A 72,089-nucleotide genomic window follows, 5' to 3' on the forward strand; every position below is an offset into this window, starting at 1 on the left:
TGTATGAAATTGATTCATATATAAACTTTTTTATAAATCTTGTCTTTGGCATTATTGTACTGTGGAAAAAGGCTGTTTTAACAAACCTTGTGAAAAGGGCCTTAATTAAGAAATATGTTTATTTATGTCAAACAGTGTGGTAGGATTAATTAGAAAACAAATTGACGCATGAGTAGGGTGGAAAGTGGGAGGATGGAATGCCCCGACGGCACCATCCTACACGGACGGGTGGACCCGATTAGTCGGGTAGCTTCCCAACAGATTAAGTGAAAGCCCTACACTAGATAAATAGGTTCTTGGACAACTCTATTCTAGAAGACTAGGCCAGCGGCGGCTGTGCCTTGCATGGATGAGGAAAAAAGCGTTGCCTCTAGAAATCAAGTCTAGTAGTTGCCCAATTTATGATCAATTACCCTATGGATGATTTGATTTTTAGAAGATCACGCTCCCCCTGCTCTGCGGGATAGGACTAGGTCTTACCTATGAATCGTATCCTTGAATCTCTACATGGTCAAGGTGTCGATAAATAGGAAATTTTCTCCAAGTTAAGACTTAGTGGACTATCTTAAGTGTTTCCCCTATTTTAGAAGGGGGGAACCTTACAATTGGTATGAGAGGTTATCTTAGCTCCTAGGAATTGCCATTTAAGGACTGTTTTGCAATGAATGTTTACCTAACATAATGCTAATTAATAAAAACATCCTACTAAAAAAAAACAAGTTGAATTGATGTTTGAATGATTGTAGAAAGAGGAAGATTCCTACTCGAAGTTTCTAGACTGCTAGTCACTCCTCAAATTTCGAGTTCCGTGACACCTGGTGCAGATACTAGAGAATATGTCCCTCCCTCGTTTCTCTCGTATTGAAAGAGGATGGGGTAGAGATTTCTGGAGTCGTAGGCTGAGATATTTCTTCATCCGAGCAGATCGAATCGCTGGATTGAAAAGTTGAAGATGATCCTTTTATTTTGGTTCGTCGATACCCCCAGGGCCGACACCTCTGTGACTATAGATGGGATTGGCATACCTTAGGATCGCTGGGTGTATGACCAAGTGATGCAAGTCTTACCTGCTGCTGACAGAGTAGTTGTGTTTGGGACCTACCCCAATCTAGAGTCTACCACCCTTACCATCAGTTTTTAGAGTCTTAGAAACTACAGCGGAATCCCCATATTCAACCTATGTGGACCGCTCTACCCTTATGTCATAGTCAAGCTTAGGAATTTCCCTTGATGGCAAATAAGACTAATTATATTAGTCTCAAGTAATAAAACTCATCCTTGGAAATAAAATGATTTCAATGTTTTACTCTCCAAAATAAGCGTTGTGCAAGTATGAATCTTGTAATCTTAAAATTGTTTTTAATGATGGCCAAGACAATCACCCTCTACTTCCCAATGCACTTTACACTGATATCCTAGGAGAATAAGCTCCTGCTCAAGCAAATGCAACCTCCCTCCTTTAAAGGAGAAGGCTCAAAGATTGAGAAGGATGCTGAAGTCTGGATTGAAGCGATGGACGATTATTTCTCTGTCGCCGGTACTGGAGTAGCAAATCAGTCTATGCTTGCATGGTTTCACCTCATCGAAGATGCTAAACTCTGGTGGAAACAGTGGTGCCATGACAAGGGAGTCATCGAGCATTCTCAAACGTGGGAAGACATCAAGTAGGCCATGAAGGAAAGATATCTTCCCCCGTCCCATGAATCCATAAAGATGAATGAGTTTCTTTGTCTTCGGCAGTGCAACTTGATTCTTAAGGACTACTATTCTAAATTTATCACTCTTCGGAAGTATGCCGCCCCACCTATGACTACTTCCCAGCAAGTGGCTCGTTTCTGTCAAGGGTTAAATGAACCCTTAGATTCCCGCCTTGAAGCAATGAGGCCAAGCTCATTACAGGATGCTCTCATACGAGCAAAACCCCTTGTGAAAGAATTGAGGACTGACAAACCTAAGCCTCAAAAGAGATCTTACCCTGAGGCAAATCCTAAAGATCAATCCTACAAGAAACCCCAACAAATTTTCCCTACTACAATAGAGGGCGACAAAGCAACTCTTTTGTCCCCCGCTCGTATGCTGCTTCTTCCAGAGAAGGACCTCTATGTTTTGAGTGCAATGAGCCGGACACTTTAGGGCCAACTGTCCCAAGGTGGCAACATCATTTCCCCAAGGTGGCAGATGAAGTCAAGGCTGTGGAACCCCTATCCACCAAGGTGCAAGAGGCGGTGGGTGTGGCAGAGGCCACGGAGGAACAGTTGCTAGGACAGCCTGTATTATAAGCGAAGAACTGACCTTAGAAATGGCTGAAGAAGAGCGCGCCACGCGCCACCGTCCATGCGGCAGTACAACACCAAGGTCCGAATAAACAATTTGGTGTAATCCAAACCCTAGCCACTCATCACGGTAAGCCATTTCAGCTTTTGATTGATTGTGGCAGTACCCATTTATTTCTTTCTCCTAGGTGTTTGCAAAAATTAAACTTGGGTCAAAAAATAGCTAGAAGAATGGTTGTAGAGTTAGCCAGTGGTGGGAAAGAAGTAGTATCTCGCCACTCTATAGGAAACCTTGATTTTGAGCTGGGTAATGAGCAAACTCATTAGGAATTTATGATGGAATCCTTGGGATGGATTGGTTAATTAGCAAACAAAGCTAGCATTCATTCTAACCAGGGGAGTATCACTTTTGAAAATGAGCATGGCCAAGTAATATCCATTTAGGGGATAACAGGAAAACCTAAATCTTAGGTAGTCAAGGCAAAACATCTTCTCAAGGGAACACGTAAGGGTCAGCAAGTTTTCTTAGTCAAGCTCAACAAAACCATCGAACCTAGTAAGGAGACAGAACCCTCTTGGCTCCAATAATTCTCTGACATCTTCCCTGATGAGCTTACAGGGCTACCGCCTCCTCAAGAAGTCGATCATGAAATCGAGGTGATCCTTGGGACTCAACCCGTCTCAAAAATGCCCTATAAAATGTCCCTTCCTGAAGCCATTGAACTTAACGAGCAACGTTCCCAACTTATTGAGCAAGGATTCGTATGCCGCCCCAGTAGCTCTCCTTGGGGGCACCTGTTCTTTTCCAAAAAAAGAAGGATAGAACTCTCCGCCTCTGCATAGATTATCGGCCAACATTGTAGCTCATAGAGCAACCTAGATGGACCGCTCCAACCATATGAGTATGGAGTGTAGGTTAGGTCAATACGTGTTAGGTGTTAGACCCTCATCACATTGAGGGGAGGCGTTAAGAAAAGCAATGTGTGAGGGTGCAACATGAATAGAGGAAGGGGAGGAGCATGCACATTAGAAAGAGGAATAGACTAAGGGTACATTGGCAAAGGTTGATTTGTATGGTCATTTGTAAAAGGTGAAGTCAAAGATAAAAAAGGTAGCACATGGGAAGTGCAAGGAGGCACTTTCCATGTAAAAGGTGAAGTCAAAGGTCAAAAGGGTAGCACATGGAAAGTGCAAGGAGGCGTTAAGAAAAGCAATGTGTGAGGGTGCAACATGAATAGAGGAAGGGGAGGAGCATGCACATTAGAAAGAGGAATAGACTAAGGGTACATTGGCAAAGGTTGATTTGTATGGTCATTTGTAAAAGGTGAAGTCAAAGGTCAAAAAGGTAGTACATGGAAAGTGCAAGGAGGCACATGTAGTGTGAGCATTTATGGACAAATGGATGGCACAAGGGTGCATGGAGCATATGGATGAGAGCTATATAAGCATGTACTTGGATTAAGCTAATGTGATGAGATTATGGAGTCTATGTCTTAATTATTGTGTCATTGATTAACCTTTATCTTAATCTTGTATTAGCATTTTCTTAGTCTTTCATTATGGGCTTAATCACTTGCTATGAGCCACCCTAGATTCATGTATTTTAACAGCTCTTCATGTAATTGACATGAGTCGATAGTGACTCATCTCAACTACATGAAAATGAGTCTAGAGTGACTCACCTTGGTTCATTTTAAGCTCAAGGAATGTTATGAGTAGGATTATCTTTGAGTTCTTTGATTGTGCCCCAAATAATGTGTCAATTGTGTTCCTCCATCCATCATGAGAACTATGAGTGTGTTCCTCCATCCATCATGAGAACTATCTTTTCCATCTATGCGGATGAATATATGTATCATTAAGGCTCAAGTCAATGATTTACAATGCTGATAACCCATATTGACTTTTCATCTCTAGTGTTGGGTATCTTTTCCTTTCCATTAGCTACTTCCCACCATAACCCTTTCCTCATTAGGGTAAACTTAATCTTGGCTTGCCAGGTGTGAAACGGTCTTCAGATTTTTCAATTTTGAAAGAATTTTCCATGACTTAGGTAAATCTTACCAATTAGCTTTTAAGCTTATTAAGGCCAATGTCTAAACCCTTACAATGAGATAGAAAAGATGTTAAAAACTTCCTTTACTATACAAATGTATGTGAGTTGACAAAAATTTAGAAAAACCCATACCCTTTGCATAAGCATATAATAAGACTTAGATTTTGTTTTTTGGCTTCTTGACATTCTTGACCTTCTTCATTGGTTTAATGTACTTAGCATTTGAAGGTTCACACATGACCACCACTAATTAGCCAAATAATTCACAAATTAAACCTAATTTAATCATGATATAATGATTTACCTCATTGTTTTGGAAGTAGAGAACTGAGCTCACACAAATGATGGTCCTCCTCAACCATTCATGAAGAATGCTTCAAACAGATTAGACCAGAGTGTGTAGATGGGTTTTAAGCTTATAAGAATATTTTTAGTCATTATAATCATACCTTAATCTGTATTTTGCCAAACCATGTCTCTGAGAAACACATAAAGTTATAGTGGCTACTCCAAGCTTCCAAATAAAATTCTAAGCCCACCATCGTGTTCACCGTGCCCAAAAATCCCTAGCCCAAAAACCCCTAGGAGTGAGCACAATTAGACTGTGATGCACTTATGAAGACAATTTTAGGGTTTTCTCCAAAAATAGAGTGGATTGTTGCATGGGATTCCACCACCGTGATTATAATCATACCTTAATCTCTATTTTGCCAAACCATGTCTTAGAGAAACACATAGAGTCGTAGTGGCTACTCCAGGCTTCCAATTGAAATTCTGAGCCCACCACCATGTTCGCCGTGCCCAAAAATCCCTAAGGATGAGAGAAATTAGACTGTGATGCACTGATGAAGATGATTTTAGGGTTTTCTCCAAAAAACAGGGTAATTGTTGCTTTCTTTCTCTCAGCTTGTTGTGTGCTTCACCACCGCCATTGACCCTCCACCCTTGGTTACCTTTAAGCTAGGAAGATTCCCCAGAGATAGCTTGGGCTTTGGTTGACTAAAGGCAAAGAAATCAAGCCTCCATGGGAGGTGGGTGATGGAGAAAACAAAGCAAATTGTTGGTAACTAGGCTTTAAAATATGATTATCAATAATTATATGGATGATGATCGAGGATTAAAGCGAGAGAAGTGGTTATGGATCTATGCTTTGATACCATGAAAACAAGCATGGCGGATTAAAGTCAAAGATTAGGCCCATGATTAAAGCATATTGAAGAGCTAATGAAATGGATTAATATTAATTACATGATTAAGAAAATAATCAACATTATGAAAACATGGACATGGTGAATGAGAGTACTAATGCATTAGATATGAGCCTTTAAATAGGCATGAGTACAAATGATTAAGTGTAGACCGTCTTCTAATTCCTTCTAGTTTTGAGCGCACCATGAAAAAGGGCACCCTTTGCCTAGGTTTGGGTGCAAGCAAAGATCCTCCTCCACTTTCTTTAAGTGCCTTTTTCTTGTGGATTTGTGCAGCTAAGTGGACCATATTATATAATATAAAATTGGCCTAAGACCTTAGAACCATATTTCCCTATGTCACTTAATGAATATTTTGGTGTATTATTAGTCATCACTAGTGGATATTTTGGTGTATTATTTCAACACAAAGCCCCCCTGTCTTTTTCTCTTGGCATCCCTCTTCCACTTCTCTTGTCTACATCCCTCTCTTCCACCACTCGGATTCTGTAGCCTTTGCATGCACGTGCCTTTTCCATATATTCTAGGCTTCTGTGCCCGACCCACCCTTCTCCCATTGCGTAGGGAGTCCATCCCTCTCTATCTCTCTTTTTTCTTTTTCGTTCACCCAGCTTTAGCCTCTTCCTTTGCATGTCACCAAGAGAACCCTCACGTGCTTTGTGATCGCGGACGTGCGTGTAGACTAGAGGAGGCACGCCCCCACAAAGGGACAGGAGGGCCCATTGTAGTTTCCCTCTTCATTCTACTAAGAGAGGATGGCCTACTGAAATTTCCCTCTTCATTCTCCTAGGATCTCAAAAAACATGGCTTTCGAGCTGCTTTCATCATGCAGACCGGCTCACTTCTCAAGCACGTGGAACTTGGAAGAGTGTCTCATTTGCCTCAAAGTGATCAATCTTTGCTTTGAGCCATATCTCCCCGACTTGATCCATGTGACCCTAGACTGGCTTTTTATCCACGATTGGAGCATCTTGGATAACATCGTCACTTTTTGATAGCCACCTACATTTGTCTTATTGACATATGTAGGGGTGAGAGCAAGCCACATGTAAGGGGAAATTTTTAAAGTGATCTCACCCAAGACAAAGTGAGCCCGCTGAAATGTATCCTATATGCTTTCTAGCAAGTGATAGCCACCAGCAAGGTTAAAGGTGGGGATCTCGTTGTGCTTCTTATCAACTTTGAGAGAAGGCCTACAATAGAGTGGATCGGGCCTTCTTGGATGGGACCTTGCTTTGCCTTGGCTTTATCTGCCTCTTAGATACGAGGAGCTTTTTTCTCTGTATTGGTGATCACACAGCTAGGTTCTTCTTCAGGGGGCCATGAGGAGATCATTTTGCCATATCATGCTTTGTTCACAAGGGATACACATTGGTGCCTTTCCTTTTCCTTTTTGTACCATAGGTGATGAGATTATTTTCCTTTTCCTTTCAAATGTAATGGCATTAGATACACGTCGGGCAAATCATGACGTAATTAGCTGTTTGATTAATGGCATTAGATACACGTAATTAGCTGAAATGTAATGTTTAATTAACAAAGACAAACTGCAAAGAGCTTACGAATGTGGCATCATCACGACGATAAGATGGCACTGAGCGAGCAGCAAAAGCAAGAGACAGGAAGCAAGGGCCTACTAAGGTATTGTGTGTGCTTGTTTATTATCGGGGCCGTCACCGTTAATCCGATAGCATCTTCACAAGAGTGTCATACTTACGTTTTTACCTTGGGTAGCCTAACATCTTTTAGAAAAGAAAGCATGGATAGAAGGTCACTTGGCAACTTAATAAAAAGGGAAAAAAATATATTTTTAAAAAAATTATTGTTTTCTTTTTTTCTCATCGTTATTTTTGGTGCACCTCTATTTTCAGAAGGCTCTTGTGCCACCTTGGCCACCTGCAAATTATGTATGATGCGCGTGCTGCCATCACCACCTTACCTTTGTAGCAGCGGCGGGTGCCCGTTATCAACTCCAAAACTGTCCGCTTCTATCACACATGGGTGGTGGGGTGCCAAGCTGCAGATGTCGTTAAGGCTCCACATTAATAGTGTTGTCCAGCCTTGGTGAGGGTTTGTGATCTGATGTAGCACCTTGCAAGCTCTTCATTCTCCTAGGATCACAAAGAACATGGATTTCGAGCCGATTTCATGCAGGCCTGCTCACTTCTCAAGCACATGGAACTTGGAAGAGGGCCTCATTTGCCTCAAAGTGATCAATCTTTGCTTGGAGCCATATCTCCCCGACCTGATCCCACACTGGCTTTTTATCCAAGATCAGAGCATCTTGGATAACATCTTCACTTTCTGGCCGAATAGGATACATTTCAGCCGCCTACATTTGTCTTATTGACATATGTAGCGGTGAGACCAAGCCACCTGTATGGGGCATTTTTTAAAGTGAACTCACCCTTACATGTGTGAATAAGACAAAGTGAGCCCACCAAAATGTATCCTAATGCTTTCCGGCAGGCGATAGCCACCACCAAGGTTAGAGGCAGGGATCTCGTTGTGCTTCTCATCGACTTTGAGAGAAGGCCTACAATAGAGTGGATCGGGCCTTCTTGGAGGGGACCTTGCTTTGCCTTGGGTTTATCTGCGACGAGAAGTTTTTTTATGTCTATTGGTGCTCACAGCTAGGTTCTTCTTTAGGGGGCCACGAGGAGATCACTTTGCCATATCGTGCTATGTTCGCAAGGGATACACATTGGTGCCTTTCCTCTCCCTTTTTGTGCCATAGGTGATGAGCTCTTACCTTTGGGTCGAGGACATTGGTTTGTAGTGGCTCCATCTCTATTTCTCCACTCTAGAGGAGAATTTGGATTGAGAGTTTACACATGACACGCCACCTTATTTGGTAGGCTGGGAGGGTAACCTCAAGCAGTTTGCAAACGATGATTGAGGATTTTTGTGGATCACCTCACACAAGTCGTTTGGAGTTTGGGTTGAAAGTTTACCAAGCCCGACTTGATGACCAGTTTGACAGTATTCAACCGGGCACATCGGGACTCGGTGTGTGTGCTACCTTGGATCTTAGGTGGGCATTGACATTTCAATAGGCTGCCTTGGATGTCAGGTGAGCCTTGACATTTCAGTAGAGCAGCAACAAATAGTACCTTCTTCTCCTAAGAATTCTAAGGAAGCTCCTTTACTAGAGCACAACCTCAGCTTTCTCTACCACACAGAGTGGTCGTGGCCAACCAGATCCTGAACGCCACCATGTGGTACATCACTTCTTATTGGGCCTTCCATCATTCCTGTAGTCGAAGGCCATCAATCTGATTTTTTAAATAAATTTTTATATATAGATATGCAGATTTATGTGAACTTGAAGGCTAGCTAAGGTCAAAGTAAAATTTGGCCTTCTAATTGAAGGTTAGGCCGGCCTTCAAATTTCAGGCAGAGGTACATGTACAAAGGCAGATCCATAACCTTCTTTGTTCAGGAGGAGATGGTCGATATGTGGGGACGAACATACGTTGAAATTTTCCTCTATAACCCCATAAATTATTTGATTAATGGGAGCAACATCACACTAGACAAGCTCAAACAAGAGAGTGTTCCCACGTTGATTAATTGGAAGGACATCACACTAGGGAAAGCTCAAGCAAGAGATTGTTCCCATGTTGAACTAAGCGCAACAAATAGCACAAATTTTCTGCAATCAATGTACTTGCATGTAGTCTCAAATCATACACACCAAGCTATTTCAACCAAGTTTTTTTTTTTTCACTTTAAGCACAATTTCTCCACGCTGGCGCCTTTGGTGGCGCAATTGCAAAAGCATGCAAGCGGGTAGTAGCAATCGGGGTACTCGTGTCTGCAGAGCTCGTCGCAGGTGCAGTTGCTGTCGTCATCAGGATGCCCATCCGCTGCAGTAAAGGAGGGGATTAGTAACGGCATTAGATACACGCAGGGCAAATCATGGCGTAATTAGGCTCAAATGTAACGGCATTAGATACACGCAGGGCAAAGCATGACGCAATTAGCTCAAATGTAATGTTTAATTAGCAAAGACAAACTGCAAAGAGCTTACGAACGTGGCATCATCGCGATAAGATGGCAGTGAGCGAGCAGCAAAAGCAAGAGACAGGAAGCAAGGGCCTGAGGCGGCGCCATAGGAGAATGAGGCAAGGTAAGGTATTGTGTGTGCTTGTTTAATTATCGGCCGTTAAATATCCCTGAGAGCATCCTTACAAGAGCCAACATATACACAGCGCCATCGATAGTGTCAGACTTACGTTTTTAGTTGTGTATTCACGCCATTGTTTTTAGTGTACGGACTCTACCTTAGCATTATTTTGGGTATTACGTTTTTAGTTGTGTATTCACGCCATTGGTTTTTAGTGTACGGACTCTACCTTAGCAGTAGGGCATGCACTACCTTTAAAAAAGAAAACATTACTTAAAAGAATTTATATGCAAGACAGCTATTTGCACGACTTCCTTTTCCCATCGCTCTCATCCTACCTTCTTTTGGGAGAACTCTTCTTTTGTTTGAGAGGATGAAAGATGGTATCAAATATGGGTGTCAAATTTCTTTGGCCATTAATTAATTAATGGCAAAGAGTAGATCATGAGGAGGTCGATTTTCTTTTTTTTTGTAAGGTTTAGGTGAAGGCTTGAGGTGGTGCAATTTTTTAAAGTTGGAAACTCTTGAAGCAAATTTATCTCTGGAGACTTCAAATGCAGCTATAAAAGTTGCTTGCGTCATCGCATTCGCGACTGGGCAATAGCCCCATGGGTGAGAGAGAGAGAGAGAGAGATGTCTGGGCAATAGCCCCATGCGTGCATGAGAGAGAAAGATCGATGTTTGAGAGACGAATGATCCAGAGAGAGAGAGAGAAGGGATGAACGATGACACCTCAGGACGGAGAGAGAGAGACGCTGAGAGAGACAACGACGAGTGAAAATGACGCTAGATAGATTTTTATTTTTTTTTATATTTTTTGAGTGAATTGAATTTTTAAGTATAGAGCTTAAACCTTAATGTATGAATTCATTAATTAGTGCCCGCTTGTTGCAGGCACTAATTAATGAATATGGGGAGTAGCTCACAAACACGTTCACAAAAATGACAAAAACCAACCAAAGTTACATGTGATAAAAGGCATAAGAGAAATATATATTTATGCATAGTTTTCATATGTACATATTGACCAAGGATTTCATACTTCTCAAAATGTGCATTGGGTTGGGACACATCCATGAATTCACATTTGGCATTTACATAAAGCTCGACAAAATATTACATTGCATTTTATAATTCAACAAGTAGTACTGCTAGCCAGGATATTTACATTGCATTCAAACCATTCACATAAAGATGACACCTTCGTTGCTCATGTGGGCTATCATCACCTGTTTCCATATACAATGGTTTCTTTATTTTCAGCATATCTCTAAACTGCTCACCATGGTTGATCATGTGGTTAGAAGCAAATAAATACACATATCATACTTCTCCAGTATTTTGTACATTTGTAGTCATGGAACTAAGCATATTTTTTCATCACAAAAAGCTACTCATTTTTACCTTCGACTTGCTTGCTTAAAGATAAATATTTCCCTTACTATAACTCTCCACTTTCTGTTTTTTATAGTAGTCCTTTGCTATGTGTCATGGTTTGCCACAATAACAGCACTCCATACCATTTTCACTCTGATATTGTTGCATCAAAAAAAGCTGCTCATTTCTATCTCAAGCTTGCTTTCTTGAAGATGCATAGTTCCCTTGTTGTAACTTCCCAATTTTTTCTTTCTATAGAAAACCTTTGCTATATGCCTTTGTTTGCCACAATAATAGTACTCCATGCCATTTTCACTCTTTTTTTTCTATCCACCTCAGCCTCTCTGGCTCCCCATGCCTCTAGAGTGGCCTCTTCCACTTGTACATTAGATTCTTGACCATGATTTATATTTCTAAACTGGCTTACACCTTGGCTTCACAATAATAGCACTCCATGCCATTTTCAATTCAAATTTTTTTCCCATTTCCCTTAGCCTCTCTAGATCCCCATGCCTCTAGAGTGGCATCTTGTACCTGTTTTTGCCTTTAGATTCCTAACCATGATTTCTATTTCCAAAGTGGACTACACCTCATGGCCTTTAGATGAAAATCTACGAGTCTACGTCTACATGTAGCTGTGTAGAAGGCCTATTCATGTGTTTCCTTGTGCGTATTTTGGGAATTTGATTTACTCCCAACTTTCATCTCCTTAATGATCAAAAGCCCTATAAGGTCCTCAGATTTTGGGATGCTTTCATCATCGTGCGTTTAGAGATATTTTTGAAATTGATCATACTCTTACGAAGCTCATTCAATGTGATTGACACTAAGTCATCATCAAGTGGAGCTGATGAGACACATGAATAGGCCTTCTAGCTGTGTAGAAGGCCTATTCATGTGTTTCCTTTTGTGTATTTTGGGAATTTGATTCACTCCCCACTTTCATCTCCTTAATGATCAAAAGCCCTATAAGGTCCTCAAATTTTGGGATGCTTTCATCATCGTACGTTTAGAGATATTTTTGAAATTGATCATACTCTAGAAAGCCCATTCAGTGTGATCGACACTAAGTCATCATCAAGTGGAGCTCGTGAGACTATCTAAAAGCCCTTTTACTTTTAATGAGTAATCACTAATACTCATCTTATTCCTTTACATATTATGTAGCTCTTTATTTAAGGACATCTTTCTTACCTTCATACTTGTGCTGTATAGCTTTATTCCTTCACATATTATGTAACTTTTTATTTAAGACATCTTTCTTACCTTGATACTTGTGTTGTACAGCTTTAACCAAGGTATCCCATGCATCCTTAGGTGTCTCTCCATTATATATATCGATGTATGTTGATCATAGCATCCAATATGCTAATAGATATCATAGTACATCACTTTATTGGCTCTCTCATTCCATGACTTAAACACCTTGCATGCCTATTCAAAAGTGGAATCTATGGCTCACCTAAAACAAACTTCAAATATCTTTTTCCCATGAGGATGTTTATCATTTTGAACTTCCATGCTTGAAAGGTGTTCTTATCCATAACTTCTTTCTTGCAATATGGGTTAGACTATCAGACTTGATTACGTGCTCAACTTAACAAACAATAATTTTAGAATCTTGTGCACCTACAGTAACAAACGTGTAATCTCTAGCATAGTCATCTCCTGTAGTATGTTAAACTTATTATATGACCACTATATGTAACATTATTGTGACCAAAATAGGTAGCTGATGAGGGTTACCTATAAAGATTCCCTCCCAAAATGTGTGAAATCTCAAAAATGGCCTAAAACATAGTTTTTTAAAAACACATCTAGAATTCCATTTATACATTTAGAAATTACATGAATTTTGCTATTTTCTTCAAGATTGAGAACACGTGTGACCTTCGTAGATTAATAAACTACTGTTGTTTATGACATAAAAATAAACTTGACTTATAAAATGGCATAAGAATCTACACAACTTAAAGAAATATCAATCTTTTTTAAATAAAAATTTATTTTATAAATTTCATGAATGTAAGACACTTTTTTTAATGGACTTTCTTGCGACAAATTTTACCGCTATGCATAAATATGCACATTATTTGACAAGCACTCCAAAAATATTAGAATACATAACATTATAAGCTCCATAATTTATGAAAAATCCTACAAACATCCTTAAGCCTATTTCTAGACCCAAATAGCAAAGCCTTTAGTATATACTTACCTTGCAGTTTGCATGACATAATTATTTGCTCTATTATTTATAAGCAGGTAGTGGGCATGATATACAACCAATGCTAAGAGTTTAAAGAGGTTAGCTTATAGGTGTGCAAAGGTAGACTTCTATTCATATATATATATATATATATATATATATATAGAAGACAGTAACTATAGAGGCTATAAGTAAACCTAAGCATGTTAAAAGAGTAGAAAATTGAAATATTTTTTCAACAGGACAATTTTAGAGGCAGACATCATATAGCCTATGGGTGTAAATTTTGACCCACGTAGGCATTTGTTTTCTTGTTATGCAATATGGATAATGGTGGTAGAAAGAAATTGTAGCCTATATCATGTATATATGTGGTGGTGGCAAAAATTCATAGTATGCATATGTTGATGTTTGATCCAGATAGCCATTATCATGAACGTAGGTGATGGTATGTCTAAGAGTAGTGTAGGAATCAACTCTAGTTACAATTATTTAAAGTACATGTGAAGGATATTGAGAGATGGTATGTCTAAGGGTAGTGTAGAATGAGCTTTGGTTATAATTATTTGGAGGACATACGAAGGATGTTGAGAGATGCAATCTTGGCCTGTGACATTGTCTTTGTGTAAAAAGAGAAAATAGAGGATCTTAGGGCTTCTTGAATGATGGTAGAGAGGAGCTTGGAGCTTTCGAAATGACAGTAGATTCAAGGTCCCTATGCTATCCAAGAGCATACTAGTGCACATAAGCATGGCAGAGTCCAGGATCACTTGCACCCCCCACTCCCCGACAGAGATGGTCCCACCATGTGCATTTGCTTATAGTTCTTCAACTTTAAAATAAATTTTAGAACAAAAATTAAGATTGGCGAATCAATCGACTCATGGTTTTCCAAATCAATGGAGCCTTGCACGTCTTGATTAAAACCAATGGATTACACGTCATCATGGATTATCCAATCAAGCTCATGAATTTTTGGCATCTACTATATATATCGATATTATTAATGATACAAAGGTTACATGGATACATAGAAAAGCATTTTTTTAAATGACCTCCTCTCAAATTTGTAGTCAAAGGTTGCTGCCATGTGTGTTTTTCAAATCCTTATCCCTAAACCTATGTTCTACCTATATCACCTTATCTTAGGTATAGTTTTTCTTTAATTCTATGATTTATAGATTTCTTTTAAGTTTTTTGAGATTTTATTGGCTACTATCTACTATTTGGAATGATTTTTTTACAGATTTATCAGTGACAAAAATAAAACCAATCTCATAAAAAAATATAAAAATATTTCAAAGTTAAGAAAAATAGCCCCCTAAAAGTTGATGTTTTACATCAAAGTTGATGCAAACCATCAACTTATAGGCTAAGAGTTGATGTTTTACATCAAAGTTGATGCAAAACATCAACTCTATCATAAAACTTGATGTTTTGCAACATGTTTCAGATGCTCTGGAGAAGAAAGTTGGAGGATCAGAGGATGGTGTTCACAAAAGACATGTTTTAGTGATTCCGTTTACGCTAGCATATTTAGATAACCTATTTCACAGTACCAACATAACTATGTTTCGATGCGATCTACAGACGTCACAGAGCGATTTGCTGATGCAGTAAATCACTATGTGACGTCTGTACATCATATCGAAACATAGTCGTGTTGGTACTCAAAATTTATGGAATAGGTCGTATGAGCATGGTAGGTTAAAAGGAATTGCTAAAACATGCCGTTTGTGAAAATCCACCTCCGATCCTCCAACTTTCTTCTCCGGAGCATTAAAACTTGATGCAAAACATCAAGTTTTGTGATAGAGTTGATGTTTTGCATCAACTTTGATGCAAAACATCAAGTTGTGTGGAAAAGTTAATGTTTTGCATCAACTCGATGAAAAACATCAACTTTTAACCTAAACGTTGATGTTTTGCACGAGTTGATGCAAAACATCAACTTTTTTTTATAAAAATTGATGTTTTGCATCAAAGTTAATGCAAAACATCAAGTTTTATGGAAAAGTTGATGTTTTACATTGTGATGTTTTGCATCAAAGTTGATGCAAAACATCAAGTTGATGCAAAACATCAAGTTTTGTGGGAAAGTTAATGACATCATCTTTTGTGGGAAAGTTGATGTTTTGCATAATGTTGATACAAAACATTAACTTTTGTAAAAAAGTTGATCTTTTGCATAGAAAGTTGATGTTTTGCATCAACTTGATGCAAAATATCAATTTTTCATAAAAGTTGATGTCTTGTATTAAGTTGATGGAAAACATCAACTCTTAGCTGAAAAGTTCTTACTCTGCATTAAGTTGGCCACAAATGTTGTAACTAAAAGTTGATGTTTTGTATTAAGTTGAATCTGAAAAACATCAACTCTTAGCTGAAAAAGTTCTTACTCTGCATTAAGTTGGCCACAAATGTTGTAGCTAAAAGATCCTTACCATGTGTAGTAACCAATAGGATTCGAACCCAAGTCCATGCCTAATATTTTACAAAAAAGTATTTTGGAAAGTATAAACTTGTTTCTTAAAGCAAACTTTTTCATGCTTTCTAATCTCATTTAATAACTAAAATTACCATTTTAACCCCTTTTTGTCACATCAAAGACATCTTCTTTAAAAATGAGTGTGTAATTATTTTTCAAAATTAGAAAACTTTTAAATAACTTATTCATGATATTTTAAAATTCATCTATATGTAGCAAAATCTTTTAAAAAAAAGTATATATTATCAATTAAGAAATTGTGATACTGAAGAGCTTCAAAATGGATTTTAATACTACTCTCATCAAGAGCCAAAATAGGGTTTTATAATTAAGATAATAGCTGTATCAAGATAACACTTTTATAATATATTATATAAATAGTTTTTTATAGATGCACTCTGTAGCACATCCTCAATCATGCTAACAATGTACAGATAGAAGAAAAAAATGTATTTGTGGATACTGAAGAAGAGGATGCCTTGTCTACCTTCTTAGGGAAAGACACATCAACTAGTGATGGTGTTGGTGTAAATAGCATTGATTATGAGAAACCATAACTATGCCATAAGCTATATGTTTAGAAAATAGCTTCTTTTTACAGTTGTATCATTTTTTTTCTAGATTAAAGATGAAAATAATAAACATTGTCTATATTTTGGCATGTTTTTTGAAAACTTATTTTTAGATTTTCAATTATAATCTCCAAAAGTAAGCAAAATGAAGTCCCTTTTTTAATGTCAATTTTTGTAAGAAATGTGTAAAGTGCCCAAAATATTATCATTTTTTGGCAGTGTTGTATGCATGCATAGACCACTTTTTAAAAAGAGGTAAAAACTGAACCTTTTTTATTGAATTTTTGAAAGATGCCAAATGTTTCTCATTTTCAGGAAATATTATCTATTTTGTCTACAAACAATAGTGTTATGTGAACTCATCACATTTAAAACAAACATCTGCCAACAAACTTACCAATATTAGATTCTCTACATGGAATGTTTTGCAACTAAATGTTTTTTGTAACTATGCACCAAACCGAATAGGCATACACATTCAAAATCAACACTTCCATATATAGAGTGCCTATATAAACTTGTGAAGCCAAAATGGGACTCAAAGAGAAAGTACTCGACTAATACCATATTAGGGAGTTTGGAAAAATCACAATTCCCATTTTGCAAGACAAAAAAAAATGGGAGCACGGTGAACCCTGGTACCATATATATAGGCAGTGATGTGTGTGAACACACTTAGGACCGCCAGGGCACTTTTTCCCTCTTTAGGAGGTTTTTTTCCCCGGCTTGTATATACGCCCATAATTCTAGGGCTAACTTATCTTTTGTACATTGACACAATCTAATACATTGTGTGTTGTGTGCATTCTTGCTTTTTCTTCTCCAAGCTTGGTGTGCTTTCTTGCAACCCTAATTCCAACAATTGGTATCAGAGCAGGCATCGGCTCCCAGGGCTACGCCACCAGCACCCTCCGACTCACGTTCTCTGATTGAGGTGAGCTTTCACGAGCGCTTGTAGGTCCCTATACTCTGCAAATAAGCGCGTAGGGCTTTGGGTTCTCAGAAATCGCATCTAAGGTCGTTTCGGGCTCCGTTTTTGCATTGCAAGTTCTGCACATGTGTTTTCATCATTTTTTTTGCAGAAATTTTGACAGTTCTATTGTGGACCGTGCTACATAGCATGAGTTGTTCTCTGTTAAGTCTTTGCTTCATTACAGGTAGCTTTTGCATCAGTTTCAGTCAGTGGCCATGGCTGATAACAGCAATGATGTATTTTGCATGTTGTCTGCTGATGACAAATTGGATGGAGACAGCAACTACCCACTTTGGGCATACATGATGCAGCATGTTTTGGTTGCAAAAGAAGTGTGAATAATTGTGCAGGGTATGGATGTACGTCCAAGTTCTGTGGATGTAGGATCTGTTGTTGAGGATGTTGCAGGTTCTAGCAGCTCTACTGTTGTGCTGTTTTACCCATTGCTGTGAACAAGCTCGTTGGGATGGTAAAGATGCGCAAGCTCATGTCTTGATTACACTTTCTGTCAAACGTAACATCACCCCACATATTCGTTCAGCTAAAACAGCAAAACAAGCTTGGGATATTCTAGCTAGTTTGTATGCAGGTCGTAACGAGGCAAAAATCTCTTACCTGCATAAAGAGCTAGAATCGAAGATTATGCAGGAAGATGATGACATGAATGTTTTTCTTACTGAGATTAAAGATCTCAAGGAACAGTTGATTTTTGCATTTGAGATTATTCCTGATCATTCTCTTGTACAGACTGTTCTTGATGCTTTACCTGAGTCATATCAGACTTTTGCTTCCGAGTGGAGACTTGTTTTACTGAGGACAGATGTTGTCAAGTATGATACTTTAGTCAACAAGCTCTTGCAAGAAGCGCAGTCCAGGCAAAACAAGGCTAGGCAGCGTGCAGTTGATCACGCATTTGTTGCTGCCCAATAGAGAAGAAGTGGTAAGGCAGCCCCTTCCAGTGTTTCTTCTCCTATTAGTAGGTCTGCAACTTCTTCTCCTTCCACAGGTAGCAACAATAGGTCTGAGAAGGCTCTTAAAGGCAAGAAAAAAATTAGGTGCAACTATTGTAAGGCAACTGATCATACAAATGCAAATTCTGCAAATGTTGTGCAGGATACAAAATGGGCGTTTAGCGTGTATTGCTAGTATGACCCATCTGTACATGATGCATGTTTGGCAGTTTCTGTTGACTCTGATGTTTGGTATTTTGACAGTGGTGCTACAAAGCACATTACCTCGCATCGTGATATGTTCACTTGTCTTGAGGCTGTCCCTAACGAGAATACTGTCACATGTGCCAATAATGCTTCTTACCCAGTGAAGGGCATTGGTAAAATTATGCTTACTACTACAAATGGGAGTGCTTTCACACTTTCAGATGCTTTGTATGTGCCAGGGATAAAGAAGAATCTATTGTCTGTCTCTGCGCTTGCCAGACTTGGACTTGTAGTCAAATTTGTGGATGACAGATGTACTGTTCATGATTTGACTTTTGGTGATACGATTATTGTATCTGGCACCTTATTTCATGGGCTGTATAGGCTCAATTCTTATGGCAAGTGTGTGGAAGATTCAGCAAATGCAGTTTTTGATGAAAAGGCAGTTTCAGATGCAAAACTATGGCATGCTCGTTTTGGTCATCTGAACTTTGCTAGTTTGCTGCGTTTGCAGAAATTTGATAGCCCCCTCTTTAGGCACCATTGAAACATGTTTGTGAAGGCTGTATTTTGGAAAAAATGGAGCGTTCTGCGTTTCCAAAGGATGGTTCTGTCCGGGCCACTCGAAATTGCAACTTGTACATAGTGATGTATGTGGGCCTATGCAAACTCCGTCATTTGGTAAACACTTGTACTTTGTGACTTTCATTGATGATTACTCAAGGCATGCATGGGTATATCCACTACTGAAGGCAAAGTCCAAAGTGTTTTTGTGCTTCAAACAGTTTATGCTTATGGTTGAAAATGTATCCAATTATACTGTGGGCGCCCTCCGATCTGATCGAGGGGGGAAGTACATGTCTAAAGAGTTTGATGCATTTCTGGCTAGTCGTGGGATAAAACACCAATGTACAGTGCCGTATACCCCTCAGCAAAATGGTGTTGCTGAGAGGAAAAACAGGTCACTTATGGAGATGGCACAATGTATGGTCAAGAGCCAAGCTTTGCCACATGCGTTTTGGCTTGAGGCTGTCATGTGTGCTGCATATGTACTCAACAGGTGTCCCACTAAGGCCTTGCAGTCTATTACTCCATACGAAGCTTGGCATGGCAGGAAGCCTTCTATTGGTCACTTGCGTGTCTTTGGTTGCTTGGCCTATGCTTTAGTGCCTGTGCAACAACGCAAAAAATTGGATGATAAGGCTATCAAATGCATTTTTGTTGGTTACAGTGCTGAGAGCAAGGGTTACAGATTGTATCATCCGCAGTCAAAGCGTCTCTTGATTAGTAGAGATATTGTTTTTGTGGAAGATGCTGTGCAACCTTCGTTATCATGTACCAAAGAGACAGGTGTGAGCTCACGGGATGTATTTGATACGTTGTTGCCTCTATTTACAGGTGGGAATTCAAATGTAAGTCCTAATGAGGCAAACCTTGCGTGATAGTAAAATTGATACACCTATATCTAGTCGTACTCGTTCAGGTTTTCAGCATGCCTCTTATGCATCAGATTGTCATGCTTTGGCTGTGTCTAGTATGTGTGAAGAGGAAGAACCTCTTTCATTTGATGAGGCATAAAAATCAAAAAATTGGTTGGGTGCAATGCAAAGTGAATATGATGCTATAATGAAGAATGGTACATGGTTCTTTGTGTGATTTGCCTATTGGTAAAAGGCCATTGGATGTAAGTGGGTTTTTAAGTTGAAACGAAAGCCAGATGGCAGTGTTGATCGCTATAAAGCTAGACTTGTTGCAAAGGGTTATGCTCAAGAAAAGGGCATTGATTTTGATGAGACCTTTGCTCCCACTTGTCGTATGACTACCATTCGTAGTATTTGTGCATTGGCAGCTCATAATGGTTGGAATGTACATCAGTTGGACATAAAGACTGCGTTCTTGAATGGAGATTTGCATGAGGAGGTGTATGTATCGCATCCTCGTGGTTTTATTCAAAGAGGGCAGGCAAACAAAGTGTGCAGGTTGAAAAAGGCTTTGTATGGTTTAAAGCGAGCTCCACGAGCTTGGTATGAAAAGATACATGCATATTTGACTGCACATGGTTTTCAGAATAGTCCAACAGAAAGCACTTTGTATGTTAAATGTGTGGATAATGTACATATAATCATTGCTCTCTATGTCGATGACATGCTGCTCACAGGACCAAATGAGAGTCATATTGCTGATTTTAAGGCTGATTTGAATGCCTCTTTTGAGATGTCAGATTTGGGGCATTTGCATCATTATTTGGGGATACAATTTAAGCAGTGTGATGGAGGTATTGCTTTGTGTCAAACAAAGTATATTGAGACATTGTTGCAGAGATTTGGCCTTGAGACTGCAAGCCTATTGCTACTCCAATGGAGACAGGTTTGAAGTTGAGTCTTCATGATGCTGGAGATCACTTTGATGTCACACTTTATCAAACAGCTGTTGGTTGCCTCATTTATGTAACGAGGCCGGACATTCAGTTTGTAGTCTCACAGGTGAGCAGGTTTATGCATAAATGCATCTTTTGCTACTTCAATGGCACCATACATCTTGGGTTGTTTTATCCCAAGGGGAGATCGTTGCCGCCAGATTTACATGCTCTTTCGAACTCAGATTGGGCTGGCTGCTATGACACAAGAGTGTCCACAAGTGGTTTTTGTTTCATGCTCGGTAGCTCATGCATATCTTGGTTGAGAAAGAAGCAACCTACTGTGGCCACTTCTAGTTGTGAAGCTAAGTACAGGGCAGCTTTCACAGCTACGGTTGAGTGTGTGTGGCTCAGACGGCTTATGGGACTGACTTGGGTATTGGACAGGAGTCTGCCACCTCTATCTACACTGACAGTCAAAGCGCATTGGCAGGTGCGAGAAACCCAATTTTTCATGCTCGCACAAAGCACATTGAGGTGCATTATCACTATGTCAGGGAGAGACTGCAGGAGAGATCAGCTTGGTCTATGTGCCAACACAGGACAACCTCACGATCTTTTCAGAAAGGCGCTTCCTCGTGAGAAGTTCGAGGATTTCCGCAAAGCTTTGGGCTTGCTCCCCTTTGTGGACTGATCTACTTCGGGCATGGCACTTCCCTGTACATGAGTGCCAGCTCTGGTTCACACCATCACTCCCAGGGGAGATTTGTTGCCATATATATAGGCAGTGATGTGTGTGAACACACTTAGGACCGCCGGGGCACTTTTTCCCTCTTTAGGAGGTTTTTTCCCCCGGCTTGTATATACGCCCATAATTCTAGGGCTAACTTATCTTTTGTACATTGACACAATCTAATACATTGTGTGTTGTGTGCATTCTTGCTTCTTCTTCTCCAAGCTTGGTGTGCTTTCTTGCAACCCTAATTCCAACAAACCCTTTTAAGCTTTTATCAAAACTAGCTAATTTGGCATATCATTGGAAAGCTCTTGAAGAGTAGGTTCTAAATCCACATTCTCTGATAACTTTGGTTTTGGTATGCCTGAAGATACACCAAAAAGTATATTAAAAAGTAAATTCCCAAAGTAATGGGATTTTTTCGAACTCCCTAATATGGTCTTTACTCTACTAAAGCATAAAAGGTTGATATATAGTGTGAAATTGACTACATGAGCTGGCATTATAACTTTGCAATAGTGTGAACTTGACTACATGAGCTAGCATTATAACTATGCCATAAATCTAGTAAACTAAAGTGTCTCATTGCTTGTAAACCAGTGGTGGTTTGCATCCATAACCTCTCCGACCATACTAGTGGAATAAGTGTGGATCTGTCATCATGGCATAAGTGTGGATCTGCCATCATAGCATGGCATCTCAGCAACCATACTAGTGGCACAAGGGTGGATCTGTCATCATGGCATGGCATCCATACCCACACTAGTTGGCTGAATATCTTAATACTCCCCCTCTAGCTCAACTCTATACCTTGCACTCTAAGTAACCTCCTAAAACTTTGAATCTTCTCTGTACCCACCAATGTCTTTGTGAGGATGCCAGCTACCCTTGATCCTTTGTGCTGACATATACCAAATACACATCACCTACTAGAACCTTCTTCTTCACAAAATATTGATGCACCTCAATGTGCTTTATCTTAGCACACCACTTGTAGATCTCCTTATTGAGGTACTACCAGCCCAATCTATATCTTTATACTCATGTACATGTACATGTGCTTCATCCTCATCATAAAAAAATCCATATCATACTCTAGACTTTATGTACCTAAGTGTATTTTAGTATCCTCCTAACCGTATCTAAGTGTGGCTTCCTTGGAACCTCCATAAATTGACTCACTAATTCAACAACATAGCTTAAATCTAGTTTGGTGATAGTCATATAAATCAAGCTCCCTACAATGTGCTTGTACATAGTAGGTTCCTTGAAAAGATCACCTATATCTACAGCCAATTTTGTGTTCTACTTCGATGGCACTAAGATTGACTTATAACCTATTATTCCATACTTGAATATAGCATGTCTAAAGCATAATACCTCTGGAAAATCCGGATTCCTCATGAATGTCAACATCACTATCCCATGTGATAAATCAAGTCATCAACATAGATGATTGCTTGCACAAGGCACATGTCAGTATTTTTCACATGAAGTGAAACCTCTATTATAGATATCTAAAATTCAATAGTAACAAGATATTCGCTTATCTTGTCTAACCATGCTTTAGGTGCATGTTTAAGCCATGCGAGACTCTGTGTAACCTATAAATACAACCTCAGGGTGTATGGTCCTCATATCCTAGTGGTTGCACCATATGTATATGTAGGCTTCTTCTTGTAAATCACCATGTAAAAGTTCATTCTTGACATCCATTTGATGATGATGTAAAGACCATCCCTTAGCTGTAGGCAACCATAGCAATGACTACTCTCATGGGTCATCCTAGCAACCAGGCTGAAAATCTCCTCAATGCCATAGGTTTATGTATATCCCTTGGCTACCAATCTTGACTTATACATGCTCCACAAACCCTATTAATTATGATTTACTTTGTAAACCTACTTACATCCAATTACCTTCTTCTCCTAGACAATGACACCAAATTCAATGTCTCATTCGCATTCAATGCATCTATCTCTTCATCCATGGCATCTTCCTAGACCTTATATCCATGTATCTCCTTAGAACATGCAGGCTCTATCTCTTGTATTTTTTTGACCAAATATGCAGTATGATGGCCTATATACCCATCATAATGTATTATAATGGGTATATACCCATCATATCTTGACCTATTCATTGGATATCTAACCCATCACATCTCAACCTCTATCAGGTTCTTTCATAATGAGTGGATTGATTCCTAGAAAAGTGTGGTTCTGAATTAAAAAAGAAAGGTGGTCGTGGAGCAAGTCAGAAACCCAATGTGAAACAATATGATAACTATTTTCAACTTGCCTTTCGTGATGGAGAAATTTGGAATCTACAACATGATATTTTTAAGCTACATGAGCAGGAAAAGTTAAAAGGTCAAAAGTTAAGTAAGTTGCCTGCAGTTTCCAAAGGCAAGTGATGAAGCACCAAAGCCCATTCTCGAAGAAATGAAGATAACAGTGTGAAGACATTTACAAGGAATTCATGAGAAATCATTAATCATTGTAGTTCTCTCGTGTGTGAAGCGTGAAACCATCTCTTCAGAGAGAAAGTGGGAGAGTAATTTGAAGTTTTACTTGTTTCATGAGCTCTAGTTTCTTGATGAATCAAAGGACTCTAAGTTTCTTGATGAATCAAAGATTGTTCCATCCAGTTCCAACACAAGAGATTCAAGGTCTTTCAATGTTTTAAGAGAGAGGGTCAAGCAAAATAACATGGTGGATCCTTAACCTATATTTTTACCCATAAGTGTGAGCATCCACCAGTGGATCCCCAAACAGGGAGAATACCCTTAGAGGTTCGCAAAATAGTGTCCTAATAAGGAATCTTGGGTTAAGGCCAATGCTAAGTCTTACAGATATTGGGTTCTTGGGGTCACTCATTCTTTGCTTGCCAATCAAGAGCTTGCTCTGCCAAATATGAGCATGTTAACACTTACAAAATGGCAATGTGTTGGGTGTATGCTGGTTTAACAAATGAGGAGGCAAAGGTTCTTACCCTTGACCATAATATTGACTCGGAATTTTGAATGGAAATGACTTTCATTCAAAAGATAAGGTTCTTTCATAATGAGTGGATTGATTCCTAGAAAAGTGTGGTCTTGAATTAAAAAAGAAAGGTGGTCGTGGAGCAAGTCAGAAGCCTAATGTGAAACAATATGATAACTATTTTCAACTTGCCTTTCATGATGGAGAAATTTGGGATCTACAACATGATATTTTTAAGCTACATGAGCAGGAAAAGTTAAAAGGTCAAAAGTTCAGTAAGCTGTCTGCAGCTTCCAAAGGCAAAGGTGCCTCAAGTGATGAAGCACCAAAGCCCATTCCCGAAGAAATAAAGATAACAGTGTGAAGACATTTGCAAGGAATTCGTGAGAAATCATTAATCATTGCAGTTCTCTCGCGCATGAAGCGTGGAATCATCTCTTCAGAGAAAATGGGAGAATAATTTGAAAGGTTTATTTTGTTAAATTAACTCTTTTGTTTTCTGAAGTTTTACTTGTTTCATCAGCTCTAATTTCTTTGGTTGTCTATTAGGCAAAAAATCATGCTTCACATGCAGAGAATAATGATTGAAAAGTTGAATTGCTCTAATTGGGATGAGGTGAAGCTCTACCATCTAGACTCAAGCAAAACGTCATGTGTTGGAGAAGTACATGTTCTTATTTGGTAACATGGTGAGTAGTTCATCTTGCTTTCAGCTTTGTTTAAAAAACCTTTTTTTTTCACCTCTCACATCTTGCTTTGTTGGTTTTTTTAGAACAAAGATCCACGGGTTTTCATCAAGAAAATCCCTCTTGACTTTGAGCAATTTCTTTCCCGTTGTCATCTAGAGAGGAGGAGGAGACAACACCCCCAAAGCTTTGAAATCACTCCTGGTCTTACACTTTTCATTCTTGATGATGTAGAGGAGTCCCCAACTCATTGGTGTGTTCATGAAGGAAGAGTTGAAGACATGGACACTTTTGTCCTCATAGCACATCCTTACACTTTGGCCATCCCAAATTCTCCTTGGTTGTTATGCTCCGAACTGAGTCAATGACGATTTGAAGTACAGAGTATCTGCCTACAAAAAAGTCATAGGGGCTTCTAGCAAGGTCACTACTTATGACTCTTGAGCACCATTATTTTTTCATGCCCATGATCAAATTACTGCAGCGAAAAAAGCCTTCACTGACTCAAACATGACATGTCAAATGATGACAAGCTAAGTAAAACCTTTGAATACTTTGCTACTAGCATTAAGGCGTTATTATGTCTTGCTCTTTTCTTAGATGTTAACTTTTATTTTGTAGGACAAAGCCAAATATCCATGGTTATAAACTAGATCATCTTTCTTGGGCTTGTGAATTTGCTACAATTGGTTTTTACTAATCTTTGGGCATGCAAAGTAGAGGATCGTATAATTTTGTTGTGAAACCAAATCACACAAATGTTTTTGAACGACCAGGAGTTTGCAAAAAATTCAAGCACACCAATGCAGGTCTACAAGGAGTCATAAATCCATATCAAAAGCCTCAGCTTTTGATGATGGATTTAATTGATTTACTTTCTATGAAAAGAGAGTGGTTGATGGATCTCTTTGTGGGGGACTGGTACCACAATTGTCAGTGCATTGAAAAGAGGTAGAAATGTGGTTGCAGTGGAATGTGATCCACTCCAGGTAAAATTTATCGAGCAAAGAGTGACAGCTCTCAAGGAGTTACCAGATGAGTTCCAAGAGGTGGGAATGAAGAGCATGGAATCTTATCCTTGTTTTTTTGATGCATTTGGAAAGCCACAGCCTTCGATTGATAGTGAGTAGGTTGGGGAGATCGTTGACCTTGTGGATTATGAGCTAGATGGCCCAGAGGGCTAAGGAACAAATTACTAACACTACTCTTGCAATAACTCCAATGGGAGAGGAGGCAACGAATGAGGAGGAGGAAGATGAGAATCCCATTCAAGCATAGTTGTCCATGACTTTTTAGATCATGTTAACACATACTTTTAGTTTCCAAAAACTTGTCATTTTTTTTAAAGAAGATACTTGTTTAATTTGTAGTTCAAATTGTTTGCTAAAGTTTTCCATGTTTTGAATTTTAATGCGCATGTGATCGAGTTTTATTTGTGGGTTATAAATTCATCAAGCTTCTTTGAAAATTACATGAATGTAGACCTAGTATCCTGATATCTCTTAAAGTGTTTTTGTGTATTCATTGAATGCCCAGCTTTAGAAGCATCAAAATGATGAAAGTTGTTTTTCCCAAGTCTGAAATTAGATTGAGACTGAGTTTTGCTAAGTTTTGGAAACATGGCTTTGTAGGTGGTGTCTATGTTATTTTTTTATTAGAAAACTAGCTTGTCTGTCAAGACAGAGAAACCATAGATTAATGCTATAATGCTTTTCTTTTAAAAAATAGTCTTTTTTAAAATAAAATTATAACTCTTTGATATAAATGGGTTTACATGTTTGAAAAAGTGGCCATTTTCCAAGTTGTTGTGAAATTTTTGCAAATGACTACTCACGACTCATGCTAATTTTTCATAACTCGGTGTCAGGGATTTCACTGACGTAAACGAGAACATGTGAACATGTTAATAACATATGTTAATAACACAAAAAATCTTGTGATCACATGTTATATTCACAAAGCTTTCATAAGGGCCTAAAAAATTATCTTTGTCGGGCATAAAAAATCTTCTTAGGTGGCCACTGACCTGCTATTATGTGAAGATGATAACATGAGAACATGTGAATAGCTTATTCCCATGTGTAGCCAAGCTTTTAAGGGGTTCCCAAATGGCAAGTGACCTGTTATTTTGTGAACGGTAACATGAGAACATGTGAATAACTTGTTCACATGTGTTATTATCACAAAAAATCTTGTGATCACGTGAATATTAAATCCCTGCTCGGTGTTAATGATTGTTGCATATTCGTGCAACATAGACCCTTATAATAGAAATTCAATACAACTTGATATGAGAACTCACTCGCAATCCTCCTCAATCACATGTCACATTGTCTTGATCTTCACACGTATTATTACAAATCACTACCATTTTGTCATTTATGTATAGTTGATAATTGTTGTGACATCTTCACTGGCTTGTAGAAGAGAAATTGTTTTTCTTTCATAGAGTTCGTCAGCATTATTGCCATCGAGATAACACGTATGTTTGCTTGCAAATGTCTCCATACGAGGACATGATTGTGTCTGCATGCTACTCGTATTTCCAAGAGAAAGAGCAGCTATACCAGGAGATCACTTCGAATGATGAAGTCTGCATGCTACTCGTATTTCCAAGAGAAAGAGCTGCTATACCAGGATTGTATGAAGAGAATGCCACCCCAACACATATAAAGGCATTCAAGGACTAGAACCAGGGTGCAAGGAAAGTCATGTATTGGCTTTCAATCAGTGTCATAGATACAATGATAGGATACATATAGCCTATGATACCAACACTCTAACAGTTGCATGATAGAACCTGGTGCAAATATTTCAGACCAACACTCTAGCAGTTGCATGGAAGAACTTGTGCAAATGTTCCAGACCAACACAAAGGCAAGGAAATTGTAGCTAAAACAAGAGCTACATACTATGGAGAAGAAAAGCATGTCTATCAATGAGTATGCTTTAAAGATCAAGGGCATTGTTGAATCATTTGGTTATATTAATGTATCGTTAGAAGATTGATGATTTAGTGAGCGTCTATGTAAATGGGCTTGGCAAAGAGTACAAGTCATTCAAGACCTCCATTGTAGTCAAGGAGAATGTTCCCAACTTTCAGAACTTATTGTCTATGCTAATCATAGAAGAAAATTGTCTAGGTGAGGACTCTTTTCGCAAAGCAAGAACGCAGTAGAATAGGCCTTCTACTCCAATTCAGGTAGAGGCAAAGGTATTGGTCGTTGGTTGAGGCCAAGGTGGTGGCCGACATGGAAACCAGAATTATGGACAACAACAGTCTAAATTATGATTCGCAGCAATAGAGCAGCAAACAATAGCAATCATACATAGGTGGAAGAGGCCAGTCTAGAGGTAGGGGGAGCCAAAGGGGCCGAGGTGGTTGGTAAAGAAATTAGAGTGCAAGTAGCATATAGAGTGCTATTATTGTGGCAAACCATGGCGTATAGCAAAGGACTTCTTTAAAAAGTTGAATGACATTAAAAGTGAGAAATTGCACAACAAGGTAACTATGCATCATCTAGTAAATAGGGTGATGATTAATAGAAGTAAGCAATTGTTTGTAATGCAGCACATGATGAGTTTCACAACAACAAGAGATGTGTTGGGATCTAATGATATATGGTATGTGGATTTTAGCACCTCTAACCACATGACCAATCATGGTGAATGGTTTAGAGCCATGCAAAAAATGAAAAAACCAGGTTAGAAATTGATATTGCGCATCCCATTACACATGTTGGTGAAGTGTCATTGTCTATGCAGAATGGCAAAATGAAGTACTTGATATATGTACTTCATGTTTCAAATATTACAAAGAACCTGGTTTCTATTGGATAGATGGTTGAGAAGGGTCTTCAAGTGAGGTTTAATCCTCAAGGACGTTTTGTGGAAGACTTCAAAAATCAGTGTCACTTGGTTGCAAAGGGTAAAAGAAATGGTAGGATGTTTACTTGGATTTGAACATGCTTGAGGTAAAGCCAGCTATGTTTGTGCATAAAATAGGTGTCATTGTAGCTATTTCATATGACACAAGCACATTCGTCATGTGAATATATAGCAACTGAAGTCTATGCATGCTGAAAATATTGTTATAGTTTTGCAAAAGTTTAAGGTTGATGGTATGCATAAAGTATGTGGAGCATGCCAGCTTGGTAAGCAAGCCAAACATGTTTTCCCACATGAAAATCATGTTAGTGAACTACCGTTAGATGTTATACATTTAGATGTATGGGGACCAACCAAGACTGCAACAATTGCAAGTTGTAGATATTATGTTACATTCATTGATGATCACACTAGGAAAGTGTGGGTTTATTTCACGAAGATAAAATTGAGGTGTTTGCTTAATTTTTGAGGTTTATAGTCTTGGTCAAGAAGGAAAAAGGCTTATAAATAAAATGCCTGAGATCAGATGGTGGGGGAGAGTATTTCTCCAATGAGTTCGGTGATTTCTTGAGAATGTAGAGAATCAAGAGACACTTTACATACAAGTACACTCTGCAAACAAAATGGTGTTACAGAAAGAAAAAATAGGCATATTGCAGAAGTGGCATGTGCCTTGATGTTTGAAAAGAATATGCCATATTATTTTTGGATAGAAGCAATAACAACTGTTGTGTTGTACATTATAAATAGGACCCCCACTACAGCTCTTCATGGTATGATGCCTGAGCAGAAGTGTACATGTATAAAACTGGATGTGTCTCACTTAAAAGTGTTTGGGTGTATTGCATATGTGCATGTTCTCGACGATGAAGTGAGAACAAAGTTGGATCCAAAGACAAATAAATCCATGGTATGATGCCTGAGCAGAAGTGTACATGTATAAAACTAGATGTGTCTCACTTAAAAGTGTTTGGGTGTATCACATATGTGCATGTTCTCGATGAAGTGAGAAAAAAGTTGGATCCAAAGATAAATAAATGCATCTTCATTGGTTATGCTTTGGAGCAGAAAGGTTATAAATATTATAACCCTACCACTTGCTTTTTGCAAGTAAGTCGAGATGTTGTCTTTGATGAGATGAGTAACTAGTATGCATCAGTAGGTAGTGAAGGCACTAGCACTCCTTTCATGCACTGGCAGAGTGAAGGCACTAGCACTGAAGGCAATAAAAAATGCAGATGTAAGAAGTACATATGCTGCACCACATGTAGAGTAGTAAATCACAGGTGCTTTAGTGGACCTGAAGAGTCATCTAGTAGTGGATCCCTTGTTAATCCATGGTTAGATAGGTTGAGGACAGATGTGGGTACACATGTATCATGCAAAGGAAGCAAATAGATAGATCAACCTTTTGTGCTTGATCTATCAACATGTCACTCATATGTGGATGGTGACTCTAGTGGATCTGAGCAAAGCCTTGATGAGGAGCTTGGCATTCCATCCGTGGTGGTTACTCCTTGTGCAAGGAGAACCAAGGTTGTTTTGAGGATGTATGCATGTCTACAAGGGTTAGTTGTACAAGTGTATGCAGGTCTACAAGGGTTAGTGATGAAAGTGTATGTAGGTCTACAAGGGTTAGTTATATAGCCCATCTTTATTCTTACATGGTTAAAGCAATATAGAAGTTGGAGCCTACTTGTTTTGAGCAGGTACTTGGAAATAAAAAATGGGAAGATGCCATGAATGAGAAGATGGTAGCATTGGATGTAAATGCAACATGAGAGTTAGTGCCTTTGCTTATAAGGAAAAAAAGGCGATTGGATGTAGGTGGGTGTATAAGGTCAAGCATAACGCATATGGTTCAATGAGTAGGTATAAGGCCAGATTAGTTGTCAAGGGCTATGTGCAGAGCTATGGCATTGACTCTGAGGAGACATTCAGCCCAGCTGCAAGAATGACAATCATGAGAGCTGTCACATTGTTATGCTGCAGTAAAGGGTTGCGAGAATGGCCATCGTGAGAGCTGTTATTGCTAGGTTGTAGCAAAGGGTCTGGTCTTTACATCATATGGATGTAAAGAATGCCTTCTTGCATGGTAATTTACCAAGAAGAAGTATACATGATGTAGCCACCAGGTTGTGAGACTGATGCATATCCAAATTTTATGTGCAGGTTATGCAAAGCCATGTATGGCTTGAAGAAGGCACCCAGAGCATCCTCAAACAAGATTGGGGATTATCTTGTTAACATTCAATTTTTGATATCCAATGCAAATTTTTTCACTTTATGTGAAAAAGATAAATAGAGGGATCATGCTATTAGTTTTATGTGGATAACTTGATTATCACTAGTGATAGAAATTCTAACATCCATGATGTCAGGAGGCTTCTGAAGTAGAAATTTTAGGTGAAGGATTTGGGTGAGTTGTGGTATTTCTTGGGCATAGAGGTCGTGAGATCACTTCATGTCATTTTGTTATTACAGAGGTATTATAGCTTGGACATGTTGTCTAAGTATGTTATAACATGCTATAAGCCTATTTCATTGCCATTGGAATAGAACACAAAGCTTTCCATAGATACAGGTGAGTGAGGACTCCACTATTTACAGGTGCATAGTGGGTACCTTGATCTACATGACCATAACTAGGCTAGACTTGACCTATTTTGTTGGACTTGTGAGTCAGTTTAAGTAGGCCCCTAGGAAGCCACACTTGGATGTGGCTAAACAGATTCTCAAGTACATAAAGTCCACACTTGGTTATGGACTTTTCTATAAAGCTGGTACTACAGAGATACAACTACATGGGTATATAGATGCTGATTGGGCTAATAGTGTTGCAGACAGGAGGTCTACCAGTGGCTTTATGTTTTCATTTGGGAATGCTGCTATGAGTTAGAGAAGTAAGAAACAACCAACAATTTCTTTGTCGAGTATAGAGGCAAGGTACAAGGGTGCTGCTATAGTAGCTTATGACGTAGCTTGGTTTCAAAAGCTACTTGTGGTGATATGGGTGAGCCCATGGATAGAGAAATTGTCATTTATTGTGACAACATGAGTAGCATACAATTGGCCAGTAACCCAGTATACCATGCTAGAATGAAGCACATTGAGGTGCATTATCACTTTATGAGGAAGAAGGTTCTATCAGAGGTGATGTAGATCTGGTATATGTTAGCACATAGGACTAGGTGGCTAGCATCTTCACAAAGGCATTGGGCACAGAGACGCTCCACAAGTTTAGGAGCTTACTTGGAGTACAATGTGTGGAGTTGAGATCAAGGGGGAGAGTGTTGAGATATCGATCTCAACTAGTGCTGCGGATTGATGACCTGCCTAGGTGATAGCTTCTGCATGTATGCCACTAGAATGGTTGGTGAGATATGGTTGATATGCCGCCAATGGATGATAGGCTGTGTGACAGCCACTTTGAAGTACTAAAGTTATGGCATAGTTATAGCACCAGCTCATATAGTCGAGTTCACATTATGGACAAACCATTATATGTTATTGTAGGAGAGTACTTTTCCTTATAGTATGTACTCTTATCTTTTAGTTATATGATCATAGATAAGAGAAGAAGATAGAAGAAAATTCAGCCATCCATCTCTCTTGTGCATCTTGCTGTCTCTTGTGCGTCTTGCTCTCTCTTGTGCGTCTTGCTCTCTCTTGTGTGTATGTGTTTGCTTGCAAGGAACTCAAGCTCTCTCTCTCTCTCTCTCTCTCTCTCTCTCCCGCATTCTCTTTAACAACCTCTAATGACAGTACGAACTCCATAAGTGGTGGATTCATCAGATGACGAAGAGAAGCCATATCCTAAATGGGTGAAGGAGCTCTTGGATGGGAAGTCTCCATCGATGATCACAAAAAAGCTAGCAAATCTAAGAGAATAGAGGAGAAAAAGAGTTCCTCCACTCACATTATTAATATGGCTTTGATGGGCTAAGATAATGAAATAACGGGAGCTAGCCATCCTAAAGGAAGCATTAGCAAATCCAAATTGGAGGGTGTCCATGGAGTCAGAGTTTGACTCAATTTGACAAACCACACTTGGTATCTTGTGGATCGTCCTGTAAAATTGAAGGTTATTAGCACCAAATGGGTATGGAAGGCCAAGTATAAGCCTGATGGGACATTGGATCAGTACAAGAAGGCAAGGCTTGTGGGAAAAGGGTTTCACACAAATCAAAGGGTTCAACTTTTAGGAGACATTCACTCCCACAGCTAGATTGACCACTATTCCAATAATGCAAATGGATGTGAAGTCAACATTTTTGAATGGTCATCTCAAAATGAGGAGGTTTATGTGATGCAGCCACCCGAGTTGTTCAAGATACTAGATTCAAAAAACAAAGTGTGTAGACTTTGAAAGACATTGTAAGGGCTAAAACAGGACCCTCAGGCATGGTACTACTGTGGATAGATGCATTCTTTGTAATTATTGGTCTTTCTAAATGCCTACTAGATGTAAATTTATATAGTTTCTTTGAATAAGATAGACACATTTTCATTGTCCCATATGTGGATGACCTCATTATAATGAGGAACCATGAAGAGAAGATCTGATAGACATAGGTGATGTTGAGTTCAGAGTTTGATATGATAGACCTTAGGCTTATGCATTTCTTTTTAGGGATAAAGGTCTGGCAAGAGATAGATGGAATCTTCATTTCTCAGCAAAAGTATGCAAGAGAAATTCTAAAGGCATTTGGCATGGCTGATTGCAAGTCAGTGGTTACGCCCATAGAGGTTAATGCAAAGTTTTCCTGCAAAGTTTTCCGTTGAAGATGCTTCTCCACTAGTGGATGTAAAGGAGTAAAGGAATTTTGTGGGGAGATTGATTGATTCTTTGCTTTAGCCGCTACAAGATCCTGCACTGGCATATACCAACTACACATCTCATAAATAACACAACATCCTAGCTCACTTGTATCTCACGCATAGTGGGGTTATAACAAATATAACCTTCCTACTCAAGGGAATAACCAATGAATATACATTGTCTATCTTAGGATCCAACTTACTTATCACCTCATCTAGTACATGATGTATATAAGCAATGTACCCAAAGACTTTTAAGTGTGCCAAAATTGGTTTTTTACTAGTAAAATTTTGTTTAGGGCATCATGCCATGAACTATAGTGGGCATCATGTTGATAATATAAATATTGCTACTACTTGTGCTCAAAAATACTCAGGTATACCTTTCTCATTCATCAATGGATGGGAAAATTTTTTAATGATATACATTTTTTCTTTTATCTAGCACCATTTTGTCGATGGTTATATGTGCATGTACACTTCCTCTTTATCCCATGCTCTCTCAAATAGTCAATTCATTGGACAATTTTCCCACCATTTGACCTTAGGCATTCTATTCGCATGCCTTTATATTTCTCTACTACAGATTTGAAGCTTTGAAAGTGAGTAAACACTTCACTTTTCTCTTTCATGAAATACACTGACACTTTCCTAGTGTGGTCGATAAATGATACATAATAATAGCATTCTCTGATTGATGTCACCTTTTTTGGTTCCCAAACATCAGTGCACCACATCCAAAGGTTTTTACCTTATATGCTTATCATGTGGAAATAATACATGCATAGCCTACTTGCCCAATTAGTATGCTTCATGTGGAATAATACATGCTTAGCATGCTTGCCCAATTATTATGCTTCATGTGGAAATAATACATGCTTGCCCAATTAGTATGCTTCACATACTCTGTGCATTACATCCACTTTAAAGTTTGGCAAACATGTAACAATATGTTGGGCCTATATATTCTAACATGTTCAATGCTTTTATGTTATATATTTATGTCTTCAATCACATGTAAGGTCCCTCTCCATAGTCAATCACATGTAAGGTAATCCTATGTCATAAAAATTAAACTTGTGAATTTTATCGGTAGAGTAGCAGGCTAGGAAATTTCTTAAGCTGCCCATTATAAGGATATATAAATTTATTTTTTGATTATGAGATTCAAAGATAGATAAAATAGATATTTTATAAATTTAAGAGGGCTACAGTGATAAATATTAGATAAGACAATTTTTACTAAGGTAAAGAGCTAGAAAATTTCCTAAGCTAGCCATTATTGAGAGTCATGCCGATAGATCCTGATTTCAAGCTAGGCATGATACATTAGCAAGAAATTTAGAAAATTATTTTTAGTCATTTTTGTAAAAGATGAAATTTTGGTCCAATGTAAGTGACCATTTGGACACCTAGGTGTGTGCAAATTATAACCTTAGTTAATTAGACCTTATTAAGAAGGGGCCTACTTGGGAAACCTACTCAAGGAGCTTACTTGTCCATCCCCAAGCCATGTGTTATCCACCATACCTCCTTTTAGAAAATGAAAAGATACTTCTAACCTTACCTCTCCACATCCCCTTTCCTTATGTCGCCATACCCACGCCCTTACTGCTGTATTTGGGATGTTTGGAAACTAAACTTTAATTATGCTACAACTGTGTTATGGAATGTCGTCATATAGTGCCTCGAGAGGCCCTTTCGTGAGTTTTTTTACTCTTCTCTCTTCCTTTTTCTTAGAGAGCTCTTTCTCACAAATTAAGTTAAGAGAATTTTATTAATTAAGATTAGATATTAAGCTTAATTATTATAGTAAGTAGAGAAGTGAAATTATGTGATTAGGCTATACTTTAAAATCATTGTGTCATTGATTAACCTTTATCTTATTCTCTTTTTTCTTCGTACACACCCGGGCCCCACTCAAGTGGGTGGAGCCGATTTCCCCTTCCAACAATTAGCCAATTATCATGGTCGGGCAAGGGCCACGTACCATCGGGCAAGAGCCACAAATTAGGCATCCCCCATGACCACCGCGATGAGTCGAGCGCTGGAACAGCGGAGGGGTCTCGTATGGATCCTCCTATCTCGGGTGATCCACCACCCGAGGAGGAGGAGTCACTCGAGTGTTGAAGGGGCAAGAGCCCGAGCAACCAAACACATCAAGCGAGCATAGGTGTCCCTTTTATAACATGAGAGAGCCTAGTGGTACTTGAACTCATAACCTAGAGGTTACAAGTCACAAGCTTGACCGCTACACTAACTCAGTTGGGACACCTTTATCTTAATCTCACATTAGCATTTTCTTAGTCTTTCATTATGGACTTAATCATCACTTGCTATGAGTCGCCATAGATTCATGTATTTTAACATGGTATTAGAGCCACCTTGGGCTGGCCATTAGCAAGTAATTAGGAGGTTGTTAATCTTGTCATTAGTGTTCAACTAGGTTTAACTGTTTTTCAGCTTTGCCATTAGGGCCTCTTCTCCTCTGCATTGGAGAGTGAAACTAAACAGTGACCAAGTGAGCAACACAAACCTCACTTTTCTATCCAAAGAAACAAAGAGGAGCTCTAGCTTGAAGGTGCCACAGTCATCCACAACAAAGAGGGGAGCTTGAAGTGAAGACAATGGCTATCTATTAGAATAACAAGAGAGAAAGTGGTAGAAAAGCATAGCGGCGCGAGAAGAACACGAACGTTGAAGTGCAGCAATATCTACATTATCTCAAAAGAGGAGTAAGCTTCTTGTACACCATCGTCTAGAAGGAGAAGAGGACGAGGTGGCTAGCCTTTGCTGTCGCATATCAACTCGGCTTCAGTGCAGGCCAGTAGATCATCACAGTAAGCACGTAGAGGTCTCCAGCGAGGAGGTCCAGGTCTTGGCAAACTGCATCGTTCACAGTATCGTTAGCACCACTTCTTGCACCCCTAGTAGCACAGATGGCTAGAGCAGCCAGTAAGCAGATACTGCAACAAACGTGCCCATAGCTTTGAAGAACGAACCAGCAGAAGAAGGTGACCACCATCAGTTTGTAGAACAGTGCCTTCATCATCGACTTGCAGCATCTCACAGCTTCGAGCAGTGGCACATTGTGGTGTTATGGCCTCCATGGGTAAAGACCTTCAAACCACCCTTAATCCACCAGAAACTTGTGTAAATTAGCTTTATTAAGAGCTTGTTCACATGTTTGCCATATCAAGGGTAAAATTATACATCTATTCTACGATGGGATCGGGTCTTGTTATGCCCTTGAAAGAATATGATTCTTCATGGACTTCATCATAAGTGAGATTCTTATTCGCATGGGCATCATCGGATTAGGCATCACCAATGTGGTCTTTAATTTGCAAAATCTTCATCAACAAAAGCTTTCACAAAAAATGTTAAAGAAAAATCTTTGTAAAACCTCCACCAAAACCTTTGTAACAAGTCGCAACCACATGAGAATGCAAGAAATCTCTAAACTCACCAAAATTCATGACCAAGAGTTGAAAAATAATGTAGACTTTGATGAAACGCGGCCAAACTTAGCACACATGGAGTAAGTATGTGAGAGAAAAGAAAGAGCTCTCGGGAAAGAAATGGGAAAGGGCCACTAGGTCATCCACAAGCAAAAAGAACAAGCTAAAATCCTCTGATTCCAAGGTGGAGAACAAGCTGAAAAGCCCAACAAATGAACACCACCAAGGGTGGTAGTAAAGAAATGGCATGGCTCCTAACTCTTGGTTATAACCCCACTCACCCAGTATGTAAAGTATCAAGAGACAAAGCCAACATTGTAGCTCATAGAGCAACCTAGATGGACCGCTCCAACCATATGAGTATGGAGTGTAGGTCAGGTTAATACGTGTTAGGTGTTAGACCCTCATCACATTGAGGGGAGGCATTAAGAAAAGCAATGTGTGAGGGTGCAACATGAATAGAGGAAGGGGAGGAGCATGCACATTAGAAAGAGGAATAGACTAAGGGTACATTGGCAAAGGTTGATTTGTATGGTCATTTGTAAAAGGTGAAGTCAAACGTCAAAAAGGTAGCACATGGAAAGTGCAAGGAGGCACATGTAGTGTGAGCATTTATGGACAAATGGATGGCACAAGTGTGCATGGAGCATGTGGATGAGAGCTATATAAGCATGTACTTGGATTAAGCTAATGTGATGAGATTATGGAGTCTATGCCTTAATTATTGTGTCATTCATTAACATTTATCTTAATCTCGTATTAGCATTTTCTTAGTCTTTCATTATGGGCTTAATCACTTGCTATGAGCCACCAGCTCTTCATGTAATTGACATGAGTCGATAGTGACTCATCTCAATTACATGAAAATGAGTCTGGAGTGACCCACCTTGGTTCATTTTAAGCTCAAGGAATGTTATGAGTAGGATTATCTTTGAGTTCTTTGATTGTGCCCCAAATAATGTGTCAATTGTGTTCCTCCATCCATCAGGAGAACTATCTTTTCCATCTATGCGGATGAATATATGTATCATTAAGGCTCAAGTCAATGATTTACAATGCTGATAACCCATATTGACTTTTCATCTCTAGTGTTGGGTATCTTTTCCTTTCCATTAGCTACTTCCCACCATAACCCTTTCCGAGACCTTGCTTTGCCTTGGCTTTATCTACCTCTTAGATACAAGGAGTTTTTTTCTCTCTATTAGTGCTCACACAGCTAGGTTCTTCTTCAGGGGGCCATGAGGAGATCATTTTGCCATATCATGCTTTGTTCACAAAGGGATACACATTGGTGCCTTTCCTTTTCGTTTTTGTACCATAGGTGATGAGAACATTTTCCTTTTCCTTTCAAATGTAACGGCATTAGATACACGCCGGGCAAATCATGACGTAATTAGCTGTTTGATTAATGGCATTAGATACACGTAATTAGCTCAAATGTAATGTTTAATTAACAAAGACAAACTGCAAAGAGCTTACGAACGTGGCATCATCGCGATAAGATGGCAGTGAGCGAGCAGCAAAAGCAAGAGACAGGAAGCAAGGGCCTGCGGCGCCATAGGAGAATGAGGCAAGGTAAGGTATTGTGTGTGCTTGTTTATTATCGGCCGCCGCCGTTAATCCGTAATCCGATAGCATCACAAGAGTGTCATACTTACGTTTTTACCTTGGGTAGCCTAACATCTTTTAGAAAAGCAAGCATGGATAGAAGGTCACTTGGCAACTTAATAAAAAGGGAAAAAAACATATTTTTGAAAAAATTATTGTTTTCTTATTTTCTCATCGTTATTTTTGGTGCACCTCTATTTTCAGAAGGCTCTTGTGCCACCTTGGTTACCTGCAAATTATGTATGATGCGCGTGCTGCCATCACCACCTCGCCTTGCAGCAGCGGCGGGTGCCCGTTATCAACTCCAAAACTCAACAGTTCTATCACACGGGTGGTGGGGTGCCAAGCTGCAGATGTCATTAAGGCTCTACATTAACAGTGATGTCCAACCCTGGTGAGGGTTTGTGATCTGATGTAGCACCTTGCAAGCTCTTCATTCTCCCAGGATCACAAAAAACATGGGTTTCGAGCCGATTTCATGCAGACCTGCTCACTTCTCATGCACATGGAACTTGGAAGAGGGCCTCATTTGCCTCAAAGTGATCAATCTTTGCTTGGAGCCATATCTCCCCGACCTGATCCCACACTGGCTTTTTATCCAAGATCAGAGCATCTTGGATAACATCTTCACTTTCTGGCCGAATAGGATACATTTCAGCCGCCTACATTTGTCTTATTGACATATGTAGCGGTGAGACCAAGCCACCTGTATGGGGCATTTTTTAAAGTGATCTCATCCTTACATGTGTGAATAAGACAAAGTGATCCCACTAAAATGTATCCTAATGCTTTCCGGCAAGCAATAGCCACCGCCAAGGTCAGAGGCAGGGATCTCGTTGTGCTTCTCATCGACTTTGAGAGAAGGCCTACGATAGAGTGGATCGGGCCTTCTTGGAGGGGACCTTGGGTTTGCCTTGGGTTTATCTGCGACGAGAAGTTTATTTATGTCTATTGGTGCTCACAGCTAGGTTCTTCTTTAGGGGGCCACGAGGAGATCAGTTTGCCATATCATGCTATGTTCGCAAGGAATACACATTGGTGCCTTTCCTCTTCCTTTTTGTGCCATAGGTGATGAGCTCTTACCTTTGGGTCGAGGACGTTGGTTTGTAGTGGCTCTATCTCTATTTCTCCACTCTAGAGGAGAATTTGGATTGAGAATTTACACATGACACGCCACCTTATTTGGTAGGCTGGGAGGGTAACCTCAAGCAGTTTACAAACGATGATTGAGGATTTTTGTGGATCAACTCACACAAGTCGTTTGGATTTTGGGTTGAAAGTTTACCAAGCCCGACTTGAAATAATTTCTTATATATAGATATACACATTTATGTGAACTTGAAGGCTAGCTAAGGTCAAAGTAAAATTTGGCCTTCTAATTGAAGGTTAGGCCGGCCTTCAAATTTCAGGCCGAGGTACATGTACAAAGGCCGATCCATAACCTTCTTTGTTCAGGAGGAGATGGTCGATATGTGGGGGGAACATATTACGTTGAAATTTTCCTCTATAACCCCATAAATTATTTGATTAATGGGAGCAACATCACACTTGACAAGCTCAAACAAGAGAGTGTTCCCACGTTGATTAATGGGAAGGGCATCACACTAGGCAAAGCTCAAGCAAGAGAGTGTTCCCATGTTGAACTAAGCCCAACAAATAGCACAAATTTTTTGCAATCAATGTAGTCTCAAATCATACACACCAAGCTATTACAACCAAGATTAGATTTTTTATTTTTTATTTCACTTTAAGCGCAATTTCTCCACGCTGGCGCAATTGCAAAAGCATGCAAGCGGGTAGTAGCAATCGGGGTAGTCGCTACTGCAGAGCTCGTAGTAGCAGGTGCAGTTGCTGTCGTCATCAGGATGCCCATCCGCTGCAGTAAAGGAGGGGATCAGTAACGGCATTAGATACACGGAGCATATCAACCAAATACTTCATTTTTTCGTCCTACACATGAAGCATATCAACCAAATACTTCATTTTTTCATCTACACATAGACAATGGCACCTTACCAACATGGATGCATAGTATCATCACTTGTTTCCATATACAATGGTTTCTTTATTTTCGGCATATCTCTAAACTACACCATGATTGATCATGTGGTTAGAAGCAAATAAATACACATATCATACTTCTCAAGTATTTGGTACATTTGCAGTGAACTAAGCATATTTTTTCATCACAAAAAGCTACACATTTTTACCTTCGACTTGCTTGCTTGAAGATAAATAGTTCCCTTACTATAACTCTCCACTTTCTGTTTTTTATAGTAGTCCTTTGCTATGTGTCGTGGTTTGCCACAATAACAGCACTCCATACCATTTTCATTTTGATATTGTTGCATCAAAAAAAGCTGCTCACTTCTATCTCAAGCTTGCTTTCTTGAAGATGCATAGTTCCCTTGTTGTAACTTCCCAATTTTTTCTTTCTATAGAAAACCTTTGCTATATGCCTTTGTTTGCCACAATAATAGCACTCCATGCCATTTTCACTCTTTTTTTTCTATCCACCTCAGCCTCTCTAGCTTCCCATGCCTCCAGAGTGGCCTCTTCCACTTGTATATTAGATTCTTGACCATGATTTATATTTCTAAACTGGCTTACACCTTGGCTTCACAATAATAGCACTCCATGCCATTTTCACTTCGATTTTTTTCCCCATTTCCCTTAGCCTCTCTAGATCCCCATGCCTCTAGAGTGGCATCTTCTACCTGTTTTTGCCTTTAGATTCCTAACCATGATTTCTATTTCCAAAGTGGACTACACCTCATGGCCTTTAGATGAAAATCTATGAGTCTACGTCTACATGTAGCTGTGTAGAAGACCTATTCATGTGTTTCCTTGTGCGTATTTTGGGAATTTGATTCTCTCCCAACTTTCATCTCCTTAATGATCAAAAGCCCTATAAGGTCCTCAAATTTTGGGATGCTTTCATCATCGTGCGTTTAGAGATATTTTTAAAATTGATCATACTCTTACGAAGCTCATTCAGTGTGATTGACACTAGGTCATCATCAAGTGGAGCTTATGAGACACATGAATAGGCCTTCTAGATGTGCAGAAGGCCTATTCATGTGTTTCCTTGTGCTTATTTTGGGAATTTGATCTACTCCCCACTTTCATCTCCTTAATGATCAAAAGCCCTATAAGGTCCTCAAATTTTGGGATGCTTTCATCATCGTACGTTTAGAGATATTTTTGAAATTGATCATACTCTTACGAAGCCCATTCAATTTGATCGACACTAAGTCATCATCAAGTGGAGCTCGTGAGACTATCTAAAAGCCCTATTACTTTTAGTGAATAATCACTAATACTCATCTTATTCCTTTACATATTATGTAGCTCTTTATTTAAGGACATCTTTCTTACCTTGATACTTGTGCTGTATAGCTTTATTCCTTCACATATTATGTAGCTCTTTATTTAAGACATCTTTCCTACCTTGATACTTGTGTTGTACAGCTTTAACCAAGGTATCCCATGCATCCTTAGGTGTCTCTCCATTATATATATCGATGTATGTTGATCATAGCATCCAATATGCTAATAGATATCATAGTACATCACTTTATTGGCTCTCTCATTCCATGACTTAAACACCTTGCATGCCTATTCAAAAGTGGAATCTATGGCTCACCTAAAACAAACTTCAAATATCTTTTTCCCATGAGCATGTTTATCATTTTGAACTTCCAGGCTTGGAAGGTGTTCTTATCCATAACTTCTTTCTTGCAATATGGGTTAGACTATCAGACTTGATTACATGCTCAACAACTTAACAATTAATAATTTTAGAATCTTGTGCACTTATAGTAACAAACCTGTAATCTCTAGCATAGTCATCTCCTGTAGTATGTTAAACTTATTATACGACCACTATATGTAACATTATTGTGAGCAAAATAGGTAGCTGATGAGGGTTACCTATAAAGATTCCCTTCCAAAATGTGTGAAATCTCAAAAATGGCCTAAAAACATAGTTTTTTAAAAACAAATCTAGAATTCCATTTATACATTTAGAAATCACACGAATTTCGCTATTTTTTTCAAGATTGAGAACACGTGTGACCTTCATAGATTAATAAAGTAGTGTTGTTTGTGACATGAAAATAAACTTGACTTATAAAATGGCATAAGAATCTACACAACTTAAAGAAATATCAATCTTTTTCAAATAAAAATTTAGTTTATAAATTTCATGAATGTAAGACACTTTTTTTAATGGACTTTCTTGGGACAAATTCTACCACTATGCATAAATATGCACATTATTTGACAAGCACTCAAAAAATATTAGAATACATAACATTATAAGCTCCATATTTTATGAAAAATCCTACAAACATCCTTACGCCTATTTCTAGACCCAAATAGCAAAGCCTTTAGTATATACTTACCTTGCAGTTTGCATGACATAATTATTTGCTCTATTATTTATAAGTAGGTAGTGGGCATGATATACAGCCAATGCTAAGAGTTTAAAGAGGTTAGCTTTTAGGTGTGCAAAGGTAGACTTCTATTCATATATATATATATATATATATATATAAGACAGTAACTATGGAGGCTTTGAGTAAACCTAAGCATGTTAAAGGAGTAGAAAATTGAAATATTTTCTCAACAGGACAATTTTAGAGGCAGACATCATATAGCCTATGGGTGTAAATTTTGACCCACGTAGGCATTTGTTGTCATGAAGGAAATTCTTGTTATGCAATATGGATAATGGTGGTAGGAAGAAATTGTAGCCTATATCATGTATATATGTGGTGGTGGCAAAAATTCATAGTATGCATATGTTGATGTTTGATCCAGATAGCCATTATCATGAACGTAGGTGATGGTATGTCTAAGAGTAGTGTAGGAATCAACTCTAGTTACAATTATTTAAAGTACATGTGAAGGATGTTGAGAGATGGTATGTCTAAGGGTAGTGTAGAATGAGCTTTGGTTATAATTATTTGGAGGACATACGAAGGATGCTGAGAGATGCAATCTTTGCCCGTGACATTGTCTTTGTGTAAAAAGAGAAAATAGAGGATCTTAGGGCTTCTTGAATGATGGTAGAGAGGAGCTTGGAGCTTTCACGAAATGACAATAGATTCAAGGTCCCCTATGCTGTCCAAGAGCATACTATTGCACATAAGCATGGCAGAGTCCAGGATCACTTGCACCCCCCACTCCCCGTCGTCGTCGCCGACAAAGATGGTCCCACCACGTGCATTTGCTTATAGTTCTTCAACTTTAAAATAAATTTTAGAAAAAAAATTAAGATTGGCGAATCAATCAACTCATGGTTTTGTAAATCAATGGAGCCTTGCACATCTTGATTAAAACCAATGGATTACAGGTCATCATGGATTATCCAATCTAGCTCTTCTGCTATCATAAATTTTTAGCATCTACTATATATATCGATATTATTAATGATACAAAGGTTACATGGATACATAGAAAAGCATTTTTTTAATGACCTCCTCTCAAATTTGTAGTCAAAGTTTGCTGCCATGTGTGTTTTTCAAATCCTTATCCCTAAACCTATGTTCTACCTATATCACCTTATCTTAGGTATAGTTTTTCTTTAAAATTTTCTATGATTTATAAATTTTTTTTAAGTTTTTTGAGATTTTATTGGCTACTATATACTATTTGGAATGATTTTTTTATAGATTTACTGGTGATAAAAATAATAAAACCAATCTCATAAAAAAAATATAAAAATATTTCAAAGTTAAGAAAAATAGCCCCCTAAAAGTTGATGTTTTACATCAAAGTTGATGCAAAACATCAACTCTATCATAAAACTTGATTTTTTTCAAAATGTTTCAGACTCTGTGGAGAAGAGAGTTGGAGGATCAGAGGATGATGTTCACAAAAGACCTGTTTTAGTGAATCATTTATGATGAAAAAAATATCTTTTATGCATCCATTTATGCATAAAAATCATTTATGATGAAAATCACACTTTTAATATAAAAAATATCTTTTATGCATATATTTATGCATAAAAATCATTTATGATGAAAATCACACTTTTAATATATATAAAATATCTTTTATGCATCTATTTATGCATAAAAATCATTTATGATGAAAATCACACTTTTAATATGAAAGATATATCTTTTATGCATCCATTTATGCGCATAAAAATCATTTATGATGAAAATCACACTTTTAATATAAAAAATATATCTTTTATGCATCCATTTATGCATAAAAATCACACTTTTAATATAAAAAAATATCTTTTATGCATATGTTTATGCATACAAATCATTTATGGTGAAAATCATTCTTTTATGATCAAAATAAAATTTCAATAAGCTTTCTTCTATACATAGAATTCCACTTTTTTTATAAAATATTTTTAGTAAGCATTTTTCTATACCTAGGATGAAAAATAACACTTTAAGAATACATATACGATGGGAATTACTCTTTTTGAATAAAAAAAGTAAAACTTATTTTTCACAATTTTAGAAAATTTTGCCATAACCTCCTTTGTATGGCTAACCATTTTTCAATTTTTAACTCTCTAAAATTAATTAGAAGTTCACCAAGAGTATTTAAATCATTCTAATGTAAAATTTTCTACTTGTCAAAGAGAAACATTATGAAAAACTTGATTTTCTCCATTAATCATGCATCTAGGATAAAGAATGGTTGGATTTACTAAAGAAGAGAGGGAAATGCCTTTTTTCAATGAGGCATAACATCATATTCATATTAGAGAAGACAAACATCATAAAAAATCATAAAATGAAATAGAAAAGAGAAGAATCTCTAACTTACAAGGAGAATTTGAGAGCTTTCCTTTGGCTTGATGGTTTGAGGGATCTACTCTTGTTTGAAACAAGAGTAGCCACCAATCTTTAGAAGAGGGAAGGTCAAAAACTAATGAATTATGAGTAAATTTACAGTTTTTGGCTCTTGGAAGAAGTAGGGTAACAGTGCATAAACACTATTGAGCTTCAACAAAGGGGAAGGCTTCTATTTATAGGAAAAAGTGAGCTTCTAACCAAGCCAACTGATTCTAGAATTTTCCAGATCAGTTTGGTCAATTTTTGACCATTTTTGGGTGAGAGGAGAAATAAAAATATCTCATTATTTGGGAGTTTAAAACTCTCCCACACATGTAAAATAGGCGCCTCCTTCATGAGGGGAATTCCCCCATACTGAGGTGTCAAAAATGCATCATTTCTTCTAAATATCTCTCTTTTTTAACTATTAACCTTGTCCTTAGTCAACTCTTCATCTTATGTGAGTGTTTACTCATTTTTGGGAGAGTTTCCTTTTATTCTTCCATTTATCTCCTCCCTACATTTGGATGAATCTTATTGGTCCATAGGAACCTTAATTTAAAATTTTAAAAAAATCTTGACCCCTAGGATAAGGCCTCTTGAATAGATTATACTTGATTTCTAATGCACCTTCTGAAAAAAAATTTGAACTTCTGTTTTGGGGAAACTTATTTTAATAAGAGATATTTTTCCATCCAAAAATATTTAAAAATTGAATTAGCACTCTCTAAAAGATTTTCTCTCTCTAGGCCAAAACTGGTAGAAACAAGATCTTTTATATTTTTGAAGAGGGATTTGATTACAGGGGAAGATGCTGGACATCTAGAGGCTTGGGAGGAATCTTATACAAGTGGCAGGTGGCATGTTTGATGACACAATCTAATTAAGCTAAGGAAACTTTATAGAGCACTCTAAGACTTGATGGGGGGACCTTGGCAATGGTAACATTGAAGAGGCATCCTTTTCCTTGTAATATTTATGTCATGTCCCCTTTACTCCTCCCCTCCCACAAGTACATAGTGTGAAGGTCCGTGGGGTCCTCTGTGATGGGTTAGATATCAACCTCATACTCTTGATTAAGTGGGGTAACCCTTGGTGCTTGTTGCGACTGAGGTCCTAAAATTGGTGGAGGTAATGGTATGGTTGATGCATTGTTTAGGATATTGGATATAAGCTATTGCGTGGGATGCTCAACAATGGCCTGATTTGTTGTGGTAAGTACTAGGGCTAATGTGGTGGTGTTGCTGGGCAAGGCTAGTTGTGGTCTAGTTATGTTAGCAATAGCCTACTATTGACCAGTTCAACAATCTCATGTTCTTAGTGATCATAGTTCCCACAGAAGCCATAATTACCATTATAATGAGCTCTTAGAACTGGACATTCATGTGTGGTATGCCCTTAATGGGCAGTAATGAAGCTCTCTTCTTAGGTACATGTGTACATTATCAAGAGAAAGAGCTTTGTTGATCTTTATTGCAAGGCCTTTGAGAAGTCAATCCAGGTCATTTTCGCTAAAGTACTACCTTTAGCTATAGGTTTTGCAGTTGTGGTGGTATGACCACTAGTAAAAGAGACTTTGAATCTAAAGCTTTGACTCCATCAAATTATCCTCTAGCTGGATGGCATTATCTATAACTTCATCCCATGTGGTGATACCTCTAATGACGAGGCCATTATAGATATGTAAAATGCAGATAAAAAGAAGTTACACCAGACACATAAAGTGTTGATGTGACTCCTAAAAGATAGAGCTTGCAAATCTAAATCCTAATGCTTGTAGAGAAAGTAGCTCTATGCAAGGCGGTCATGAGGGGTCAAAAAAAATGCATGGTTCTAGGGAACTAAACGGGGATTTGCAACAGGGAATAACCCTAAAAATGGCAGGACAGATAAGATGGGGACATAGGAAGGGTGTTGCATGCACATACTATCTCTCGAGAGATCACTCATAAATATATAAGCATTGCACACGAGTTCAACATAAGGGATTTTTAAAATACTTTTTAACGCATTCTTTTACATACAGAAGGGTACCATTTAAAGGGGGTATTCACAGGTTCAATAGAAAAAGGGTATGTTTTATTTATGAAAAATTCATAGATAATGGACTTTTAAAATAGTCCTTGAATGCACGACATAGAGGGTTTACTTATGTGAACCCCCGAGTCTCTCTTTTGGTAAGAAATGCTTAAGGATTAGGTATTAGAGTTTTAATCAAGAGCTTGTGGGCAACGAGAAGAACATTATAGTGTATTCTATGTCCAATTTTCATATAAGCAGTGCTTTAAATAGCCATCCAACCATGTGACTATTGGGCTCCCATAACCTCCACAAGATCCTCCTAAGCTGATGCTAGTAATGATAGGGGGTGTTCACACCCAAAATAATGCCAAAATTCTAAGGGGTTTTCACACTATCGATGTCCACTTGTGTGGTTCCGGACCACCTAGTCATCTCCAACAACTGAAGAGCTCGACTAATGTAATTGTGCCCAATACAATAAGCTAACATTGACACGTTGAGCTACCCGTTTGCAAAATTTAGAGGAATTAATCATGTCTGTGTGCAGGCTAGTTCATTGGCCTATTATGATTTTCGAATGGTGTTCTCGTGGTCCACCACCAGACAAGAATGCATTTAATGTGGAATGATACAAAATAGACAGCACAATGTAACAGAGAGTAGAGACAAGTGAGAGATAAATCCCAATAACATTATTTAGCATATTAGCCTTAGCAAATACAGAGTAGTACAATGGTAAAAGCTCGACTCCTTCACTCAGTATCTAACATTCGTTATTCCTTATCCTCTAATCCACATGGGTATTACCTGTTCTTCAAGATGTTACAAGTTTGTTACAAAACAAGAAGGCTCAGGTTGTTTCCCAATGGCGGCCAATCCGGGTGGCAATCTAGGTAGCGGGGCCAAAGAGGCTGGTTGGCAATCAACACCTGGCAATCACGATGGACGCGCCAGTAGGCAAAGCGCACAATTGTTTTGGAAAAAAATTTCATCCGGATGTTCCTGTTTTTGGATCCTATAGTCAAACTCTTATGGCATGTCCAGTCCGCCTTAGGAGATTAACAACGTTTAAGGATACAAAGAAGATGTATGTCTTTACTAAAATAACAAGCTTTGCATCCAAACATTGGTGATATCAAGAGAAAGGTTTTAGCTAAAGATATCATAATAAACCTATAGGAGGACATCTTGGGTATGTAAAGACCTTTATGACTATCAAGAAGAGTTTCTTGTATTAGATCATGTCAAGCAATGCTTGGTTTGCAAGAAGGTTAAGATTGAAAGGGTGAAATTACTAGGCAAATTGCATCCTCTTGTTGCTCCTTAAATGAAGTGGGAATGCATCAGTATGTATTTTATTGCCAAAATTTTCTCAATTCAATTAGGGTATGGTTCTATATTGGTGCTAGTGGTATAGATTAACCAAGATTGCTTACTTGATTCCAATAAAGAAGACTTATACACCTTTTGACATTATAATTTTTTTTCTCAAGGAGATCTTTAGATTATATGGATTAGCCCAAAGGATCATGAGTGATCGTGACACTAAGTTCACTTTAAAATTTTAGAGAGCATTCTTTGAATCTGTTAGGGACATCTTTGAATCTTAGTACAACCTATCATCCGGGGAGCTAATAAATAGAATATAAAGAGTGAATCAAGTGATTGAGGATATTCTTCAATCATAATGTGGCTCTGTAGATCTCACAGATGGATAATTATTTATACTTGGTAGAGTTTTCATACAATGCTTAGCATAAAGATGAGTCCATTCAAGGAATTATATAGACATGATTGTCTCATGCCCTTAACTTGCTTAGATTCCATCATCAGAGTTGAAATTTCTAAATAGACATTGGACAAAATGGAACATCAATTTGAAAATATCCATAAGAATATTTAGATTGCTCAAGATAGGCAAATTCAGTATGCTGATATATGAGAAGGTCAAAACAAGAATTTAAAGAAAGTGACATAGTATTTCTATGTGTTCAACTTAAAAACAAAGTTTGATATCTTTGGTAAAATTCAAGAAGCTATCTCCGAGGTATTGTGGTCCATACATCATCACTAAGAAGGCTGGGGATCAAGCTTATAAACTTTTTTTTTCCACCACATTTGAAGGTTCATAATGTTTTTTCATGGTAGTTTATTGAAGAAGTATATTTCAAATCCTACTCATATTCTTGACGATGATGAGTAGATAATTATTACAAATGATAACTAGATAAAGCTTGAACCTGAATATATTCAAGAGAAGCCTCTTAGAAACATGATTATACGAGAATATATTGTAAAGTGAAAATTTTACCTAGTTAAAGATGCAACTTAGGAATACCCTAGTTTACGAGATAAGGGCATCTTGAATCTTAAATGAGGGAGAAAGTAAGATCCCTCTTACATGTATTTCTAGTATTTATAAATAAACTTCACTTCAAAAATATTTTTGAGAGAGAAAAGAAAATTTCAAAATGTGTTTAGAATTCTCAAAACTTGAGTTAGAAAAAAATTCATAGGAAGATTAGGAGATTTATGTCTAGGTCCATGGAATTATGTCTACCCTAGGGATACTGTAAGGGTTATAGAGTCAAACTTTATACAAAGGTTTAAGAAAAATTAACTAAATAATTGGGAACCTTAGATAAACAATTTATGGGTGAAGGAGAAGACCTAAATGTGCAAAGATGTGTAAAATATCCACATGTGCCACATTGGTGACACGCATGCACATTAGTGACACATGTGACTATGCTAAATGTGCATGAAAAATATGTAATCTTGTAGGCACATAAAATTTCATAAAAATAAAATCAATGAGGTAAAATCAAGGTGCATATTTTGCACATTAGATTTTATTTAAAAATTAATCCATGTAAATTTTACCATGCATGTGCATTTGTATACATATTTATACATACAAACATGGATTAAAAATATATATTAAAATAATTTGAGCCTCGATCCCTTATAGATATAAGCTAGATATTTAATAAAGTGATTGTGCATCTATGCGCACATTGCACATGTAAACTTAGAAAAGAAGTAGAGTGTAAATTAACAAAATTCTTATACATACATATGCATAATTTAGATTAGATAAATCAAAAGCAAGGTCATATCTATGTAAAATGCTTTAAAAAGATTAGGGAATTTTACACACAAAAATGTGTAGAGATGACCTTTAAAGAAATTAATTGGTTAGATACACATTAATTATTATGAGATCTTAAGATGAGGGATTTACCTTAGAAAAGAGTAGAACCTTAATAAATTAAGTAAACAAAGGTTACAAACCCTTAAGATTAATTTTAAGTAAGGGTATGCCTGATTTACACATAAATGTTGTATAGTGAGAGAAAGGTTGGATTGAGCTAGTTTTGAGGTGAACTAAGAAAGAGAGAAAGGTTGGATTGACCTAGTTTTGAGGTGAACTAAGAAAGAGATAGGTTTAATGATTAGAAACTAATCTTGATTAAAGAGAATTAATTATGACCATAAGAAACCCCTAATTAGCTAGAGTTCTCAAAAGATTTAGAGAGAGAGAGAGAAAATGATTAAATGTTATGAAAGAATCTATAAAGAGAAATAATAGATGAGAAGATGATTAAATGTTATGAAAGAATCTATAAAGAGAATGTTAAAAAAATAGAAGGCCAATCAAACCTTGACACGTCAGCACATGGAATGTTAAAAATAGATAGCTAATAAAAATTTTCCACATCAATAAATATAATTCCACTCCCCACCAAGACCATGATGGTTGGTAAAGGCCATGGGTTAGCCTTTCCCGAGGAAAATGGGTCACTGGGCTAGTGCCATCTCTCCATTTTTCTCTAGGGAAAGGCCTCCCCATGGTCTTTCCCTACACCATGAACACGCAAAGAAAACACTATTGCCTTGTATTGCTTTATGAATAATAATGATTCCATGGATTGCCTCATCTAGTGAGACAATATAAGAGGTAGTTGTGCTATGAAAAGACACTGGATCAAAGCGTACATCTTCCTAAGGCTAAAACACCATATAAATGTGAATATAATAAGTTCAATGACATCATTAATAATGTCTAGCCTAATGTACATGTGCATTTGTATCCACTAATATAGAGTTCATCAGGGAAGGGGAGATTGTGCTAAATAAAGATATGCCCTCACTTGGGGAAAGGGAGGGGGAGATAATGCTCAAGAGAAGCACTCAAGTGAGATCCTTGCTCACCTTGGGAAAGGGAGGGCGATATGTGAGCCATGAGTAACCTAACCCAGGGTGGATATGCACATTGTGAGTGCACACCTGGTCATTTATAGACTTGGCAAGGTCAGAGAAGACTTAGGGCATCGATGGTGATGAGACGAAGACAAAGGATGGAGAGCTCAAAGGTGAGGTCAAAGAGCACCGACGTGTTTGATGAATAGTATGGCCCCACTAATGAGGTCAAAGAGCACCAGTGATTACCACGATCGGTGAGGCCGGGAGCTTGGTAAAGATGGTAGAGACAAGGATGGAGTGTGGAGAACCTAGCTAGCATCTATATATTGCGCACGACTATTCCATTCACCATGCTGGTGAATGCTGAGATTAGAAGGGACACATATTCCTCTGGTAGCTTGTCCCCTAGGCAAAGCATCCCACATGATGAACTTGCTACTATTGAGACAATCTTTGGCACTACCTCCTCATCACCAAAGCATTCAATGAGATAACCGAGGCATAAAAAGAATGCAGGCCGTGTGGTACTACCTCTTAGGCAAAGCATCTACCCAACGAGATAATCATGGCATACTAAGAAAAAGAAAAAGAAAAACAAAACCAGCTATTTAAAAAAAAGAACTAAGGTCAAAGGTAGGCAATCACATAAAGAAAATATAATGGTAATAATAACCCAAAAAGGTGGCCTCAACCCAACACATATCATGAAAAAAATCATGAGCCATGTGTATATTCGGAGGAGGCCTCAGTCCCCGTCTTGTAGCAGTGGTTATAGATGAGGTGAGAGGATGGCCAATGGAAATGGTGACTCGCTTCTCATGCTGAGATGAGAGATGGCAATAACATGATCTCATGCTCGGTGACTATGCATAACATAGTCAACTCAGCCACATGAGTGCAGCACAGCTCCTCCATCGCTATGATGTTTTCTTGGCCAACTTTAGGTACTATCTCATACTCATGCTCTCTAATGGCAGCCATAGATTATTGTCCACAATTTGTCAATGGAAATTTGCAATGGGTGTACTTGCATATGGAATAAATTTAATTTTCTCAAATTTTGCATCCTTTTTTTTTGTTTAAAGTTTTCTATATTACTTGTTAAAAAACTCAAATACCCATAAAAATTAAGCTTTTTAACTTTCTACTCACATACTTGATATATTCATTGAAGCCTATAAAAGTAGTTAAAAAACTAACATGTGCATCAAAATCTCGAAGAACAAAAACCTACAATTGAATGTGAACAATCTACAATGATACATGAAATATTAGATAAATCAGTTTCATATGTGTGTGACACATAGATTCCTTAAATCATTAACTCACAACAACTCAAAAATAAGTCGGGCATTTTAATTGGTACATTGAAAAATAATATTTATACATCAAACCATTATAACAATACATGTATTTATTTATATTTTGTGTGTCAATAAACTATTCTATATCATATGCCATACATCAAACCATTATAACAATACATGTATTTATTTATATTTTGTGTGTCAACAAACTATTCTATATCATACGCCATACAATCCAATTAATCCAAAGTAAAATTTCATAATTTAAAATGTATTAAATTTCCATATATATATTTAATACAATGAACAGTTCAAAGTTTATAAACTAAGTTTTTAAAATATGTGAAATTCTTAAGATTTGGTAGTAACAAGGTAGCTTTCTTTGAGTGGATCAATGTGGTTGAGATCTAGATGAATTCTTCAAAATAGCATTCAAGTTCAACTAGCAAATGATGGACAAAAATGATGTGAACCTAATCTCTGTTGTTAATAGAAGGACATGTTACCTCGGGGGGTTCACCTAAAAATATGTAGGTATAGCATGTGAGTTCAAATGAAGGGGCCCTTTAATTCAAATTTTTGAGGTAAATTTACAGAAATACATTTATAAAAGGGGTTTTTTTAATCAATTTAAAAAAATCATAAGTCCATTAAAATAGGGTCCTTTTATTCATGAAAAACTTACAGCAGGTAAGGGGTTTTTTAAATACCCCTTGAATGCACGTGATACATAGGCTTTCTAAGTAGTGTACCCCTTGAGTCTTTTACTAGCCCAACATGATAGGAATCTCTAGATATGGAGACAGGAGATGATACCCAACATGCTATCACACATGTTGGGAAGTGTACTATTGGTTATGCACAATGGTGAAACAAAGGCTATGGGAGATGTCTTGTATGTGTCTTCTATTACAAAAACTTTGGCCTCAGTTGGTCAAATGGTGGAACAAGGTTTACAGGTTCGTTTCAACAAGCATAGATGCTTCGTTGAGGATTTCGAAAATGGATGTAGAGTCATTGCCAAAGGCAAGAAAGAAGGCAGGTTATTTAAGTTGAATGCTAGAATTCTTGAGTTAAAATCAGCCATGTTCTCTAAAAGCCGAAATGTGGTACAGGACATTGACATGTGTAGCATAAAAGGATTGGACATGTGAACATACAAAGGTTAAAGAACACGTAGGCAAAGAGGCATTGTTAGTGGGCTGCCTAGATTTAAGTATGATGGGAATATGCATGTTTGTGATGCTTGCCAATTTGGAAAGCAAGCAAGGTTGCCGTTTCCTAAAGAAGGCAACATTTGTAGCAGGCCACTTGAGATAGTTCATAGTGATGTATGGGGTCCTGCACAAAAACCATCCATTAAAGGCAGCTTGTATTATGTGACATTCATTGATGATTTCAGTAGAATGACTTGGATTTACTTTCTCAGAGAGAAAAGTGAAGTGTTGGGAAAGTTTATGGACTTTAAAGCTTTTGCAAAGAAGCAATATGGCTCTTGGATAAAATGTTTGAGGACAGATGGAGGTGGTGAATACACCTCACATGCTTTTGAGAATTTCTTGAGAAAGCATGGCATAAGAAGGCAGTTAACTTGCAGGTACACACCTCAGCAAAATGGTGTTGCTGAGAGAAAGAATAGAGTCATTTGTGATGTGGTCAGGGCGATGCTCAATGAAAAGAGCATGCCAGACTATTATTGGGTAGAAGCGTGTGCCACAACGGTGTATGTACTTAATAAGACACCCACAGCAGCCATACATAGAAGTACGCCAGAGATGCGGCTTACAGGTTTTAGGCCAGACATTGGATACCTCAAAGTGTTTGGTTGCATAGCTTATGTACATGTGCTTGATGAGAGAAGGAGGAAGTTGGATCCTAAGGCCAAAAAGTGCATTTTTGTTGGGAATGCACATGATCGCAAGGCATATAAATGTTACAATCCACAAACTAGGCAAGTGGTTATCTCACGAGATGTGGTGTTTGATGAACTTGCTAGTTTTGGTACAAGGCAAAGGATGAGGGTGTCATTGATTCCGTTGATGCTGATGTGCATGTGAACTTGCCACAAGCAAGTTCTATTTCTATGTCTGGGCCAACAGAGTCTGAGAGTAGCACTATACATCCATGGTCAGGACACTTGAGACATGAGAGTGTGAGCACTGGCTGTGGATAAAGTGAAAAAGAAGGTTGAAGGAATTGGCATTACAGGTTATGAGTCGTCAAGTTCAGAGAGTTTGGATGAGAAAATTGGCATACTAGTTTTACGCACACCAGGTGCAAGGTAGGATAGATATGTGCCTCCACATGCTAAAGTGACAGGTGTTCAGAGTGATCCGCATGCATTGTAGAGGTCCCAAAGGGTCAGGTATCCAGTTGTTGACAGGTTGACATATCATAACTTTGTTATGCATTATGCATATATGACCTCTTTGGTGAAGCATGTGGAACCTACATGCTATACAGAAGCTATTGGGAAGCATGTATGCAATGGATGTTGAGATGGACGCATTGGTTCAAAATGAAACATGGGATTTGGTTGCCTTACCACACAAGGCAAAAATGTCATTGGCTGCAAATGGGTTTATAAGGTGAAATGCAAATCAGATGGTTCCATTGAGCACCATAAAGCACAGTTGGTAGCTAAGGGTTATGCACAAACCCAAGGCTTGGACTATGATGAAACATTTAGTCTAGTTGCAAAGATGGGAACAATGAGAACAGTCATTGCTATGGCTACACAGGAGTAAATGGTTGGGAAATGCATCAAATGGATGTGAAAAATGCATTTCTAAATGGTGATTTACAAGAGAAAGTTTATATGGCACAGCCCCATAAGGATATGTACACCCGAGGTATTGTGACACAAAGTTGGGGTTTTGACTTCGGTCACTTCTTAGAATCAAAACACACTTGTATGAAAGCTCACAGCCTCCTCACCTCCCTTTCTCTCCCTAGGTTAAGATAAATATAAACACATCAAAGGTGAGATCATAATTCATAGAAGGAAAGATGAAAGGCTCAGGAGAAGCAAGAATTTCTGCGAGTCTTGCAGCTCCAAACAAGAGAGCAATTCTTTGTTGGAAGAAAATCTTCCGACTCAGGATTATGTGAATGGAAACATACGGGGAATGTTGGTAAGGTTCATCCATTCGAATTGGGCAATTTGGACAGAACATCTTAAAGTAAAAGAATATAGCAATCACTTACAAGAGGATAAGATACATGGGATTTGCTTTTTGATAAGAGATTAAGAGGAATTAATCATTATTAAGAAGAAATAATGGCCAAAAGTCTATAAAAATAGAGATACACAGAGAATTTCAGTTTTAAATCCATAAAGACTGTATAAAAGAGGATTACATAGGTACGTAGAGCTTGAAGAGAGCTTCATTCCTATATAAAAACTTTTGAAAATAGGTAACCGAGCAAAACGTTATGAGCATTTTATTACAAGACTATAAAACTGCCAAAATTCACCTAAAAGTTAGCAACTTTGGGAGAAATTCTGATCATCAATGAAGTAAAGGATTAAGAAATCAGTTACATGAAAGAGCATATAAAGAGCTTCCTAGCCATATGATCAGTTTTAGAAACCAATACCTGAGTGATGAGTAATTACGAGTTGAAATTTGGGTATTACACCACAAAAACTGCACTTCCCTCTCTTTGCGCATGAAACCTCAATTTTCACATAGCCTCTTGCCTTTCATCTCCTTCATTGCTCAGTGGACAATTGTAAAGATTTACCTATGGTCCCTAAAGTCTTTCCACATGCTCATTACCGCTAAAACCATTGGTACCTCCAAAGGAGGGCGGTAATAAGGCAAGGGCTACCTTGAGAAGTCACAGGCCCACCAAGATAATAACTCCTTATCCCACTTATCATGAATCATCAAAGAGGTCCAAAATTGGGTTAAGCATGAGGATCTAATGCTAAATGAGAAATTCACATGTAAAGAGAGTGTTTGAATAAGGGTTTGAAGATAAAAGAATGGCAATGACACAAAATGCTCAATTGAGGAGGCTTCATTCCTTTCTTTGAAAGGGAGAGGAGGGCTCCTTTTATAGGTGGAGAATCACTCTCTCTTCCATTGTTACAAATTACAACATAAAAATATTTAACCCGTGACATAAGGGTAGATGTCACCATCAATTGTCCTCTTAGGCTAAGTCTTCTATTGATTATTAAATTGAAGACTTTTTGACTTTGAAAGTGTGATGAAATAATAGCCAAGTCTAAGTGGTATGTAGGTGGAGATCCCACTTACACATGGCTGAATTCTTCTCTTGCATGTAGCCATTCTCCTCTTCCATGTAGGCATTCTAGAAGAATCTTTCCCAATTATGCACCTACACACACTCCTCCACATGCCTTTCACACTCCCCAACTTGTAGCCTTATGGCGAATACTATATTAATAATACAATTAAAATCCATGTGAGCATGAAGACCCACTTTTATTTTCCACATCACTAGCCTATCTACCATACCAAAGTATTTATCAAGCCTACTTGTGGCATTTACAATGTCTATACCCTAAATCAAGTAAAACCATTATATTTGAAGATAGAATGTTGTTATCAGGGTAGCCGCCAAGCCGCCGCATCACCACGCCGTTATTCCATTGTGGGCATCGCAATCTTCTTGGACAAGCTTCCACCTTATTACCATTGAGAAACCATCAAAATATGTACAAAATTAAAAATGAAAGATATCAATTTTTCATGTCACATATTTCCCCCCCAGCAGATTCTCCATGCTTGTCTTGAGGGTCTACTGGCCATGGTGCTCGAGGGTCTACTGGCCATTGTGCAGCCTCCAAATTTTGAAGTGCCTAAAGTCGCCTCTCATCCAAGGTCTCCAGTTGTACTAGGCGTTGGGCATGTGTTTCTTTTTCATTATTCAAGCTTGTAAAAGATGTGTGAAGGCTGTGATTTCCAATTCTATTGGAAAAATAGCCTCCATTCCATAAACTAACTGAAAAGGTGTGAAACCAAGAGAGAGTTTGTGAGTTGTCCTATGGGCCCATAGGACCTCTGGCAAATGCACATCCCACTTTCTCTTCAATAGTATCCACTAGCTTAGACAAAGATCCATAAAGCAGTCCATTAGTTTTTTCTACTAAACCATTACAATGGGGATAATAGGGAGTTGACATAGCATGCTTTATTTTTAATTTTTGCACCAAAGCTTCAATCAAGTCATTCCTGAAAGACCTCCCCCCATCCGTAAGGATTTCTAATGGGCACCCAAATCGAGCACATATGTATTCCCTGAGAAAGGATGCCACAACCAACCCACTGCTTTATTATTGACCATGGCCTTTGCTTCTGCCCACCTTGTTGCATAATCTATGGCCACCAATATGTAATACTTCCCATGTGAGGAACGAGGAAGTGGGCCCACAAAATCTAATCCCCACCTTTCAAATGGACCATATGTTGGGATAGGGTTTAAGGGTCCGGGAACCAATTGCTTATGCCCATATGCCTGGCATACTTCATAGCTTCTGCACCACTCATAGACATCTTTGTTGAGTTGAGGCCAATAATAACCTGTGTTAAGGATCTCCGAGTTGTGCTAGCTGAGGCAAAGTGACTTGAACATTCATGACATAATTCCATAATCCTTTTAGATTCCTTCAGGCTCACTACCCTCCTAAGAATCTTATCCTTACCTTGCTTGTAAAGAACATCCCCTAGAATTGTGTAAGGATGAGCTTTCCTTGTAAGCCTTTGCTTTTGTTGAGGATTCAATCTAGGAGAGAAGTATCCTGTATCTAAATAGTGTTGAACATCTTGGAGCTCAGGCCAACCTATATCCATTAATGCAAGAATAGCTACTTTGAAAGAAGCCAAAGTTTTAGTAGCCAATTCATCAGCCTTTTGATTATCCTTCCTGTTAACATGCACAAATTTACAAAACTCAAAAGATTCTTTTAACTCCATTTCCCTTTTATACAATTCTTGGAGATTAGGACTCCTTACCTTATATTCTCCTTTCATTTGTTGGATGACCAATTGCGAATCCCCTTTAACCTCTACCTCTTTAATTCCATCTTTTATGTAATCTTCTAATCCCCAAATTAATGCATTGTACTCAGCCACATTGATATAGCGTTTGGAAATTCCCTACCCTTGGCCCATACCTCTTTTCCTTTTGGATCAAATAAAACTATCCCCCCAGTCCCACATTGCCTGGAAGGGCTAAAGGCTCCATCAAAATTCATAGAGTGAAAGCAGTTTTGGTGGTATCTCCAAATCTTCATATACTTCTTCCTTTGTTCCTGTTCCTTCTTCCTCTTCCTTCCTTGTGAGAAAATCTGCAAAGAGAGGCCCTAGTGGTGTTTTCTGTAAGTAATAAAAGTGAAAGAGAATTCTTGAAGCTCACAAATCCACTTTGCAAACTTCCCTCCTGTAGGATTGGGTTTGTGGACCAAGAATTGTAAAGAAGGTTGAGATATGAGGAAGAAAAAAGGGCGAGGTAACAAGTATGACCTGAACTTCTTTACTACAAAAACAAGAGACAAACCACCTTTCTCCATTTCACCATACCTCTCCTCGGGCATCAGTGAGTTGTCGGCTTGTATAATACACTGGTTGCATATGCCCTTGCTCTCCCTTTTGCAAGAGTATAGCATCCACTGAATGTGATGAGACACTTGGGTTCACATAAAAATCCTCCCCCCACCTAGGAGGCTGCACACTTGGACTTTGACTCATGCATTCCTTGAGCAAACAAAAAGATTGAATTTGATTGGGCCCCCATTGGAAAGAAACATTCTTCTTTGTCAACAGATTTATAGGATACATCTTCTCAAAGAACATGTCAACAAAGCATTGGTAATACTTTGTTTTGGTAATACTTTGTTTTACCCAAAATCCTCCTTACCTCCCTTACATTGGTAGGTGGTGGGAGGGCCACAATTGCCTGCACCTTCTCAGGATCCATCTCTATGCCTTCTTCTGAGATAACATGTCCCAAGAGAACCACCTTCCTTCGTGCCAAGCGGTATTTTCTAGGATTAAGACACCCTTTTGCATCATCAATACTTTGCAAGGCCAACCTCAACTTTTCCAAGTGATCCATGCGGCTTGAATAAATGCAACAATCATCTAAAAAGACCCTTATAAACTTTCCCAAGTAAGGTGCAAATACCTGACTCATGAAGTGTTAAAAAGTTGCTAGTGCATTGGTAAAGCCAAATGGCATCACCCTATAGGCATACACTCCCCAAGGGGTGATAAATGATGTTTTCCTTTGATCTTTGTCACAAATCCAGATTTGAAAGTATCCAGAGTATCCATCACACACTGAATACAATTCATGACCTACAACTTGATCCAAAATCTCATCCTGAAAGGGTAGAGGAAAATAATCCCTCTTTGTGCATGCATTCAGAGGGCGAAAGTCCACACACACACGCCATTTTCCACCCTTTTTGGGAGTGACTACAACTGGGAAAATCCACTCTCAATTCTCTACTAGAAAAATAATTCTAGCTTTAAGCAAATTAGTTACCTCATTCTTAAGCACCTTCGCTTGCACTACTCCCAAACGCCTTTAGAATCTAGGTTCTTTGTTATGTTTGGCACATGAAGCATATTAAGGTACTTCTTTTTTCCATCTTTCATAAACAAAGGAACTTTACTAACATGCGCAACAGGGTGTACTATATTTTCCCCTATTTCTACATATACTGGTTTTTCCAAATCCCTCAATTCTCTAAACCAGTCTCACCAAGGCTGGTCATGCAGTTAGAATCAAGATATTATGTATCACATGAATTTGATGCATCTGTTATTGTGGTAGAATATTATATTATATCAAAAATGGGTGCTCACTTCTATCTTCAGCCTTCTTATTGATGATGCATACTTTCCCTACTATAACTTCCCACTTTTTATTTCATTCTACTTTTTATTACAAATAGGTGCTCACTTCTATCTTCAACCTTGTTTTTGATTATGCTGCATAAGTTCCCTACTAACCTTCCACTTTTTATTTCATTTTTCTTTGTATCACAAACCTTTGCTATATGCCCTAGTTTTCCACAATAATAGTAATTTATCATATTTTCACCTTGGTTTCTTTGTCACATCCACCTAGGCTTCTTTGTCTCCCCATGACTTAGAGTGGCCTCTTCCACTTGTTTAAAAATTGGAATCCTATTATTGTTCTCCATGATTCCTTTTCCATATCGATCGCACCTCGACCTCTAGATTAAGGTCTATCTCTACATTACTTTTGATTGAGTATAAGGCCTACTCATACGCATAATACAAGAGGGATGATTATCTCACTATTCAAAAGGGTTATAAGGTCCTAAAAGTTTGACAAATTTTCTCAAGTTTGGATAGATGTCCATAACTAATCATAGTCTTTTCCAAGCCCATTCAGTGTAACCAAAACCAAGTTTTTATCATCAATTGGTACTCCAATAGAGGTGACGACATTTTCTCATGAGAAATTCTATCATCTTGAACTTCCACACTTGGAAGTTGTACTTGTCTAGCTTTACACTCACAATCTAGGATAGATTGTCAGCCATTATTACATATAGTAACTTTCACTTACACCAAATATGGTATTATATAGTCCCTTGCACTAACTTTTACGCTCACACCAATCTTGCAATCTCCAATAATGTGTGATCGATACACACATAATTACCAGTATTTATGCGATATTCTAAACTTGTTATGTAGCCACTTTGAAAGATCCCTGCCCACTTCATGCAACGAATTTGGGGGGGGGGTGCTAATAGCGGAAGTAACACTTCTTGCACAGGGCAGAGCTCTCACTCGGGGCCTCGCCCCACGGATATCCGGACAAGAGACTTATCCCTTGGTTCTTCCAAAACCGAACCCGGAAAAACTTCCCTCGCCTAGAAAGCACGAGCAATTCCTCCAGGATATTTTTATTCTAACATAGTCAAGAGTCTTAACTAACCGAACTAATTCGACTGAACCAGTAAGTCACATGGTCAGATCAAGGAAAAGGCTTGCACTTGGATCATAGAGAGCAATGCTTGTTTCCTCATCGTGAGAGGCACAACCGTTGATTCTTTTGTATAAAACAAGGACTATCCGAGGTTTATTTCATCAATCGTACCATAACGAAATTGAGTCTCATTTTAGGGATCCATCAGTCCAGCTTAACCCTATCCAGTCCCATGGGCTAGGGAGACACACAGCACAGACCACCAAAAATTAGCAAAGCACAGGAAAAAGTGTTCAGAGAATAAGGAGAAATATTTATTCCTTGTCATTGATGGCATGGATCAAAAGAAAACCATGTTGCCTCATTTTATGCGTCCTCCTAAGAATCTCAAGGAGGAAAAATTTATCCAACTCCACATTGTAGGAGCCTTAGTTTTGGTGTCATGTCATCAAGGATCTTTGTTAATTTTCCTAACATTCATAATGATCCTAAATTGACAATTACCATCATTCAAAACATCATCAGAGAATGGTAAGGCAAACTACCACCCATTCTCTACTTTACAACTGGGTAGTAACAGTAGCTCAGAGAAAACAAAAACCAAGTTCTCCTTGCGTACTTGAATATGCTTGTAAAAAAGAAGATATTCAAGAAAGTCAAGCTTGCGTTTTTGTTGGTGGGACACACACATGACCAGATTGACCAGATTGACCAGATGTTTAGTAGGTTCTCAATCAATTTAGCAAAGAAAAGTGCATTTGACCTTCCACAAATCTGCAATAGAGGTGACGACATTTTCTCATGAGAAAGTCTATCATCTTGAACTTCCACACTTGGAAGTTGTACTTGTCTAGCTTTACACTCACAATCTAGGATAGATTGTCAGCCATTATCACCTACAGTAACTTTCACTTACACCAAATAACTTTTACTTACCTACAGTAACTTTCACTTGCAATAACTTTTATGCTCACACCAATCTTGCAATCTCCAATAATGTGTGATCGATACACACATAATTACCAGTATTTTTGCGATATTCTAAACTTGTTATGTAGCCACTTTGAAAGATCCCTGCCCAATTCGCGCAATGAATTCGGGGGTGCTAGCAGCGGAAGTAGCACTTCTTGCATATGGCAGAGCTCTCACTCGGGGCCTCGTCCCACGGATATCCGGACAAGAGACTAATCCCTTGGTTCTTCCAAAACCAGACCTGAAAAAACCTTCCTCGCCCAGAAAGCACGAGCGATTCCTCCAGGATATTTTTATTCTAACGTAGTCAAGAGTCTTAACTAACCGAACTGATCCGACTGAACCCATAAGTCACATGGTCAGATCAAGGAAAAGGCTTGCACTTGGAACATAGAGACCAACGCTTTTTTCCTCATCAACGAGAGGCAGAACCATTGATTCTTTTGCATAAAACAAGGACTATCCGGGATTTACTTCATCAATCGTACCATAACAGAATTGAGTCTCATTTTAGGGATCCATCAGTCTAGCCTAACCCTATCCATTAGTCCCATGGGTTAGGGAGACACATAGCACAGAGCACCAAAAATTAGCAAAGCACAAGAAAAAGTGTTTAGAGAATAAGGAGAAATATTTATTCCTTGTCATTGATGGCATGGATCAAAACAAAACCATGTTGCCTCATTTTATGCGTCCTCCTAAGAATCTCAAGGAGGAAAAATTTATCCAACTCCACATTGTAGGAGCCTTAGTTTTGGTGTCATGTCATCAAGGATCTTTGTTAATTTTCCTAACATTCATAATGATCCTAATTTGACAATTACCATCATTCAAAACATCATCAGAGAATGGTAAGGCAAACTACCACCCGTTCTCTACTTACAACTGGGTAGTAACAGTAGCAGAGAAAACAAAAACCAAGTTCTCCTTGCGTACTTGAATATGCTTTGTTGTAAAAAAAAGATATTCAAGAAAGTCAAGCTTGGGTTTTTGTTGGTGGGACACACACATGACCAGATTGACCAGATGTTTAGTAGGTTCTCAATCAATTTAGCAAAGAAAAGTGCATTTGACCTTCCACAGATCTGCACCTTGCTAGAGGATGCATATGTTGCCAAGCCCTCCATCAAAATCATGGAAGAAACATATGGTTTTAGATGCTTTGAGCGAGGTCACTAACAGGTCATCATTTGCACAGCTCAATGATCATAGTTTTCAGTATCAATTTAGAATTAAGCAAGTGGAGGAACATACTCTCATGTGGTGCAAAAAATACTCAAACTCAGAAGATTGTTTGCCACCACCAGAGGGTTTGAAGTTCTTACTATTTGGTCCTTGTCGCTCGTGAAATTAAACGAGTAAAGTACATGCTGCTCTCTACAACAAGCGAGACATAAAAAGCTGAGAACGAAAATCACTCTGTTGATTTCTTGAATTGTTTGGACGAGATCAAGGAGACAATATATGCTGCACAAGTGTTTTTTCCAGAGCGAGCTCTCTGGCGGCATGGTGGGAGAGTTTTTTCCCAAAGCAGGAGAAGATGGTTGAAGAGTTCAGAGATAACACATTTTAGCTACAACATGCATTGCCCTTAGTGAAAGGAGTGATGGTTTAAGTGATGCCTTCAAATGGAAAATATAACACCTTGGGATCTTCCATTTTGTTGATCCAATCCAAAGTCTCTCTTATTTGGATAATGAATCATGTGGCTTTGTAAGAGTGAATGCACAACCATTGAGGTTTAGATAAGAGTTTTATGTACAAGGTAAACCGGGCCTAGATCATTTCCCAACAAGCCACATTAATAACCTATGTATTGTTAACAATGATCTCCTTGATGAAGAGTGTGCTCCAAGGAGGAGGTGTGCGCTTTTGCCGCACAGGTCGTAGCTGGGGACTTGTCGGACACCGTATGCGAGCCACGAATGGCTGCAAGCATACAACCAGGAAGGCAAGCTCAAAACAGAATGCAAAAGGTGTGTCACTCACCGCTTAACTGCCGCCTTGAAGGATTCCCGCGTTGCAGCCGTGAAGGAGGAGCCGCCGTCGCCGCTCTACCGCCTCTCCGCCGCCGCCGTGCTGCTACACAGTGCTCGATCGCTCTCTCACTCACTCTCTCTCTCTCTCTCACAAACGCAGGAGAAGGAAACCAAAGAGATAAGGCAAGAGCACTCTTGTATTCACAACACATGAGAATGAGGATTTTAGGGTTACATTTGACTCATATAGGTGACTTGGCCGTTCACACTTGGGCGCCCATACATGGCCGGCCGACCCTAACCCTTATCCTACTGATATCCAAGGTGCGCCTCTCATCGGCGATCACCCAATCCCTTCATCCTTAACATATGGTGCCGACAAGCCCGGCCCATGACTCAGAATATTTAAATTAATGACGTAAAATATAGTATGTCGCAATGTCCGCCATGGGTTAACATGCCCCCCTTCCTGATGTAGATTCCGTCCTCGGAAGCTATGGTATGGTAAGCTCAAGAGGGTTGTTGTGGTAGACCGTTTGCAAAACAGGGAAGTAGAGTGAAGGTATGCTAGAATTCAAAAGATATAAAGTGTATAAATTCAAGCATGTGAGACCACAATGGATGTTGCTATGAGAACTTAGTTTAAAAGTCACATGAGTGAGCTAGTGTAGCAAATTAATAGGAGTTTAAAATTATTGAAAGGAATTCAAGAGTTAGCAAGGTGTCAAAGGTTAATCAAGGTTTATAACTGGCCTAAGTCAAGGAAAATAACCAAGCTTAATAAATAAACAGATGACCATACTGTGTCTACTCTAAGAACAAGTAGTTACCACGAGCCTAGGGACACAAGAAACATCAGAGTTACAGGAGCCTTTTGCCTTTTTTTTTTTTCTTTTTTTGCACATGACAATTTTTATACACAATGGCGACCTTCCTAAGGCAAAACTAACATCGATCCTGGTACCATGTTTAACACAAGGCATTATCCAGGAATCTATTAGCTCACTTTAGGCAAGGCTACCCCCTACCAACCAAGGCATCGGTCTGGAGTAGAATACTCCTCGCCTACCAAGTATCAATAAGGCGATAGGCCAACATTAAAGCACATCATAGACTTGTATTGCCATTTATTGTAGGCTTTTTTTTTAAAATCTATTTCTTTTGATCTTTGCTCCTGAACTAAAATGTGTTCTTACATCCTTTCGACAAGGGGTAAAAGCTATGTCCTAGAGGTCAACACACACATGGCCAGGTGTCAAACATTAAGATGGTTTGACCCTAGACCTAAGACAATCGTATTCCAAGGTTAACTAAAGACATCATGCTGCCTAGGAATATTTCCAATAAAGTTAAGCTCATTAATGTTTTACACTAGCATGCAAGCAACTTCAAAAACTAAGTAGTACAATGACAATTTCCATGTGGTCATGCCGTATAGTTTATGAAATTAATTGAACAGAAAAAACGAAAGAGAGTGGGTATGGAAGAATTACACCTGAAATTGGAGATCTCCTTGATTTGATGAGACAGCTTGCAATGTGATGTAGATATATTTTGATGATCATTGCGGCAGTCTAAAAATATGGAAGCGAACCCACCTCAAACTTTTTAACCTGTACAATCAACTAACAAGCACTATACCTCGAGAGGCACATCAGTGTGAAAATTTCAAGACTCGTTTAAGGAATCTAAACTAGAAAAAACTTGAAAACACTAACCTACCTACCAGTCACCACACTACTACTGAGAATACGGTAAGAGGATGTTGTAGAGTCCTGGCTCTAGTCCTAAGGCTAAGCCTCTATCCGCCTCATCCAAATAAATAAAATCAACCTCAGTAGTGCCATGAGTTTCATCCGTCCATTCATCATTGTCAGATATTTCCTTTTCATTTTCCCATCCACATAAACTCATCAAGAATATAACCATGCGAGGATAGTCATCCTGTGGAAAAGGAAAGCATTGGGCTATCGGGGATAGTTCCTCTACGGAGTAGGGGTCAGTCATGGTCAATAGGCGAATTAGCCATTCTAATTCTTCAACATTTTCCTCTTTGGCCAGTACATCTATATGATCCCATTCAGTTTCAATAACAGGATAGCACATGTGAAATATCTGAGAAAGGTACAGATGATACCTCTCATCAAAGGCGGGAGTGGATGAAGTGTATGATGATCGTGCATCTGCCATATCTGCAAACACAGATATAGCATCAGTAGGTTTGTGAGACAGGTCAATCTAGTTCTTGATTGTATACAGATATTTATCCTCTTTTTGTGCTCTTGCTCTTTTTACTATTTTTTGTTTTTTTTTCTTTGTTTTTGTTTTTTTTTATTTTTTTAAAAATGTATGAAGCTATATATATACATCCCCTTGAATTTGGCAATTACATGGTCAGGGGAGAAGGTTAAGGAGGAAGCATTAGAATGTCGAGCATGAGAACATGCTCCCCCTTTCCTTGGGTAGATCATATTATTTGCAATGATGTTGCAGCCTCTTGGAACCAATTTGTCCAGCGGGTCATAGGTTGTGATGTGGGCAGATAGCTTTTTATGACCCTTGTGGCCACATCCAATTGTAGAGATGGTAGTGTACGCTCCCATTGACGAATGGAGGAAATGGTTTCCGACGATACTATTACAAGGGGAGACGTAGACTCATCAGTTTTTTGTTGGGTGTTGACAAGAGTAGGTGTAGAGCATGTAGAAACTTCTATATCAGCGTGTGCCTGGCATGAGGAGCTAGAAGCTTCATGTGGCTCCCCCCTTCCTGAGCTAGGTGGTAATGATCGATATCGTTTGGGAATCCAAACTAACTCTGGAAGAAGTGGTGTGGAGCACTCTGTTACCTTTCCCTTACCACGATCTTGAATTATCGTTGGGGTGGCAACAATTGGTTTGCAAGGTTTTATAGGTGATGTAGAGGGATTCAGCTTATGTTTAGGGACCCAAATCTGGTCATTTCCCTCATAGTACCCTTGGGCTACTAACAATTTTTTAGGGATCCATCGCGATGTTACATTGCCCTTTCTCGGGTGGGTAGCTGCTTTCCTTTTACGAGGCTTCTTGGTGGCTGAACGAGATTGAGCAGGGGAAGTAGCTGTTAACGAAGCTTTGGGGACCCATTTGTATGTACTCTTTGGCATAGTAAGCGAAGCTTTATGGACCGCCTTGCCTGTTTCCACTCTTGGCGTTGAAGCGTTAGAGGGGTGGCCTACAATCGAAGATGGTTTTGCCACTGGACTTTGTGATTTTTCATTATCTAATATTTGAGTGGATGACTTAGGTGCGGGATTTTGAGCGGTCAGACCTAGTGTTGGTTCTTGCGTTGTGACTTGTCTGGTTGCCCAATCGATATTGCACTTGGTGACCATCATCCATTTGCGCCCTAAGATTACAGTCCCTTCCATGGTGCCAGCAGGCATAACCAAAAAGCTTTGAATTATGGTTCCCTTGTCATAAGCAACCGGAGTGTGCAGAATTCCTGAGACAGGGGTTTTTTTCTTGTTGATTCCTTGAACTTGGATAGAACTCTTGGATAAAGGTGGTTTTCCCAGTTGACACCACACGCCATATGATAGCAAATTGTGTTGAGCTCCTGTATCCAATAATGCATTATACAGCACCTCCCCGTAAGGACTCTGTAACTCAATTGGGTATCTTAGAGGTGGGTCAGATTCCAGTGCATCCTCTACTGCCTCCTCGAAAAATACTTGCGTAATTCCCAAGTTGGCTTCTCGTTGTCTCCTAGCACGCTGTTGACGTTCTTTGGCTTCGACTCTCGCTTGTATCTTTTTAAGCTCAGCTTGTTCTTTGGCTGCCTTCTTTTGATGGATTGCTTGTAACTCCTCTTGGCTCAGGGGGTCATAGTATCTTTTGAATTTACTCCCATTAAGGAATCCAATGGTTTCAACTCCGTCGAGAGTCTCCACTCTGATGGTACCCTGCGGTGTAATTTCACATACTCTATATGGTCCCTTACCAGCATATTTGAGCTTCTTCTTTTCGTTTCGCACTCCATACATCAGGACTTTATCCCCAACCTTGATGTCCTTGTCCTTTAGATGGCGATCAAACCATTTTTTCCTTCTATCCTTCTCCACAAGGGCATTGTACACAGCCAATTGTCTTTCTTCATTTAGCCGCTCAAGGATATACAGACGCTCTGCTAAGGGATTACCATCCCAACCCTCTTGAGTAGCAACACGAAGACTAGGAATGACAAATTCCCACGGCATGACTGCTTCTTGGCCATATACCATTTTGAATGGTGTGCAATTAATAGCCACTTTGTACGCAGTACGATAGGCCCATAAAGCTGTCGTGAGCTTTAGATCCCAATCCGTGCGATGAGCTTCAACTGTCTTTGTCAAAACAGAGATTAATGTCTTGTTTGTACTCTCGGCTTGGCCATTCGCTTGCGGATAATAAGGAGTAGATTTATGATGGGATATCATGAAATTTGTTGTGAGCTCCTTAATCACTTCATTTATAAAATGCGTACCATTGTCGCTCACAAGTTCAAAAGGACAACCAAAGCGTGTGATTATATTTTCAAAGAGGAACTTGGCTGTTGTCCTCGCATCCGTCTTACGTGTCGCTTTCGCTTCAGCCCATTTGGTCATATAGTCAGTGGCCACAATAATATAGCGAGATTGTGTGTTTCGGGCCGCTGGACTAATTGGACCTACAAAGTCTAAACCCCACTTTTCAAATGGTTGGTTTACTTTGATCGGATGTAGAGGCATCTGATCTTTCCTTTGGGGTTTCTTGTATCGTTGGCATTCATCGCAACCCTTCACAAAGAGTGATGCATCTTGGAACATGGTGGGCCACCAATACCCTGATTGTAAGATCTTTCGCGCAGTTAAGTCTCCTGAGAAGTGACCACCGGCTACGCCCATATGTGCCTCTTGCAAAATGTATAGATACTCATCCTCTCGGGCACAACGCCTAAGAACGTCATCCTTTCCTCTTTTATAAAGAGTCCCAGCTATCAGGCAATAGGGTTCGCATTCTTTGATTAGCTTTCGAGCTAGATCTTTACGAAGCTCCTTGGGTGGAAAGCCATTAACCAAAAAGTTAACAATCTTCTCACTCCATTCAGGCATTGTCTCCACCATGAACAGGGAAGTGTCCGGTAAGTCATCATCAACCCCCGTAGGAGCCTCACCATTAGGTATGCGAGACAAATGATCAGCCATAACATGTTTTTTGCCAGGTCTCACAACAACAGTGAAATCAAACTCAAGAAGAATCAATAGCCATCGTGTGATTCTTCCTGTGGAGCATGGTTTGTTTACCAGATACAACAATGCTTGATGATCCACATAGAAAACAAACTTGGTGGCAAGGAGGTAATAACGAAATTTCCTTACTGCATATATCATTGCCAACCCTTCTCGCTCCGTAGTGGTGTAGTTCATCTCAGCATCGTTCAACTGGCGACTGGCAAAGCTAATGGGGTAGTCTAGCTTGTGTTCTCCAGGTTGAGTTAAAACACACCCAATAGCAAAGTTTGATGCATCAATATGCACATGGAAGAGTAAATCCCAGTTAGGCATTCTCAAGATTGGAGCACTCGCCAAGGCCTTCTTTAATAGCTCATAGGCACGGTCGCATTCTTCGGTCCAAATAAACTCGATGAGAAGCTTATACAATGGTCGAGCTATCTCGGCGAAGAAGAGAATAAACCTTCGATAATAACCAACGTGGCCCATAAAGCGTTGGACTCCCTTGTAGTTGGTGGGTGGGGGTAATTCCAGAATGACCTTGATTTTACTCTCGTCAGTGGAAATCCCATTTTTGGACACTATATGCCCTAAGATAACTCCATGTTTAACCCAAAATTGGCATTTGAAAGGATTCAAGGAGATGCGATATAATCTACACCTTTCAAATATCTTTCGTAAACACATCAAGTGCTCGTCCCAAGAGGAATGAACACAAAGATCATCTAAGAAAGCTTCACAGAAGTCCCTTAGATATTCCTTAAAGGCCGTGTTTATCAATCGTTGGAATGTTGCAGGTGCATTGGTCAAGCCAAAAGCCATGACGCGAAAGGCAAACACTCCAAACTCCGTGATAAATGCTGTTTTAGCTTGGTCCTCGACTGCAATTGTGATCTGATTGTAACCCGAGTACCCATCTAAAAAGCTATATGCCTCCTTGCCTGCCACTCTTTCAAGCACATGTTCAGAATATGGCAAGGGGTAATGATCCCTTCTGGTGGCTGCATTAACCTTTTTGAGATCAACGCACACTCTGAGTTTCCCATTCTTCTTTGGCACGATGACTATCGGAGAAACCCATTCTGAGTGCTCAATAGGATATATGAATCCACATTTTACCAGCTTTTCAATTTCCTCTTGTACAATCTTTGCGTACTTAGGATTCATTGGGTAGGGACGTTGCTGGACTGGTTTAGCAGTGCTAATCATTGGAATCGTGTGCTGCACCACTGAGGGTGGAACACCCTTCATATCATGATATGTCCAAGCAAATATGTCCTTGAATTCTTTAAGAAGCTTCGTAAGTGCAGCTTCTTCCGCCTTGGTGAGGTCTTGAGCAATAAAAACTGGTTTAGACTCCTCACCCGGATTTGCTAAGTCTATCTCCTTAACTACCGCAGGGCCATCGTAGACACCGCTACTCCCATTGGTAGGCGTTCGTTGGGCTTTTGTGTAGACCACTTTACGTTCCCCTGTGGTGAATGATTTGAAATGCTCGGGTGCGGGATGTAAGTCTACTGGTTCTTGTTGTGCCAGGCTTTTTTCTTTCAATTCTGCTTCCTTTTGTTGTTGAGCCAACTCTTGGTTTTGCCGCCTTCTTGCAGTACGACTTAGTTTCGGCTTCTCTTCAATTTCT

At 38.7% G+C, this 72,089-nt stretch overlaps 1 long non-coding RNA gene across 2 annotated transcripts; it reads right to left on the reverse strand.

Annotated features, from left to right (window-relative positions):
• Window positions 1-9,076: 9,076 nt before the first annotated feature.
• Window positions 9,077-38,936, reverse strand: LOC147626540 (uncharacterized). 2 transcript variants are annotated; one of them, XR_015268668.1, is made up of 2 exons: window positions 38,858-38,936; window positions 9,077-9,406 (listed from the first exon to the last, which is right to left on the reverse strand). It is a non-coding gene; the product is annotated as an uncharacterized LOC147626540 (long non-coding RNA). The 2 variants fall into 2 exon arrangements; XR_015268667.1 differs by lacking the exon at window positions 38,858-38,936 and adding an exon at window positions 9,575-9,704.
• Between the last annotated feature and the right edge of the window lie 33,153 nt (window positions 38,937-72,089).

Source organism: Cibotium barometz, chromosome 22, assembly GCF_041138505.1.
Source record: "Cibotium barometz isolate CiBa-2024 chromosome 22, ASM4113850v1, whole genome shotgun sequence".
Classification (NCBI taxonomy): domain Eukaryota; kingdom Viridiplantae; phylum Streptophyta; class Polypodiopsida; order Cyatheales; family Cibotiaceae; genus Cibotium; species Cibotium barometz.